Source organism: Centroberyx affinis, unplaced genomic scaffold, assembly GCF_046629955.1.
Source record: "Centroberyx affinis isolate AG114_WGS23_722 - 3 ecotype Tasmania unplaced genomic scaffold, CSIRO-AGI_Caff_v1 ptg000579l_1, whole genome shotgun sequence".
In the NCBI taxonomy this organism is placed as follows: domain Eukaryota; kingdom Metazoa; phylum Chordata; class Actinopteri; order Beryciformes; family Berycidae; genus Centroberyx; species Centroberyx affinis.
In genome coordinates this window covers 182,435-254,074 of record NW_027279219.1, presented here as the reverse complement: position 1 = coordinate 254,074, position 71,640 = coordinate 182,435, and the positions used below count along the sequence as shown (strand labels likewise).

Genomic DNA, 71,640 nt, shown 5'->3' with positions numbered 1-71,640 from the left:
ATTTTTAAGAATGGGCTCCAGTTGAAGTTTTGCCCAGCCACAATCAACACACTGTACATTACATTGAACACTTGACCAAAATCTTCAAATCCAGTCAAGAAATTGAGGCCTGGAAAAGGAAAGGCTTTTAAAATGGGGAAAACGTAGCGTGGGACCCAAGGCGTTTTCATTCCTGACAACCATAATTTGGTGTCCCGTGGAGTTTCTTGTCTTGCTGAAGTTTAAAGAAACTCTTGTCAGTTTCTGAAAGCCACCGCTCTCTAGCAGAGGACCTTGAAGTGTTTTAGCCTCAGACTCAAATATGAGAAATTTAGTCTCTTCACGGGACGGTTTTTAAACCTAATTGTATTGTCTTCCCACCAGATGCAGGGATATGAACCGTTTTGGGTTCTGATGCATCAATTAAGAAATGCTGTTCTGCTCGGGAGCCATATAGAAACCTAAAAGTGCAAAACACTTGTCTTGTGCCATAACTGCATATTTTTGTTAATCGAAAGCCAGCCTGGGAAAATACATGTTCCGGTTGATTTTTGTCAAATGTAACAACAGAAGAACAAGTACTGTCAAATTGTTGGTCACTGAGCATTGGACAATTCCTTAATGTGCCTTCACCCACTCACTCATCCTTTCTTCACAGACTCCCAGCGCAATCCGCCTGACGGGCTGAAGGATGAACTGGTGAGTCACTCAGTGCTTTCCATTTTACTTTCACATTTTAGGCATTTAGCCGACACCGTTATCCAGACTGAATTAAAACGAGTGCAGCATTAGAATAAGCCTATAATAAGCCTAAATTCCTGGATTGCAAACATTACATTTCCTCTTCTTGATTTTATTATGCAAGGCGAGAAATAGGACAACCGATGCCGAACATAGACCTGGCAAAGTAAACGTGTTGTAAGAGCATTCCCGTTCCGAGCGGACGCGAACGACGGCTGTTAGAGCGTGTCCTCATCCTCTCTAGGGTTACGGGGACGACCGGTCCCCCGAGGAAAGGGAGAACAGAGAGAACCGAAGGGTGAGCCGCCCGCATCTGATCCAGTGCCGGCAACCGGTGAGAGCCAAATCCGGGGCCAGCACGGAGGATGAGCGCGCCGAGCTGTGCGTCAGCCTGGCCAGCTCCGCCAGTAACTCCCAGTGCAGTCTAGCTGGCCTGCCCTCGCCCCTCTTCCCCACATCCACCCCCCGACCCAGCCCCGTGGTCCCCAGGCAGCCCAGCATGCGGGTGAGAGCAACGGCTCATCTTCACCCTTCCTTCCTTCCTTCCTACCTTCCTACCTACCTACTCCCTGTTTCTTACCATTTACTTATGCTTAGCGGTCTCAAAAACCCTCAGTTCTTTCAAGTTCCACTGGTCTGGCTGTCCACTTACTCTAGCCGCTCTCCTCCAATTTCCCCACTGTATTGTTTCTCATAAGACATATAGTGCATGTGTCATGTCCGAAAACTGTTTAGTACATATCAACTGGGTTAGACTGATAAATAGGTTTGCCTCTATATCAGGGTGACATTGGCCCTTTATTTAAAAAAAGAATATTGGCCAGTCAGTGTTATCCACCTCTGATATGATGCAGTTTATTTGATTACATATTTATTATAGCATTGATCAATACTACACTGGTTATCTATGGGAAGTCTTTAACCTGATTTTATTCCAATGAAACATTTTGATCGGATTCCACACAAGTATGCATAGATGCTATTATTGTTGTTGTTATTATTACTATTATTATCATTCTGGGTTTCAGTGGAGAGTTTCAGTGTCTCATGATGTCTCTTATGGACACTTCTTATTTGGCATGTCAAATTTAAAAAGGGCAATAAGGCTATTATCGCCCCATATCACAAAATTACCATAATATCTGTGGGGGGTTTGATAGGGTTGTTGGTTAATACCAATGACTGAACAACTACTTGGCCCGGTGACTTGGCCAGACACTCCCAATTTCCCGTTTTTTTGTTTTTTTTCTTACTCCACTAATTTGCAGTTAGTATTTTTCTGCAGGCTTGTTCAGTCAAACCTGGAAAGCGGTTCAACATCCTGGCATTTACTGATGTTGGAGAAAAATCTGCCCGGTGAACCATTTTCAATTCAGTACACTGGAGCAGCTGCCTGATCAGCAGGGAGTACATAGTTTTCGGACATGCCAAGTAATTAAATAAGAGATATGAGTTGTATTCAGCAGAGGTTACAATTCTAGACTCATGAAGAATTTCAATGGACTACAGAAGACCCAGATTTGTTTCCATGTTGTTAAAGTTTGCTTTTCTTTCTTGTCTTTTTAGGAAGAGAAGTTTCGAAAGCTTGTTCCTGTAAATGGTACAGTCATGCTTTATTTTCATTCATCATTAAATGTTACAGTATATGTTACTCATTGTTTTTGTGTATTGCTCAATACAGACACATGGACCAGTCTAACACTACCAGGCTCTTACTGCCTGTCAATTTTACAAAGTACATTTTTTTAAAGTCTCTTGACTAGAGACAGAAAAATATGTATGGGCTGTCATGACTGCTATCATAATGGGTTAACAAAAATACAAAATTGATTTTCAGATTTGGTCATAAACAATCTAAAACACATGGTTTTGATGGAAATCCACAAGCAGGGGACACATTTTTTTGGGGGGGGGGTTTTCACCTTGTTCCCAAACTTAAAGCTGCAATGGGCAACTTCACACTTTGGCACCAGAATTTAATTTGGGCAAATAAGGTGAGTCTACAGCAACTCAATTAGGGGGGATGGGATGCTGTTGCAGCCCCACTTTGTGATTTAGCCTGATGAGACAGCTGGAGGTTTACCCAAAAAAATTAAAAAAAATCTTGCCTACTAGTGCAGCTTTAATGCTCATAATCTACTATAATACTTTAACGATGGCTCCGTGCCCGAGTCAGGTAAGGCTGCTTGAATGAAGGTCTTTTTTTTTATCTTTGTGTTCAGGTGAAGAGTCACTGAGGGAATGCTTTGCATATTTTGAGGAGATGGACATCAACTACCACAAGAGGTTCTTCCGGCGCCTCGGCATCGGCGACAACATGATCAAAAGTAACGACCACCTGCAGCACGAAGACCGGATCCACAGCCTGCTGCACGTCTGGATGGAAAAAGAGGGAAAAGACGCCAGCCTGAACGACCTGCTGAACACGCTGCTCGCTTTGGACCAAAGGCTAACGGCGGACAAGATCAGCGCCAAAGCCACCGGCGGCGGTCATTACGTCTTTGAGGAGGAATGAATGGCCGAATTGCTTTTGTAAAAAGAGGGAGCATGAGCAACGTAGGCGTATGAATCATGGTGTCAGGTACGTGCTGCAGGAAGCCTCTGAATCATTGCCTAAAATGCAGGGAGGAGGCAACGTGCAAGGCTGCCAGCCATAGAGGACTTTGATGTGAATAGTGAAGCTATTCACCTGCATGAAAAAAACAGGTCTCATACACTGGAGGACTATGTGTATTGCTGTGGGCCCTACTACTGTTGCGATAAGGGCATGTAGTCGTACTGTACAGTTCTGAGCAAATAATGCACTGAGTTGTTGTGTGAAACCTGGCCGACTTGTGTTGAGCAACAGGAAACACTCGCCGACTTGCCCAACAACTGATTCCGCGAAATGCCGTTTATTTTCTCGAATGTATTTATTTTCTTCATGCCCAATAGGGAGTGCAAATTTTTAAGTCTTATGCGTGCCTCCTGTGTTAAGGCTAGGGACAAAGAGCTGCCACTCCCAGCACAGGTTGATAGTTGGACACAGTGACTGTGAAGTTCCCTAGGCATTATCCCTCCATTGCGCTATGCATGGATGCACTATGTTTTATTTATTTTACTGACAAATGTTACTATTTACCCTGATGGATGAATACATCTTGGAAGTGACACCGACTGAGAAACTGAACATGTGAATCATAAGAGCGCATTTGCCCAGGGATAAAGTGGATTACAATATAAATACTTAAAATATAGAAATTTGTAATGTCGGGCACTGGTGAACAGTGAAGATTATGATTAAAAAGAAATTGAATCTTGCCTGTCTATCTGTATTGTACGATGCGTAGCTCCCATTAGTGGAGTTTTTCCTTAATCATGGTTCAGTCTAACTGTTCGTCACACAACAGCTATTTCTCCATGTTTCTATTTTGCCGTTCCAACATGGATCCGTTTGTTCTCATCTCCTGAGTTGTTGGTCACTTGTTACAACTTCTTGTCATAATCAACAACACAAATCTTGGAGCTTTATGGAAATGCCCCGTATAGTATTTGATTTTGAAGCTTTACTCATCCAGGGAAAGCTGACTGAGTGCGAATTCTCTTATTCAGCCTTGCTTCACCTTCACAGTGGGAGCTGCCCAGTACAACGGCCTCAGTCTTCTGCTGTCGGCCACTGAGCAGCTTCACTGTAGCAGTGGAGAGAAGGGAGAGTGTTGCTCATTCACTTCTCCCCATTTCTAAGCTACTGCCGCTCCTAATTAGTTGTCAGGCTCCAAAATGAAACATGATGGTTCTATTATGCCATGGCCTGAGTGGTTGTCTTATGTTTAAATCGTGATTATACCTATGAGATGACCGGTAACGGACATGAAAAATATGCCAAACGCCTTGAAGAGATTGTTACTAGCTTAGGTTTCTGTTTGTACTGACATGCTTTTTTCATTGCTTTTCATTTTCTCTCAACTCCTGTAATGTTTGCCCGCCTGTTGACATTATCCCGGTATTTTTATTTCACCGTTTCAGTTAAACTGCAACTTTAAAAAAAGAATTCAAGGAATAAGCCTCGTTTTTTTTTTTTTTTTCCCACAACTTAAAAAGAAGAGCCTCTGAATAGCCAGTGTGCGCTTTCAAAGCAATAAATCCAGTGTGAAGATGGCCTTGAATTATGAATGAAATTTTGTAATGTGCGTGTGTGAGCTTGTATGAATATTAAAAACTGTTTTGTACTTGGTTCTTGTCTCTTCTCTTTTTTTTTTTTTACTGTTTGTAAAAACTCCAGAGCACATAAACTGAGAAAAATGTCCAGAGATGAAGCAGTGGTTAAGCACATTTCCACTGGGACGATATGGACTTCTGGCCTTGAATTGAATCTGATTTAAATCTGCTCTCCTGGGTCTCCGCTGCTCAGTATCCCTGTTAAGTTTTATTCAGCTCTCTGTGATTGCTGAATCCTGGGAGACTATTACATCCTATGTAAGCTGACTTGAACCGCTAGCTGCGCTCTTGACTCTTCTGCATGTTATGGACTGTGAAGCGGCTGTTTATGCCTGTAACCGTTCCCATGAGCACTTGAGACAGGCAAATTAGGAGACAATCTAAAATAAGCACATATTCTGTACGGTGCAGCCGCAATGACATATAAACCCAATTATCAGTTTATTTGAATGTGATCTCAGCTCTCTGGCTCCCTAGTTGATCAGCTGCCTTCATCTCTTCTATGGAAAATACGTCATGTGAAATTCATTTGCGTGGATTGTGGGAATTGAGAAAACATTCATAGTTTTAAGTTCTCACAATAATCCAACTTTTACTTCCTCTTCTATTTAGATTTGTAGGAAGTGATTTTCTCAAGTGCGGTAAATCTTGATGTAGTTTGATTGTGTACACGTAGAGAGGAATGAAGTGTGACCTACAGCAGAATATTAGCCCATAAGAAAACCATTGAGCAATATATTTCTTACCATCGCCTCTGATCAGAGTTGTGACCAAGTCAACTTCACTCAAGTCCCAAGTCAGTCTCAACTAGTCTTGAGGCACAAGTCTCAAGTCAAGTCCCGAGTCTAAATGTAGATTACCAAGTCAAGTCAATGTCATTAATGTCAAGTCTCAAGTCTAAATGTAGCACAGCAAATCAAGTCAGAACAAATCAAGAGTCCAGTATCAATTTAATATCTTTAACTAAATATCTAGGACTTTTCAATGCAATATGGTTTTAATAGGATAAAAACTTGGTAAGCGCATCATGAGTTTGATTTCTAGAATCAGTTTCAACTTCAATAAATTCAATCATTCCATACAAATTCAGAAAACAGAATTTAAATTCAGTCGTCTTTCAATCTAAGTCATTTACACAAACACAAGATCTCAAGTCAAGACTTTAGAAACCTGTTCAAGTACAAATCAAAGTCAAGTCCCAAGTCACCAGAACCCAAGTCAAGTCAAGTCTCGAGTCTTTTCTTCATGCGTCAAGTCAGGTCTCAAGCAATTCAAACTGTGACTCGAGTCTGACTCGAGGCCCCACCTCTGCCTCTGATTGTTTATGTATCTATTTTAGCTGAATTTAAATCAACAAACAAGTTCTTCATCTGTAAATGAATTTGTGTACATGAAACCATCCTCAACAGGGCTGCAGCTAGGAACTCTGGGCCCCCCGAAACAATATTGTTCTGCCCCCTACCCCCCACTCCCCCTTTTTTTTTTAACAAAATAAATGCAAGTATTTTTTTATATAAAGGGAATATTCAATGCAGTGAATTAATACTCAGCTTGAATATAGAGGTCAAATCCATTTTCCTCGCTGCTCAATCTGTCTTCACCTTCCTTTTCCACATGCCTCTCTCTTCTGGCTCTGCACATGACTAACAGCATGATGCTGAAATACTTCTAGTACCAAATCAAGACAAGAGACATCGTTCCATATCAGTGCAGTTGGCAGGTTGCTAACTAACATCCCAAAAACTCACAAACAAACCCACACATTAAAGTCCTCAATTCAATCTTCAGTAGCATTGGATTATAAATTGAGCTATCTCTATATTCATGATTCATGAGTCAGATTCATGAATAACTACTGATAAAGAAATCCAGCAGGAGACATCAGGCTCTGCAGCAGATCCTACAGTGCAGCAGGGATTTTTCACTTGTATCTTGCTTTTGCATGTGGGCTCAAAACTCAAATGCATGTTTTAAAGAGTAAGTAATCTAAGAGTAAGTGATTGCCTTATCAATGCCACAGCTGGCAGATAATTGGAAAAGGCCACAGCTTTGAGAGCAATCAAGCTCTCAACACAATGAAGACTCGTCCCAAAACTGACTAAGTCGACCAGAGCAGCAGATACTGTCACACTGAGCAAAGAAAACACTAAGATCAGCGATCAATACTGCAGTGAGCCTTTGTGTTATATGGATCTTTGGTTGATAGTACTGTAGATAATATGCTTATTTTACTTTTGCTTGTAAAACAGCATGGGACCTCTTGTTTTACTATGTGCTATACTGGAAGAAAGGGTTCTACACAATAGAAATACTGCAAACACTACAGAAAAGGCTTCAGAGTATTTGACTTTTGCACATTCTATAGTGGATCCATTTTTTTTGTATAATTACAAGACACACAAAACAAAATAGTTACGGAAACAAAAATTCCAATATTATAATAGGCATTATACAACAGTTAGTTCCGCTCGAGTAATTTGATTGGACAAGAGGCATTAACCCTAACCCCAACTAACCCTAACCCTAACCCTAGCACTTCTACCAGACAATACAGTGTTGTGCAACAAACAAATGCTTATGATATATTCCCAATACACATCTACACAAAACTCTAACTTCATTCGCACCTAGTAGGCTAGTGACAGTGCAAATATGGATACATTGACCTTAATTACAAACGGTTGTCAGAGGAGGAAGATTGGAACGAAAGTAAACTGAATTCATCTGTGCAAACCTCAAAGTAGCAGCTAGCCTGCAGTCAGGAAACAGTTTACCTGTTGCTTGGCAACACTTGGTCGTGGAGTCCAGAGGGAACTGTTTTTATTGGCGGATACGAATAAAAGACAAAAATCATCTGTTGTCTCAAATTACCATGACTTTGTTTACATAACTGTTGTGTAAAAGCAATATCACATATATTCCTTGCTGTGACCCAATCAAAGCCGTGCTGATGTAACCGGTGAATTTCTGCGTTGTGTTGTAGGTGAGTGAGGGACCCAAAACCAGGATGTCTTTGGACTTTTATTCTGACATGAGATAAAAGAAAACAAATCCTCCCTGTGAATATGTCACTCCAGCTCCTCTCCCATAGGGGAACACAGCAAAAGGGGGAGCTAACGTCACCACAGGATTGTGGCCTAAACTACCGCATGACGCTATACAAACATACTGCGGTACTGCTAAACTTAAAAATATATATATGAAATAAAACACAGTAAACATACCTGACATGAGATAAAACAAAACAAATCCTCCCTGTGAATATGTCACTCCAGCTCCTACACAAATGAAATTAATGACGAAAAAAAAGGAATGTTAGCTTAACTCATTGAGTTTTTAGCTAGCAGATTTCATAAATTAAATATAACTTTATATAATGGCCAATAAATGTCAATCTATAAACTAATATATACATCCAGACTTTATGACATTATGGATCACAAAAATAGAAATATGGATGATAAGAAATTATAAGATGGATGGCGATAATACGGGAGGAAAAATGACACCCACCTCTCCCATAGGGGAACACAGCAAAAGGGGAGAGGTGAAGGGGGGACAGGAAGTTTATGGGGCTAGGAGAAGGAGGGGTGCAGGAGGTGGGGCTCTTACTGTACATACTGTAGCATGACAGCAGAAGTGGAGGTAAAAGAAAACTGTCAGGTATACAAATAGGTTTAGTGTAATTATACATATGTAAAAACAACTCTGTTACACTGATATATGTGATATTACTTAAATACATTTGCAACTCTCTAACCAATGCCAGACACACACTGTCACACACAGAGGGGAGAGAGAGAGATGCTGGTGACCGGCTGGAGTGTTTTCTATCAAATTCCAATTATCAGATTCGTTCCATTATTATTCATAATTGTGTTATTCTCACTTTCATCCCTTAAACAGGGAACTACAGAACAAATCGTGGTCCATTTAGACTCATTAAGGAACGCAACATCTTGCTCTTCATTAGTGACAATTCTCAATACAGGGTGACAGCTGACAAGTTAGTTAAGTTAGCAAACGTTAGCCAGCAGCCTAACCAGCCTGTCTTAGTTAGCCTCTGTTAGTTAGCCTCATTCTTTTCGAACAAACTCACCTTTCTTAGAAAATAAGCTGTGAGCCCCTACAATCATCACCTTTCACCCCACTAGCGACGGCGCTGGTTGTCAGACCGACTCTGCATCGCTCTTGAAGTGTTTCAGAGTCCTCAGCTCCTCCACCTTTGAAACGCTACAGCAATGTTCACTCGGGTTTTGGAGCGGTCTTTGTCATTGTGGACTTTGCCAGGCTTTTTAGGCTTCACTGCGGTTCGTTCTTCCATGGTTGTGCACATGAACCTGAAAGAAGTTCTCAACTCAAGGGTGTGTGTGGAGAATTTCCACCAAAACAGAGAGAACGGACCTGACTGCTTGTTTAGAAAGCTTGAAATCTCAGCAGCCATTGAGGTAACAGTGGAGTGACTCTGATCAACAACACTGCTGATATATTATGTTCAATTTGTACAACCAGCCAGTAAAATATTACAGATCGTTCCTTCATAAAATGTTTCAGTCTTCAACTGTTCAAAATCTCACTTGAGACCGAGGCAGGACTCTAGGACTCTGTAAACTACTGCAACACACAACTACAATATTGTGACTATAAAAGAAATCTATGTATTTATTTATTCCTTCATTCTGAGCGCTGTGAAGGCTCCCTGGACAATACACTCACACTGTGTTCAGCCACTCACTGCTGGACCTGCTTGTGCTTTTGTGCATTGGTAACTCCACTTCCTGGATAAAACCTGATTCTCACACTGCTGAGCAACCTGGGCTTTAGGTCCAGACTAGTCTCTGGCAGACAGGAGTCTGACTGAACATGTAGGAGTGATGGAAACTGATCTTTTTACATCTTTTACATAGTTTGGACTTCCTCTAAGTACCTTTAGTTAACAAAAATATATTTCTCGAGGGTGGATTTACTGTAGTTCAGGTCTTGTACAACTAAAATTTTTACACAGAGAAATTATCATTTGACCACAAGTGAAGTAAATACTGCAATCCAATGACAGGGAGTGCCATATGTTATGTATGTGTGTTGTATGCTCTATAATTCTAGGCACACACAGACACAAACACACGTACACACACACACACACACACTAAAAAACAGTTACACAATTCAGTGGATCCAGTGCCATTAGAGACATAAATGTATGTTGGTGAAAACGTCCAAGTTTAAAAATCAGACGCAGGCACGAATTTATGAAAACCCCATTCATTTTCCCCATAGAGAAATTACTTAAGATATGTAAGGGCAAGATGATGGAGAGGATGGAGCTGCTAAGGTTCTATATCTCACTATGAGGTCACAATAACAGACTCCTGTATAAGTGGACACTGAGTTGAAAACGCGTTATTCCACCAACACATGAAGACCAACAAACATGGAAACTTCACGTATGGATTTCGGTACAAACACTGTTGACAACAACACACAGACCATGTGGAATCCACATGGAATCCAGCAGGACTCGGACGACAGGACAGGTGAGTGAGAATTAACATACACATAGACATGTTCATAAACACACAGAGACACACACACACACACACACTCCACGGTCTATATATAAATATTCTTACAATTGTTTGATGAAGTCCAAAGTACCAAGACTGTATTTTCTTGTTCAGCTTCCGTTGCCTCTTGTATTATTCTTTGGGAATGCTCCTCATTAAAATGCTCAGAGGATCTTCTGCAGTTGATACATGTGTCTACTTCATATAGTCTTAGATTGATAAGCAAGTATTTAAATTCAAGGCCATAATTAATGGTTTAGTTATGTGTTTGTATGTGTTGTGTTGACTGCATGACTCTGAATGTAACGACTGCTTTTTACAAATATTCCCCCCGGGTTCACCAGTTCTCCCACGGGAGACACTCCTGACTCCACCTTCCCCTCTGGCTCCTGGGAACTTCCAGACCCCCCCTCTCCTCCCGGCACCTGAGGAATTCCAGGTAGTCCAGGGTGAAGTGCTGTCTAGCGCTTCATGTGACTACCTGGTTCAGGTGTTCAGGGGAGAGGGGTGTTTCGGCAAAGTGGCCCAGTGCCTGAAGACGGACACGGCCACAACAGTGGCTGTGAAGGTCCTCAGGAGGGGGGCCGAAGCCCTGCAGGACTTCAACGAAGAGGTAGATCATTTTATTCTTTTTGATGATAACGCTCATGAAAGTTTTGGATAACATGTTTCAAATGTTGCTTGGTCTATTAAAATGTGTATCATGAAGTGTTTATACCTAGCCAATGAACCTGGCTAACTTCTCATCCTCTCTCCCCAGCGGGCCATGCTGGAAACAATCTGCATCTTGGACGCAGACAAGTGTCACTTGGTGCAGTGGCACGAGTGTTTCCTGCACCGAGGACACCCCTGTCTAGTGTTCGAGATGCTTTTATTCTTTTTGATGATAACACTCATGAAAGTTTTGGATAGCATGTTTCAAATTTTGCTTGGTCTATTAAAATGTGTATCATGAAGTGTTTATACCTAGCCAATGAACCTGGCTAACTTCTCATCTTTTCTCCCCAGCGGGCCATGCTGGAAACAATCCGCATCTTGGATGCAGACAAGTGTCACTTGGTGCAGTGGCACGAGTGTTTCCTGCACCGAGGACACCCCTGTCTGGTGTTCGAGATGCTGGACAAGAGCCTCCAGGACTTCATGGAGGAGAGAAACCAGCCCCTGTCTCTCGTTGAAATCAGACCGGTCCTGAAGCAGCTGGCCCAGGCTTTTTCAGGCTTAAAGTCAATAGGGCTGATCCACGCAGACCTCAAGCCAGACAACATCATGCTGGTGAACTGTGTGGATCAGCCCTTTAGAGTCAAACTCATTGACTTTGGTCTGGCCACTCCTGCCTCCACAGTGAGGCCTGGAGAGATCTTCCAGTCTCTGTGGTACAGGTATGTTCTACTGAGAGTTTCCTATACTGTAAATGAATAGCTGAGGTTCAGTCATTCCTCTGTAGCTTCTAGGAAAAATGCTGAATTTGGTACCATGTCAGATGTTGTATTCTTGGTCTTCAAATCTCAGTAACATTTCTTATGTTTGGCTCTTGTCTTCCACCCTCAGGGCTCCAGAGGTTCTCTTGGGCCTCCGAGCCACCGAGGCTATTGACATGTGGGCCCTCGGGTGCATCATGGCCTACATGTTCCTGGGTCATGACCTGTATATGTCTAACAATGAATATGACGCAGTAAGTAATATAATATACCTATATTTGATTTACTCTACAGTTACTCTAAGGTGGTTTCCACCACAGACAAGTCTCCACACCCATGTGGAGATGTGATGTAGAATGTAGGCTAATGTGATGCTGTATTGTCTTTCCAGATCAGATTCATTGTAGAGGCACAGGGACTCCCAGACCAGCACCTGCTGGATGCTGGTCTCTACACCCGCTGGTTCTTCAGACGTGGCCGTGGAGGGGTCTGGAGGCTGAAGGTATTGTAACACCCTCCTGCTTTGGCTCTGTCTGGACAGGGTGTTTGTTTTTTCCAGAAGATCCAACAATCCTTTTAAAATTGTTAAAACATGTGTGAAGAAGTATCTCATATATATTCTGTGTTTCTTTAGACACCAGAGATGTTCAATTGTGAGATGGGCATTGAGTCCACAGAGAACAGGACGAACATCTTTGATCGGCTGGGTGAATTGCTACACGTAGGTGGTCCCTGTTTTCTTGTATAAAAAAGATTTCCTTCCTTCCTTTCATTTGGCACTTGACAAGTCTTGTAACATTTGCCATGATTACCAATTAGATAGATCAATAGATAGATAGATAATAGCACTAATTAACAGTGTTTATTTGCTCTGTTTCCATGAGCTGTGAAGTGAATTTGACTGAACTGTCATTGACTTTGTTTCTAAATCCAGCTCTACCCAGAGGAGGCAGTTGAGGGTAAGGATGTGTGGGCGTTCGCAGGCCTCATGGAATGGATGATGGAGGTTGATGCTGAGCGGAGAGCCACGCCCGGCGACGCTCTGCAGCATCCCTTCCTCACCATGAGCCACCTGGAGGACTCCTACGCCACCAGCTCTCAGTAAGTGTGTGTGTCTGTGTGTGTGTTAGCAGGCAAAGCAAATGGTTGGACAGGTGCTTGATTGATGGATAGAGGGAAGGATGATAGGATTGATTGACTGATTGATGTATTGATTGACGGAATAATTGATTGATTGTCATACTTCTTGCAGTGTGAAAGAGTCCTTCCTGGCCATGAAGGATTTCTGTCATGACAGCACATCCGCCACAACTGACTCTGATAACAGAGCTTCAGTCACTAGTGTCCCGGTTGACAAGGTAACTACTACCTCTGTCCCGGTTGACGAGACTTCAACTACCAGTGTCCCGGTTGACAAGGCCTCCATCACCTCTGTCCCGGTTGACGAGACTTCTTCTACCACTGTCCCGGTCGACAAGGCTTCCATCACCTTTGTCCCGGTTGACGAGACTTCTTCTACCACTGTCCCGGTTGACAAGGCAACTACTACCTCTGTCCCGGTTGACGAGACTACTACTACAACTACTATGACGACTGCCACTATCCTGAATGACGGGGCTTCAACTCCCTCTGACCCGGCTGATGAGGCTTCGACCGCTGTCCCCACTGAGGTCAAGAAAAAAAGTAAGATACAAGTCCAAATTTGATCTGTACAGGTTATTATTTCTGATTCATATTATATTTCCTACTATTGAGTGAAGGGTGATAATTTTACTAAACTTCACATTTTGCTTAACTTGCAGAGTTCAGACCTCTTAAAAAGATGCGGCGATTCCTCTCCAGACTGAGGAAGGCCTTCCACTGTTGCTTTCCCCATGCTGAGGAGTAACTCCATTTACACTGCTGCTGAAGTTCCTGTTCAGAATTTTCCCTCCTACGCCACCAGCTCTCAGTAAGTGTGTGTGTCTGTGTGTGTGTTAGCAGGCAAAGCAAATGGTTGGACAGGTGCTTGATTGATGGATAGAGGGAAGGATGATAGGATTGATTGATTGATTGATGTATTGATTGACGGAATAATTGATTGATTGTCATACTTCTTGCAGTGTGAAAGAGTCCTTCCTGGCTATGAAGGATTTGTCATGACAGCACATCCGCCACAACTGACTCTGATAACAGAGCTTCAGTCACTAGTGTCCAGGTTGACAAGGTAACTACTACCTCTGTCCCGGTTGACAAGACTTCAACTACCAGTGTCCCGGTTGACAAGGCCTCCATCACCTCTGTCCCGGTTGACGAGACTTCTTCTACCACTGTCCCGGTCGACAAGGCTTCCATCTCCTTTGTCCCGGTTGACAAGACTTCTACTACCACTGTCCCGGTCGACAAGGCTTCCATCACCTTTGTCCCGGTTGACGAGACTTCAACTACCACTGTCCCGGTCGACAAGGCTTCCATCACCTTTGTCCCGGTTGACAAGACTTCTTCTACCACTGTCCCGGTTGACAAGGCAACTACTACCTCTGTCCCGGTTGACGAGACTACTACTACAACTACTATGACGACTGCCACTATCCTGACTGACGGGGCTTCCACTCCCACTGACCCGGCTGATGAGGCTTCGACCGCTGTCCCCACTGAGGTCAAGAAAAAAAGTAAGATACAAGTCCAAATTTGATCTGTACAGGTTATTATTTCTGATTCATATTATATTTCCTACTATTGAGTGAAATGTGATAATTTTACTAAACTTCACATTTTGCTTAACTTGCAGAGTTCAGACCTCTTAAAAAGATGCGGCGATTCCTCTCCAGACTGAGGAAGGCCTTCCATCGTTGCTTTCCCCATGCTGAGGAGTAACAGGCTCCATTTACACTGCTGCTGAAGTTCCTGTTCAGAATTTTCCCACCAGACCATCACATCTGAGCAAAACATCAGAACTCAGCACTATGACCTGCAGTGTAAATGTAGCAGCTTAATGAGGGCAAAATAATAATAATAAAACAAAGTATTTGCCCCTAACAAATGGTTTAATTGTGCTGTTTTTTTGTGCTGTTTTCATTCTTGTATATGTAGATCTTGTATCTTTGCTTCAGATTCACTGCAACAAATACTAACAAGCACACCTGCATTTAGGATACATCTATTACAAAATAGAAGTGGTGTTAAAAATACTATTCCTTTGATCAAACAGATTTGATCAAACTCTCACTAAGGTGAAGGGACGACAACATTGGGAAACACTTTAAAGCAGAAATTGACCTTTACCTGCTTGTAATGCAAAGTTTTCCTCCCATGTGGCACCTTGAGAAGTAAAGCTCATGTCGAGCCATTTCCAATGTTTTCTAAATTTTCAACCAGTTGTAGTCACTGTTTCCCATTATTCCATTATTATTAACATCAAAAAATCAAGGTTCAGATCCAGGAGGCGCCACCCTGCCAGCCAAGAGACAGCACATTTTCAGCCTGTATAAAGTTCATTAAACCAACATTAAAGTCAGAGACTGATTGAAACTGAGACTGAGAAGGATGAGATGCGATGGAAGAGATCCAGATGCCAAGACAGGTGAGGCTGAGTGAACCACAGGAGGAACCAGGTGTGGTAAACTGGTCTTGCTGAAAGGAACTGAGGCAGTCTGAGAGATAGAGATGAGAAACACATCTGCTTCATAGATACAACAGAGGAGAGGCCCACTGACCACACAGCAAGCCAGAAGGGAGAAGATATATTCCACCTGAATGGAAAAGACTATACTGATATTGGATCAGCATTCAAACTACAGAGTTCACCATCTTATCAGACATAAGAACAAAGCAGGTGATCAAATTCACTAAACTGATTATCCAGACCATGTCTGGCATAAGACAGTGATATCTGTTAATGGCATTCAGCTGAGGAGTATCAAGCCTTCTCAGAGAAATATGAGTTCACACAAATGTAACTTCAAGCCCTGAGTTCCCACAGTCACATGATGCACTGGAAAGAGGGAACACACACACAGAAAAGCTGCTGAAAGTCCTGGAATATCATGGAATTTAGAGAGGAGTATTCCAGACAGTGGAAGACAGGGAATTTATTAAATTCTCTGGGGAAGTGTTTTAGTTGTACATAACATAACATAACATAACATAACATAACATAACATAACATAACATAACATAACAATTTGCACTTACTAGTGTTATAATCCTGTTAATGTAATATATTTACTTAATCTAATAACGGTTACATTCCATTAATGTGATAACCCTTTTCCTGTGAAAGTAATAATTATGACATGATTGAGTTTTTTTTACTACATTAAGAGGAGGGGTGTAAGCTGTTTACAATAATCACTAAAGATCTCTTCTGTACATATTCGGCCCTTTTTAGATGTAATAACATAGTTAAAGCCCCCATGAGGCTATATCGCTCCTGCCAATCATCACTTCTCGAATTGGCTCCTTCATTTCCCCCTCCGTTCCTCATTCAGCGGGCTCAAGAGCACGTGGGCCGGCCGCTCTGTTCATTTATACCCATGACAAGTGCCTTTTCATTACATGACCATTAAGAATGTTGATGGGATTACCGTGTCTGTCAATTCAAATACTGCGGTGTGTACTCAGGAACCTGGAACATTAAATCACAGTGTCACAGAAATATTCAGCTAAATGATGCCTCTGCTGGAATGAATCATCTTACGGAGTCTCATGCATCAAACTAATGCTCACTTCCATAAGAACATGATTGAACATGCTGTCGCTGGCCTGTCTTAAAGTGTACCGAGCCAAATTACCATTCAGGAAAGGTGATTCGAATGCGTCTGTTGTGTCTTTTATCTTGACACAAGACTGCAAACAGCCGCTCAGCAACGTTAGACTTTGTTACACGACATGAGAAGTTGTTTGATTTTGAAAATTGAAAACAGTCTGCAGTGTTAGAGGAGCCCTGGCCTCGACAGTGTGGATGGAGAAGACCGCCGCAGCTTTCAATCTTAATCGATGCTCAGGCGAGAAGCTTGTCACGGGGAATTGCCGGGAGAATTCACTTCAGGAATGAAAAAAGAAGGCAGACTTCAAGTATACAAGGTGAGAAGAGATCCTTGGCATAGCGATCTAACTATACTGCATCAGCTCACCCCGAGAGAGATCTTTAAACTTCCCTGTCTGTGAAAAAGCAGCAACCGATCCGGAGGGCACAAGCATTTTTCGAGGGTGAAAATAAATCTATCAACAGGGAACGCAAATCCAGTAATGTAGCGTTATCGTCGGAAATTGAATTGGAGACTCCAGTAGGCGGCAAACTGGGAACTGGAATACTAGAGACGGCGGCCGCACATGGCTCCCAAAACCCATGTAACTCCACCGGCGCAGGGAAAGCACCCAACTCTTCGCTCTCAGTCTGAGGGAGAACTCAAGCGGATTACATTCGCACAAAGCTGCCAAACCAAAGATGAAACTCTCAGAGGAAAACAAAGATCATCCAAGAGATGGCACTCATGTTTCAGCACTCACACAGACAACATTCAAGCTGAAAGCAATTCCAAAACAGAACAAGTTCTTTATTTGTATCAGAATCTGAGACACAAATCCACAAATGATGGAGATGATAGAGATTTGCAATTCCTCACCCAGAAATGCAGCAGTATGTTCGTTATATCTGAATGTAATGCAGCTGACAGTGTGGATGACGAGAATTTGAAGTTCCTCAACCTCCAAAGCGCGTCAGCTGCAGCATTCACCTGGCAGCCATCGCATGATAACTGCATCCTCTGCTAATGATGATATGGGTGTTCAGAATCTGGAAGACTCCAGCCTGAAACCTGGGCATTCGCCAGGCAATTTCTACAAGATGCCTGAACGGGAGGATTTCAAGTCCATTGATCTCAGCATTCACCCGACAATCAAGTCATGATAGTTGAATCCGCTGCTAGTTCATTTGGAAGAAATGTTGGCATTTACCTGACCATATCTTCAGCATGTCTGAATCATCTTCAGTTGATGAAGATTTGAAATGCTTGGAAGAATGCTTGGAACTTTGAAGCTCTTGAACCTCTGCATTTCCATGACAATCACTTCAAGACAGTAGAATCAGCTGCTAATGATGATGTGCGTGTTTGGCATTTGGATGACTTCAATCAGAAACGTTGTCATTCGCCTCTTTAATATATCTGAATCCAATACATTTACTGCAGTTTCTCAACTCTGAGGTTCCATGCAATGGACAGCAGTGTCTTCCCCCACATCAAAAACATAATGGAAGGTTCGTTGAAGATAATGCCTCATCCTATACGATGAATAGGAACCTTACGATTCAATCTTCTCCGAGACACACTACCTGTGAGTCTGACAAAGACTTTCTTTCTTCTTCATCTTTGACATTCTTTCTTCTTCGTCTTCTGGAGAAAAGCTTTCAAAGTATGTTTTTGATCCTACACAACAGAAGAGATTGAAGGGAAGAATGACTGAGAGAAAGCACAAAGGTGAAGACGTACGGCAAGAAGCCAGGGCCATGAACTTTGATGTTTGAGTCATGCTTCGATTTTGACGTGAGTTCACAGATATAATTACATTCAATCAATAAAGGTCACGGACTGTTTACAGTGTCCAGTTCACCTGGAGAAAATCCACGTGAACAACATGAAAACTGCACAAAGAAAGGACCAGGGCCGAGGTCTGAACCCAGAACCTTCTTGCTGTGAGGCAACAGTGTGTGAATGTTAAAGGAGAATCCTTGGTTAGTAATGCAATGGCTTCAAGGCAACAGCCAGATACTGAAGCTTTAGGGATTCAGCAAGCTGCTTTTGCTTATAATAATAAGATCAGCCAATACAGCCACATTAATTATAAACTATGCCTTGATCTTGCTACTGAATTAAGTTTGATTCTTATTACATTATGTTCATACATACTTAGATTCATATATATATAGTGCATATTTGGTAATTTAGTGATGCATATTTAAACAAGCAATCATGACTGCTAGTAACATCATACATCATAGATACATAAGTAATCTATACTCTTTCCCCATATTTGGCACCCAGATACTTAAGATATGTTTAAATTGTCACCATCATATGTTTATATAACCCCACAACTGTTTACATTCTATTTTATTGCTTTATTGTTTAATTTTTGTACTGTTCAATTGCTGATTTTATATTCTATTTTGTAGGTAAATTCTATTTGGCTTTTTTCTCCTGCTCAATCCTATCACTTTTGCTGCTGCTGCAACAACCTAATTTCCTGGAGGGGCTCAATAAAAATTCATCTTATCTTGTCTTACTTCATCCATCTTACACCATGGATCATCCGACTTCCACTGCCTAAAAGACCCTGCACCCCTTTTGACTCTTTCAGTTTTCAGACCAATTTGACTGCCATTTTCCTGTCATTATTGGTAAGGCCCCAAGAAGCCCAGCTGCCACTCCAGAGAATTCATTCATATTCTGTGATTACAGCTCTATTGGCTCACTACAGCTGCCCAGGGCTTTATGGCGCTCGAGGCAGAAACCCAACCTCTAGTGTGTGTGATCCTGAACCAAAACGCCTCTGAGATTACATTGACATCCAGTGGTGATATTGCTATTGGTTACCTTTGGAGAAAGCACATAAATAGTCTCACACTGTGGTATCACAATATAATCACAAATCTATCACAGCATTCAGTTGCAGTGGTGGGTTTCAGTGGAGGGTGGTGATCTAGTAGCAGTCATAGTAGTAGTAGTAGTAGTAGTAGTAGTAGTAGTAGTAGTAGAAGTACTAGTAGTTTTAGTTCTAGTAGTGGTAGTAGCAGTAGTAGTATTCCCAGTACTGTAGTAGTAGTAGTATTAGTAGTAGCAGTACTAATTCTTGTAGTAGTTCTAGTTGTAGCAGTAGTTACAGTAGTAGTAATAATAGTAGTAGTGGTAGTAGTAGTTCTAGAAGTAGTACTAGTGGCAGTAGTTATGGTAGTAGTAGTAGTAGCAGTAGTAGTAGTAATAGTAATAGTAAATTTGTACTGTGCTGAAAGTCAGTCTAAAATAAGATTTTCAAAACCATTATACTTGTATAGAACACAGATATGCAAGGATAATAATTCCATTGATGATTTCCTTTGGAATTATCTTATACAATTCACTTCACATTTATATAACTGCTGTTCCAAAAATATGCTGGATATGCGCAATTTCTGGAGAATATGGCCTGATTTTGATGAAGGTTTTGATGATCACTATATCCTAGCCAAGTAAGGAGGAGATGGAACTCTGCTAATAGCTTCATCTTGCCAATCTTCATACCAAGAGCTCTGTCAATCAATCCAAATCCAAATTCAATATTTTTAGCCCTCTGTATTGGCAGGGCTACAGTACCCTACGACTTAAAGTACAATACAACTAAATTTCAGCTGTAAAATATGAAGCTATGAGAGAGAGTATATAATATAGTGTCTCCCAAAGCCAGAAACAAGTGATTTTTTTTTCCTGTCCCTTAATCTGAATTTGTTATACTGATGTACAACTCCACGGAGAATAAATTGTAAGAGATAGAAAAGGTCACTGTGACAGTATCCAGGATGACTTTCTTAGGATGAGGGAATATATTCAGGTTCACAAAGTCAGTCTCCTAATCATTGCCAGTAGAGTGGCTCCATGCTGTACATCAGTGCAGCATTACAGATTTGAGTCTTGATTCTTTCATTTGCTTTAGGACAGAGTTGTTCATTCCACTTATTCTGCAGAATTATAACCTAAAAGTCAATTTCAGTGGAATTCCCAGAGGGGATCATATTTCCTGCACTTTGTCTGCGCCGATGGTGAAGATCACTGAGGCTTTTGACCTTAACTTCTGCACGGCCAGACAGTCAGCTGTGTCTACTGACTGGCATTTCATTGACCAGAGCCAGGAAAGTGGTGCGCTTCAGGCAGGGCCTTAGTCAAGTCCAGTTCAATTCCATGACCAGGTCTGGTTGCGTCTGAGTCAAGACAAGGTCCAAAGGGGGCAAGACCAGAACAAATTGAGTCCTATTCAAGACTGAAATAGGCATAAATAGTGTACATGTCTTTCCAAATGGAAAAATACTGATAAAGGAGTTTCTCAAGGATCAACAGAGATGTAGATCTATGTGCAGGAGGGCTATACTACACCCTTCAACATCCAACGACTTAATGCATGGAGTTGACAAATCGATGCATTGAAGTTTGAGATTTGTTACATACTATACCCAGGTGTTGTTTGCAGTTCTGGAGGGTAAAATAAACAAAGTTGGACCAGGTGGAGAGAAACGTATCTTTGAACATTTTTAGCTAAAAAGTGGAGTCAACATCTAGTAGCGTCCAAGACCAAGACAAGTCCAAGATGTCAGGAAAGTGGTCTGGAGACCGGACTCAAGACCAAGACTGGACTAAAGTACAGCCCTAGCTTCAGGAAGCACCAAAGGAGGTGGAGCCGCAGGATTGTACAGAGGAGACAAAGGCCATGTCACGCGATATCCAAAAAAAGAAGCAGAGGAAAAACACCACATTAACTCAGATGTCCCCTAAAGAAAGCCTGGAGCTCTTTCCAATCCGTCACAGGGCCAACTGCCGCTCTGCCCATCCTGACAGAAGCTAAACGAGAGAACGCATGCTTCTCCTCATAACACTATGCTGCCGAGACAGTTCCCACTGAGCAGGGACTGGGAGAAGCATTTTAAAACATCAGTTCAAGGAGTCTGTCAGAGGATCTGAGGGACTTTGATAATGTAAGGCAGAGACTTGCATCCACTGACAGCTTCATTCTTGTCTGTTTTAGGACGCCCGGGAGAACACTGCTGGAGGACAGGGGCTCAGGCCCTATGTTTGAGGAGTATATTGATGCACTTTCCCTCAGATGAAGTCCTCGCCAAAAGCAAGCGCAAAGGCTATAAAGTTCAGAGAAACCTGTGATGAACTGCTGGGACTTTTCTTCACCACTCACCGGTAGGGAATCTCCACTCCAACTCACCCGCCCTGAAAACTAAGAACCTTTCCCTGCCGGGCAGTGGGTGCATTAGTCTGGCAGCGTATTTGTTGTGGAGACAAAATTCGGCTGGTTGGTATGAACAAAAGGACGCATTTGTGGGGAAAACAAAGTGTCGCATGCAGCTTCGGCCTCCGCAGTGTGCACAGGCTTGCTGGATGAACTAGCGGAATTCTTTGTTCAGCAGTCTCCAGAGCGTGTGATCGTCTGCAAATCGTCTAAAATCCCTTGTGGGAAAGCATCTCCGTTTCCTTTTCCGGTTGATTGCATCTATTTACATCTCCAAGATCACAGCAGCATGATCTACAGTCACCAAAAAAGTCCATTCATTTCCTGTAGTACTAAGCCACCAGGGCCGATGTGTGGACGGTCAACAAGCTTGTCGGCCAAGAAAATGTGTCCACGACTGAAGTTTTCACGGTCATCAGCCGTCAACAGCCAATCAGAATTCCTTGCTTCCTTGTTTCCCTACTGATGTGATTTTGTTTCATTATGAATAGTTCCGCCTGGAAAGTACAAAATGGCCAAGAAGTTGATTACAGCCAATCAAAGTTTCCCAGTTCTCTACAACTTTTATTTGAAAGATCACAGGAATAAACATCTCAAAACTTATGCTTGATGAACGGTTGCATCCGTTGTTCAGGTCGATGGTAACCTCTGAAGGCATTTTATTGTTTTTTTTTGTGTTAATTTTCAATTAATGCTACTTAATTAGCACCTGCTAGCTGGCAAAGTTAAATCATCAAAACCATGTAACATTATGAAAGGCAGCGAAAAATAAAGTTTTCTTATAAATACATATTTTCTTGATCAAAACTAGTTGCAGACCACTATATAGATGCAATGGAAGCCTCTTGCACTGCCTACAATTGGTCAGTTGTCCCCTATAGCGTGACATCACTTTTTGGTCCAAATAATATTGATAAATAATTTGAGTCTGGATCCTGCCCCCTTTTGGGCTGATGTGAAAATGAATAGGGGTCCACTTTTATACACTTTAATGAACTAAAAAGTGGGCCAATTTAGTCCCAGCAAGTAAGAAAATAGTACACTTAAAAGTAAACTAATAGTTTATCAAAGTTAGTACACTTCTTATAACTAAGTATAAGAAAATAAAGTATAAGTACAAAAAATAACACTTCAGGTTTCCTACTTTTTTTTAAGGGATATACTGCTGCGACTGAGGAGCTAATGCCAGCTCTTTAAGCTTACACCATCTGCTGCATCAGCATCAGGACTTTGTAAGGAAAATAACACCGAGCTCACACACAGTAGGAGAAATAAGAGACATGAAGACGTGCAGCAAGGATCTACGACTATGGGCGATGTCTGTGTCATTCTGTGATTTTTAAATGGGTTATTAATCCACTTGAACTCAGTAAATGTCAATACATGTGCATGTCTGGTAGGCCTATACTTTATCTTAAAATAGTTTTGGTGAGTAATGATATCAACGTCAGTGCACAACATCTGGTTGCAAGGTGTTAGAAGTGTTTATCAGTATCAGCGACCCACAGACCTACTTGTTTTTTGGGTGTAAACCTTGAAGCATTTTTCTCAAGTAGAAGTATGGTTACTTGTTAAAATTTAGTCAAGTCAGAGTAAGAGCAGGCTACTTAGCCAGAATTTTACTCAAGTGAAGGAAAATGAAGTACACAAGAGCTTAGTTATTTTGGAGCAAATATCATAGTTTTGTACATCAAAATCTTCCTCTCAAAAATGGATGAATCATCCATTTTGGTGTAACCTCTGCAAACTATTTGAATGGTCATTATCAGCCCAAGGTTTGGGAAAGGTTGTTTTTGTGTCACATCTCATTGTGCTCACAACTCTTATGCCTACAAATAAAACTTGCTCAAATAAAAGTAGGTAAATTATCAAGTTGAAATACAAGTATAGTTTTCAAAAAGTAGCATCACTTTTAGATAGATAATCAGGCTAGAGTAAATGTACCTTGTTACTTTCCAGTTATATGAATAATGCTGCCTTCAAGTGTACTTAGTAAATATGAGTGAGTGGGAAAGTAGGAATACGATGTTTATGGGGAGCATGGAAGCTGTGTCAATAATTGATGGTAAAAGTGATGTATTTTATTAGTATCAATATTTGGCATTTTAGGAAAATAATTACTATTGTCATATGCTTCTACTTTCACTCTATTCAACTTTTAGTTGTCCTGCATTATTGTGCATATTTGTAAGCTGTTTATTTATTTTGCTCCAAAAGATACAGCAGCATATGATAGCAAAGAAGAGCATCACAATCCCCAGTGTTAGGGAAGACTACAGAGCAAATAGTGACTGACACTGCCTCCAGGTGGAGCCAAAAGACAGTGGATCTCAAGAGGTCATTCGGTAACATTGAACTACAACTATATATATATGCAGCCATATTCAGTCAATAGTTCTCCATTCATTCTATGCTTCTTCCATTTCTTAGGCTTACAGTACAGTGGCCATTGTTGTTACAGCACACTACCATACAAGCTGCAAGGCTCTGTAAGTAAATCCATGAATGTTACTAATCCATACTTTTTCCCATAGGCCTATTTCCCACTCTTACAGTCTACTTAACGTGATGAAATTGTCGGCAGCCTATACAACCCCATAATTGTTTATATTCTATGTTTTATTGTTTTATGTTTATTATTTGTATTGTTTTTATTGCTTATTTTTTTATATTCTATTTGTGTGCTTATATTCTATTTTCTTCCCCCCTGCTGAATCATATTACTTTTGCTGCTGCAACGACCTAATTTCCCCACGGGGATCAATAAAGTTTCATCTTATCTTATCTTACCATAGAAGCCTTGGATGTTCAGGGTATAGATTGTAGAAAATAGGTTCCGAGGGCCTGGAGGGCATACTGATAACGAAGAAAACCACATTTCCCGTGAAACCTTGCGTCGTCAATAAGGAAATTCGTTAGGTAAACAGAATACATCCATGGGTAAACATCCGATTTGATACCTTATTTCACCTGTAAACACAACATTTTTGTGGACCCGAAATTTATCTTCAGTCATCGTTATAGATATGGATGTTTTGTAAATGAGGTACTGGACTGTAAGCTTGTTTACCACTTGAACATTTAGGATAGTGTGTAAGCTAGGTGGCTACGTGTAGCTTTGCGTTCCGTAAGGAGACAACGTCACGTCAAACTCCATTACAAAATCTGTCAATTACTGTTGGCTTGCTTAGAGAGAAAGTTACATACCTGTAGAACACGTCTTGAAAGCTTTTACGAATCAATAGGAGACGCTCTTCAGTTCGGCATACATGTAATCCACCAAGCAGCGCGTTATTTCAGTCAAATGTCAACTTTTACAAGTGATTCACACTGCGTGTTCCCGGTGTAACATTCGTTTGGTGGAAGAAGTTTGTCTAACAGGTAAATTGTAGAAGAGGAAACGTGCTGCTTGGTAGATAACATGTATGCCGAACTGAAGAGTGGACCCCACTTATTTACTATGGTCTTGAGTCATATTTTATAAAGTATGTGTACTGTTGTGAAGCAAGGCCTTTTTAAATTGCCTGATTTTCAAATGCCTTTTGGCGTGACGTTAAGGTTACGTCCAAGATTAGTCTGAGCCAGGGAGAATCAGGTTTTAGCACATTCCGCAAGATTACAAAAGGTGCTGAGTCTTCCTTTCCTTTCAGCTTCACTAACCTTTGTAGGAATATCTCGAGAAATGTTACCTTAGGTACTCTTAATAGCCCACTTTATTTAAAAGGGCCATTTAAAATAACTCTTGTATTGAATAGAGGATTCAAACAACAGGCAGTATTTCCTAGACAAGATAAGATGCTGCTATCCATTATGTTTCTTCTTGGCTGTCTGCTTGTGCCGCTCTTGTTAAACTACTGTACATGTGAACTGATTAATGTGTCCCACTCGCAATCTCCACCTTATTTATAGGCAGCAGATTCAGCGGGGTGTCCCTTCATCTCCCAGCTGTTCCTCCTCCACCTCTGACTGCTTCCCCCTCAGAGACCTGAACCCGGCGGAATGTGGAAGTGAGACCTCAGCTGATCAAGAGAAACAAGAAGTGAGAGCACGCACTATTGTTGGGTTGTGAATGTCAGTTAAAGATGTGGTCTGCCCAGGGACGATCATGAAGCACGAAACAACTCCCACACAACCTGGAATAAGAGTAGAGATTAGTTTTGTATAATAGAAACTGCTGTCAGTGTTACAGTGGCTGTGGACGAGGTACGGTAAGCGCATGTTTTCCTGATGATGAATTGACTGGCTGTTCATTTCGTTCAGTTCATTTATCCAGCCTAATCACGACCATGACAGCGCATTGAGATTGATCTGAGTCTTAAATTAAAATGTCTTGGCAGCCGAGGGTAAGCATGAATTAATAGTAGAATGATTCAACCGTTTTGCTGTCCATTAAACTATAGTAGTTTTGTTGAAAGACAAGATGTGGACGATTACAAAAGAAAGAGCTTGATGGAATTTTAGGTTTATTTCCACATTGTGCTGAGATTTTTTGCCCTTCTAATGTTTTTTGAAGCGTTCATTGAGTTCAATTCAGTTTCACTTAAGGAATTTAGCGCCAATCATTCTCATTTACCTCTTTCTTTTTTATTGATTCAGCGTGCAGATTTATCCAGCATGAGGCCTGTCGTAAGCTTCTACTTGTCTTATCTGCTGTGCCTGTGCCTGGGGCTGGCCTGCCTGGCATGTGTGTGTTACTGGAACAGCCACTGGCGAGGGGGGTTCGCCTGGGACGGCTCCGGCCTTCAGTTCAACTGGCACCCTGTCCTGATGGTCGGAGGTCTGGTGGTGCTGTACGGCTACGGTGAGTGGCTCCTTAAATCACAAAGGGTTTCACTTCCATTTCTCTGTTCCTTCTTACAGTCTTTGTTCATTTGGTTTAGTTTTATGATTACAGGTTACTGTTTTTGTGGAGTCCTTGCATATAATTGAAGGCATCATTTAAACTAAGGATTTGTTGATAGTTTCTTTTTTTATAATATACCAACAAAGCTATAACGTCAGTAATATGAGGTAAAGTCCAGAATTACTGTTTTGAGTCATAACTCAGTCACTATTGAAGTCACTGTCCTTTTGTTGAAATATACAATTTGATCAAGTGAAAGTAGAACTAAATACTTAAAAAAAATACACAAGTCACAAGACACAAAAATGCTTCTAAATGTCAATCTAAACATTTGCTCAAGTTAAGTAACTATAGGAGATGTAATGGATTACCTGTGCCTGGGATTGCAGCAGTACAGCAGTAACCTAAAGGTGGTAGCCTAAAGCAGTGGTTCTCAACATGGGGTCCGGGGACCACCACGGGTCCTTGAGGGCATTCCAGGGGGTCCCCAGCAAATTGATGAATTGTTAAACTTCATTATTTTGTCATTTTAGAATGACTATTTTGATCATAGTTTCACTGTTATCTCTCTACCTACAGTACAGATAGTCATGGAATTCTGGACAAAATCATATCTGACAATAAAAAATATTCTCAGGTTTGGGTCCGAGAGACAAAATGTCATCAAATGGGGGTCCGTGGCCCTAATGTGGACTAAATTAGGGGTCCTTGATATGAAAAAGGTTGAGAACCACTGGCCTAAAGGTTGGAGAAGTGAACTTGTGCCCAGATGGTTGCTGGTTTGAATGCCCATATTGGCTGGGAAAATGTGGCCCATGGAAGTAAATATGTGACACTCTCCTCTTCCCTCAACAAGTACTGCAGAGGTGACTTTGAGCAAGGCCCTTTTTGTAAGACTTTTTTTGCTATTATGATTATATAAGCAGCAGCCTGTTGAGCAAGGCTATAGTAACAATGGTTTGTTTTTTAAGTTTGTGCCAATGGTCTAGCTCTTTCCATTATTCCTGCTGATGTCTGTACACAGCGTTCGAGACATCGCCAGGAAATTATCCCTCAAAAACATGTTGCCTTACAAACTTTATTGTCACAGCCATGTCTTTTTATTTAGGGTGTGTTTGTTAGCGGGACAGCAGTTGATTTCAAGCGAAGATTGACACTGTACAGTTTGTATTTTAAAAAACGACAAAAAAATTGTAAATGCTAAAAAATCTAATTACATACGGTGTGCATTTCAAAATGATTCGGGAAATGTAAACTAGATGTAAAAAGTAGTAAATGGGCTATAAAGTGTTCTCCAACTCCCAAATAAATTCTCTAGTGGAGGAACAACAATAGAAGTTTGTAATTGTACTGAGCAACAGGTGTGAAAATGTGTAACTGTACAAATGGATGTTGGTGTCTCCCTCCCTTGTAGGAGCCGTGCTGTACCGTGTCCCCCTGACCTGGGGTCAGAATAAGCTTCCCTGGAAGCTGCTGCATGCTGGGATGATGCTGCTGTCCCTGGTCCTGGCAGTCCTGGGCCTTGTTGCTGTGTTCGACTTCCACAACGCCAAAAGCATTCCCAACGTCTACTCCTTGCACAGCTGGATTGGAATTTGCACTACAGCTCTTTTCGCCATGCAGGTAGAACATTTTAAATGGAATCGCTTTATTTGTCAAGTGTCAATGGACACCAATTTTTCTTAGTGGCATTTCTTTAGAGATGTTATTTACCTCAGTTATCAATCTATCTATGTATCTTTCTATCCATCCATTCATCCATCTATCCATCCAGTGGGCGGTGGGTATGGCTGGCTTCCTCCTGCCCTGCTCCCCCGTGTCACTACGTAAATTGCTTAAACCCGTCCATGTGTGGATGGGAGCCAGCATACTGTCCCTTAGCGTCATTTCCTGCATCTCCGGGATCAACGAGAAACTCTTTTTTGTACTGTGAGTGCCGTTTCGATTGATTAATTCTTCTTCTTCCATTAAATTCTTATACTGAAAGACATCCCTTTTTAAAATGTTTTTTTTTCTTCTTTCTTTTTTCCAAAGGAAAGAAAGCTCATCTGGAACTCAACCATATGCTGCACTTCCGCCTGAGGCTTTGTTTGGAAATTCATTAGGTGTTTTGCTTGTAGTCTTCGTCTTGGTTGTCCTAAAGATTCTGTCCAATGTTGATTGGCAGAGACCGGACTCTAGACCCGAGGATATGGCTTACAGGGTGAGTCCAGTTCATATGTATGTAAGACGTACTAGATTGTTTCCTTTTTTAAATGAAAAGCATGGAAATGAAAATAACCTTTATGTACTCTTTTCCGCAGCCTTTGATTCAAGAAGACAATTAATGAAGGAAATTAAGGAAATGATACAACTGCTTGCTGCCTCAAACTTCTCTTTGCACTCTATCCATTCTTGCTCAGGATCACAAGATGCCTAAAATGATGAAAAGGGAAATTCTGAATGTACAAGCCACTGTCGGGACAGTGCTGTAAGAAATATCTCTATATATATGTCTCTTTTGGATGTAAATATTTATTTGAGATTATATTTAAAATTGCTGCTTTCGCAAATAATAAAAATGTGTTTCAACAAAACTTTGACAAATCTCTGTCATTATACCTTTAGGGTTTTCATCATGCAAGAAGGCTGTAATTGGGCAAAGTTACTTCAAAGTTCCTGGCAATATAAATAAATACTATACTTTTTTTTACAGATAATTATGTAATTACAGTGTGTTGGATGATGGATAGTGGCGTCTGTTCTAATAAGAATTTTGCCAATGCCAGCACAAAGTATGTTAATAACAGACATTAAGTAGCTACTCAATAAGTGGGCTATGATAATTCCCATTTGTCTTCTCAAAGTGTGGAAGATTTTAATATGTGACAAAACATCAACATCACTTTGAATAAAATAGTTAATAAAAGATGGGTTTTCTTAATACTCATATCCAGTATTAGTATTTGTCATTGCAAGGAATTAGTTTAGACAGACGAAAACGAAAGCAAAAATAAAGTAGTATGAATTTGCAAATTCATTTTGATAGAGTTCATAAAATATTTATATAGAAATATAAATTATTAATTACCTGGCATGAACTTGTTCTAGTGCTGTAGCCTGAGATTTTATAAGTAGATAACAAATCTGGAAATCGAATTATTCCCTTACCTTATGTTTCTGTATTTTATTCTACCTATCCTGTGCAGAGCCAACAGTTGCAGAAAAAAAACCTCAACTATTGCCCTTTTTTTGACTCTAAAGGATTCTTTACAGTGGTTTTCCATAACCATAGAGTTATAAATGCACTTTGATTAATAAGTCATCTGAGGTCCACATAAAAGATCCTGTCAAAACGCCTCTCGTCAGCAACGTGGCATCTGCTGGAACCCAGCCGTGTCCAGGATTTTCTAAAAAGCCATGTGAATGCCTTTCATCTTATCCCTGAAACTGTAATGAAAGCGGACAATCCCGGCGTCTGAGCAAACTCCCTTCTCTTTTACTGGATGGTGTATGTGAGCCATAAAGCTGGGAGTTCAGCAGTAAGTACTCTCTGATTCATTGCGGCTAAATTCAGTCCCTTATACTATGGAGGGATCTCGGTGGATATCTTTACGATCAATCTGTGTGGCTTTCAACTTTAAGCTTACCTGAGGTTTGTTGACTGCCATGCAGCTTTCTGAGGTAAACTAATAATTTCAAACTGTTAAGTCACAATCAGGATAGTGAGAAGACTGGCATTATCGTCTAAAAGTTGCTGATACATTCAAAGCTTAAATGACATTACAGTACATGAACAATACAAGGTGGGGTAGCCACAGGTTTGAGTAGGTGGAGCTTCTCCAGAGAGAGATCCGTTACATTGGCTACCGCAGACAAAGACAAAGTGTGTTCTCACATGTGACCTCGACCATCTGACATACTGCATCAAAACTCCTATCTTTGTCTTTGGGCTCTTGGATGGCATGCATGAGCAGAAAATAGTGGCTAAATGAGTGGCTAAATTTGTGGAAGTCAGTTGAATTGGAGGTACTGTGGTAATAGGACACCAAATCAATGCTGAAGTTCACTGTTCCCCAATGTCTCGCCACCCACAAGTACAGAAAAAGCCTGGCGGAAGTCTGCCTTCGAAGGCGTACACCACACGGTTCAGCTTTGAATTGGGCCAGCCAAACCACAGAAACGCATCAGATGTTGTCTCCCTGACGCACGAGAGCTGGACAGACTGCGGTAGGGAGGGGTCACACAAGGACAAGTAGAGAGTGCAGAGGAGATGGAAAGTGTCTTGAAAACCTTGGCCTCCTCCTCCTAACACAGATAGACAATCTCATTCACACCTATGGGCAATTTAGAATCTCCAATCCACCTGTCTTGCATGTCTTTGGACTGGGGGAACGAAACCCAGGCACACTCAGAACATACAAACTCCACACAGAAAGGACCGGGACTTTCTTGCCGTGAGGCCACAGTGCTAAACACTGGGCCACCGTGCCGCCTCATGATCATGACGGCAGCTGGTATGTAGAAGCTGATCAGTGGAGAGGCAAAAGCGTAGGTGCGATGCATGCTTGCGTCACGTGTCCTCCCCGACTCTGTAGAGATGAAATCCATGGAAGCACCCTGGGCTTTGCGCCAGGTCAGCTGCACAGGAATGAAAGGAGCTGAAGATGGAGAAAGTCCACGCAACACTAATCATGATCAGAACTGCTTGACGTGTCATCGTCTTCTCATCGTTGAAGAGGCTGGCAACGACCCAGTACCGATCCACGCCGATGATTCAAAGGTTGGGGATGAAAGCGGTGGAACACGTGATATCAAATGCTGCCCGTACCTCGCAGAAACCTTCAAATGGCCAGGAACCTGCCACCTCCGAGGCATGACAGGTGCCAGAGCCATCACAAACACATAGGCCACCTTGGAGAGCAAGGGGCCAAACCTATCCACGGTAAAGCAAACCAAAGGATTCCCTTGGAAAGTGCTCAAGATAAAGAGAAAGAGCACCCAGGCAGTCGCAGAGTGAGTTACCAGCCTGAATAATTCGCTGAGTATTTGTCCATGTTCTTCATATCTCTTTGTCTGCAAGTACTCTAAGGAAATACCGCCAGTTAGTTCTGGTCATATGGGTGATAGCTTGCAAGTGAATGCTCTGATGTCCAAATGACTTCAGGAAGCTGTTGGTAAATGCTCTGTCACCCTGATCTATTTCACCCTGCTTCAGACGACCACTGTTCCCTTCGCACCGCACAACCGCTCTCCTCCTCTTTACAAGAAAGAATACGCTGCCAAGACTGCACTGCAGAGTCACTAATGATCTATCTGGTTTGTGTTGAGAGGAAACAGGAGGTAAACGGAGGAGGAGAGGACTAGAAGCGAACGGAGAGCAAGTTACAGAAAGCACAAACAGGATTTGGTGTATTTAGTGTATCCCCCACGCACCTGTCACTAGAGTGAAACACAGAATCAAGACAGAAAATAGTGTAGCGAAAAGGTTTTAGAGAGGTTCTACCCCAAGCTGTACTAATGGTGCCCATGAGCAATGGAGGTATTCGTTCAATCATTCAGCCATTCAGCCATTCATTCATTTCCATATGTGCATCTGTGTTTAGGGATGCATGGGTGGGCAGCTAGTCATGTTTTATGTGTAATCAGTTGTATATCTCTGATGTTTTTTTGTTTTTTTGCACAAACTATGTAAACTGAATTATCAATTAGCAAGATATTGATTAAAACGTCACAGCAAATAACAAAAAATCTATACATAATTTTATGTAAGCAGTACAACATTGTTATAGATGGCCTATAAGTGTGCCTTTTGCCACATTATTTGGAGGATAATGTCCTGTCCTGTTTGACACAAGGTGGCAGCAAAGTCGAGTCCAGTCCACTTTAAAAGTTAACCCAGTTGCACTAGAGAGTGGTTTAAACACTGTGAGGCTACTTATGAATAACTCTGGTCAGGGTTGTTCTAATTGTTTAACTGAGGATTAGCTCTACGGCATATACGGTAAGTTTACAATCAGTTTTTAATAAGTTTCCTACCAAAAAGTGCCACATAGGCCTACAGTGTGAGGGACTAACAGGCCAAACCCCACCTACCCGTCAGTAGAATTGGTACTAATGCTGCCTTCAAATGCTGTCCAAAATGTCGTAATTATGAGTGAAAATATGGAAGCTGTATCAACAATTGAACAAAAATGATGGATTTCTTTATCATATATTATTGTTTGGCATTCTATGTGAACAATTAGTGTTCTTGTTTGTTTCTATTTCCAGTCAATGTTTACATTTTAATTGTCACATGCTTGTTTTAAAGAAATAAATTGTATAGTTATAATTATATAGTTTTGTTTATATTTTTGGTTGTTTGCCTTATGATGATCACCGACTGGAGGTCAAACTTTACCCACCTTTTTATTTACCACTGCAGCACTGGTCGTTCATGCGCACCTAAATTTCGTATTTCCCATATTTCCGACAGCACCTGAAGGCAGCATCCGTCTGCCCCTCCAAACAGTGATCACCTCTCTTCAGGATCCGCTATTTCCAGGTCCCGGGCCATCGGTGAAGTCACTGCAAAGGTGGGCGGCAGTGGGCAGGTTCCAGTGCAACTTTTGGGGGAAAAGCTTGAGTGAAATTTGCATGGGAGGGAGTAAAAGTTGACGGAGCCACTCAGAGAGACGCAGCTGACTTTGGGCTTTGGTCGATAGACTTGTACTGGGGGCTTGCTTTCAGCCTGTTGCTGCAGCCGGGACCACAGAGTGCTTTAGGGGGATAAATCCTCAGGGGCGAGAAGAAAAGTAAGTGGAAGTAATCGGCAACTTTAAAGTGTGTAAGAATGATTGCGAGAATTGTGTCAAAGAAATTCAAAATCACTGTAATATTGTTATTGGGACATATAATGTGTCTATAGTGACTTTCTAGTGATCTTATCCTACTTTATACTGTTTTGCATCATCTATGGTATCACTACAGGACTTTCTATGGTTTCATTTTAAAGTTTTACCTTCTAAAATGTATTATGGAATTACTGTAGTTCCTTTTCGTAACGGGACTTAAGGGACAGTTATGAAACTGTCATGTAAGCCAGATTGATAGAGACAAGCTTTCAATAAGTTTTTTACAAAGCATTTCTCTATTGTATAACCTTCTGGAGGAGATGAACATCCCATCATCAGGCCAAAGATGCAACACTAATCATGATTGCTTTATTTGTGTGATGCAATATTCTCAAAATCATTCAAATTCAATGGAAAAAGTCATTTGGATTAACTTTTAATTATTGATCTTGCTGTTAAATGGATAAATGCTCTTTTAAATTAGCCTAAGTGTTAGTCATACATGTATGACAAAGGAAGTTATAAAACAGAGAAAGTGCTTCATGTATTTTTTCCTCTGTGTTCTTTGTCTCATTATCTTCAACAGTTCTGTCACTGACTAACCCTTTATGGTGCTTATATCAGACTAAGTGGTCTAATGTTAGCAATGTTAACCTTTTTCTCTATACATTATGCCTATAATTTGCAGTGACGCTTTATAGTGAGTGCTTCAGAAAAGGGCACGAGAAGAGCAGTTGACATTCTTATGACCTGACATTTTGACCTTTGAACCTATGCACAGACCCCCCCCCAACAGTAGCTGTGAGTCATGTGTCCAATTCCTATGAAGGTGAAACATGAGTAGAGGACAAAAAAAGGCTTTTCTTCCATCATGATGGGACTGACATTAAGATAATGGCTTCTTAAAAGGGGGTTTCATCCGTATTTTTAAACCTTCCTTGACCTTTCATAATGCAGGATAAAGTGCATGCAGCATTTGGTTGGAAAAGAAATCCTCATGCAAGAGCGTGCCACCTCTTTTACGTTGTAGTTGAGATTATTTTTTGCCATCTGTTGTTTCTGAACCAAAAGGCATCAAAAGGTTTCAAATTTCATGGATTCTGGTTGAGTGAAGTTCTTGACATCTTGTTTTTCACTTAAAGCAAAGGGGAGCCAGAACTTCCTGGATACCTTCCTCTGTTTGATTGGATGTTGCTGCAGGCTGCAGTTTTGCGAGATTACAAGGTATATTACAAGATAATTACAAGATAAAAAAAGTCCATGTGCGTGGCCTTAGTTGAACTTTTTACACGCATGCTGACCATATTTTTGTAATGACAACATTTACTGCTTGGATTTACACAGTCTGAGCAGATCCAGAGCGGGCTTCATTCCAGCAGCTGGCTGTTCGTTTTGTAATGTGTATGTTTTCAGGCTTGTGCAACCACTGCCACGTTACATTGAGGAAAGTGGAGATCCTGGAGTTGGAGGATCCATTGTCTTGTGCCAGATGTTTTCACACAAAAGCAGAAGGCTGTCGGTTATTTAACGTTTCAGTGGTTTGCGAAATACAGCTGTAGATGAGTGAAGGGATAATGTCACTCATGCACATTTTTGAAGCATGTTCGGCAGATGGGCTCAGATTCCTGGGAAAAATGTGATTACAGCAGTAATCATGCCTGATCATGCCACCAACTCTTAGTTATATCAGTGTTTGACTGTCACTCCTTCACTAGTGATTTATTCATGCTCTTTAAAGGCTTCAAGGGAGACACAGGAGCAGGGGTTTTTCCTGTGGGAGTTTGGTATGACGTCACTCTGCAGGTGTCTGCAGTTTAAGGCTGAAGGCTATTGAGTCCTGGCTTTCTTTCTATTATTTTCCGAACTTCACTGAAAGAAAACTATTGGCTTATCTTCCACTGACACAAAGCAATTGGTTAAAGTAATAATCTGCAACTTTTTCATGGAAATAAATGTCAGTTTTGCTACTATCTATTGCCAATTGATGCCATATAATAGTGATTCAACGTGAAGCCAGTTCATGAAAGGTTTTAGATCTGCTGATGTGGAATCTACATCAGCGGCCTGTTTGGAATAAATAAAAGAAGCTGCGGCCTACATTGAGTAGATTACAGTATGTTGGGCCAGTGCCTAACACCAAAGCAATGACTGCTTATCATCAAAGGTGTCGCCAAAATCCAGAAAAACAAGAATCTTGCGGATTATCACTTTAAAGAGTAACTAAACACCAAACTCTAATCTGTGTAAAGCCTGACATCTAATGGTAAAAAGCATGCTTCCATCTGCTATTGGCTGATCTTTGGTGCCAGGTGATGTCACCTTCTATAGAGTACAACAGGTGGTCTGACATCACTTGGCACCAAAGATCAGCCAATAGCAGATGGCAATTTCAGTAGCATGCTTTTTACGATTAGATATCAGGTTTTACACAAATTTGGGTTTGGTTTTAAGTTGGTTTTAACATTCTGAGAGCGATGTCTTTGATGGAAGACCCTTTACCCAGCGTACAATTTCCTTCCATTTGAGACACCATACAGTCCCCCAGCGCTTTGATTCCACTGTAATGAACAACCAGTATCGCAGTGCAAAAATATCCAAGACAGCAGCCAAGGAATTTTAATGAGCGTTCTTCTCTTTGTCTACTCTCTTTCGCCCTGGTCTCCGGTCAGTTCCGTGACCTCCCACCGCCATGCCGGCCGCCCACTATCTGCCCCGCTGCACGGCCGTCCTGTTAGTGCTGCTGGAGCTGGCCCTCGCCCAGTACGAGCACCTGGGCTACCCGCAGGGCTACCCGGAGCCGGAGCAGGAGCAGTACACCGCCCCGCAGCTGTCGGCCGACACGCCCAGGATCCAGCTGCGACTGGCGGGGGATAAGCGCAAGCACAACGAGGGTCGCGTGGAGGTGTTCTACAACGGCGAGTGGGGCACCGTGTGCGATGACGACTTCTCCATCCACGGCGCTCAGGTGGTGTGCCGCGAGCTGGGCTACGTGGAGGCCGTCTCCTGGTCACCGTCCTCCAAGTATGGGAAAGGAGAAGGTAGGCTGATGTTTCGTAATGTTCGTGATCGGGTTTGACCATTATGGGATGGGATTTTGAAGGCCGGTGCCGATATTTTTGGGTTTCAGCTGTCGATAGCTGATTTTCACTATATTTACATTTGACCAAATTGGAAGTTTTCAGTGTTTCCTGCAGAATTGTATTGTTGTTAGGGTGGAAAAACCTCTGAAACAGCATTTAGACCATCATGGGACACTAAAACTCTCCATTGAATCCCAGGATAATGAGATTAATAATCTTACTTCATAGACAACCAATGTAGTATTGATATGTAATCAGTCAAATTGCATCATATCCATCATATCAAAGGTGAATGACACTGACTGGATATCTGATTTTTTAATAGAAGGCCAATATCAGCCCAATACATTGGCAAAATCATATATCGGTCTAACCCAAGTTCAAAATCATTCATTATATGAGTGATGATATAATTAACTAATGGGAATCTGGTTGATGGTTGATGCTCTACAATGCTCAGGATTTACTTTAACTTGAAGACCTCTAAATTATTGTTACATTTAGCAAGACATGCTCTTCAAGAACTATTTTTTGTGATGGTGGGAGGACAGCAGGAGTAGGGGCCATTTGCTGCCAGTTCTTAAATTGCTAGTATAACCCTCCAGAGAAAGCCTTTTGTCCTTTCTCGCTGCCACTGTTAAAGTGAAATATTCCTCCCTATGGAAGCTCTGATGCATCCACAGTGAGCTGAGCTTGTCCTCTGCTTTATCAGGACGCATCTGGTTTGACAATGTCCACTGCACCGGCAAAGAGAAGACCTTAGCGCTGTGCGTCTCCAATGGGATCGGCGTGTCCGACTGCAAGCACACTGAAGATGTAGGCGTGGTGTGCAGTGACAAGAGGATCCCAGGATTTAAATTTATCAACACGCTGCCTAACCATGTGGAGGTAAGCCATGAACACCTTTCACCTCCAATAGTTAGTCATTTTGCACAATTCATCAGTTTAACAAAAAGCAGCATCCTTATACAAAGGTGTACGAATGTTCTAAGAAAAGAGTTATGCAGAATCTAAGCACTTTTTAGCCCAACACAAATACCCTTGTAGACCTTTTGGTTCAAGCTGTTGATGGATGTCTTTTTACTATTGGCCAGAAAAACATTTGTTTCTCGACACCTTGTCAACTCACACGGTGACAGCTGTTTTTTTTTTTTAGTTATTTTGTTCACACATTGCTTTTAATATCTGGTTGTTGAAATGTCTCCAACATTCATGAAAAGGGATCTGTCTTCCAAACCACAAGCTTCCAAATTATTCATTCAAAGGTTCTGGCTTACTAGTTGGTATTTAAATAAAAATCTTTCTTCGTTTATGGACAGTAGCAATTCTCCACCAAGTTGGAGTCAATGAACCGTTCCAACAATCTATCTTAATAATAGTCCTTTGTAAATAGCCTGCAGTTACAAGTGTGTCGGAGAAAGTGAAGTTAAAGTGGTAATTTTGAGGTGTTGCACTCATAACTGTCAGTGTTGTCTCGCTGGACTTTTTAAAGACCCCGCTGTGCATCCCTTTGTGGGCCGGCCAGTAAGCCCTAAGCTAATTGCCACCAAAGGCAGAATGTTATCTTTCTGCTCACTGTGCAGGCCTCATGAATTCACATTCCAATGAAATGAGCAAACTGCAGACCAGAACTAACTCTCTCTCACTCTCTGTCTCTCTGTCTCTCTTGCCCTCTCCCCTCTCTCTCTCTGGAGAGTTTAAAAACTCATATCTTATTCTCCATTTTCAGAATGCCTTCAAAACATGTGTGGACAGTGCAGCAAAGTTTTTTTTTTGTTCCCCCTTTCCAAAGAACTGGCAGGGCTTAGGGTGGTTATGCTTGGCTCGAGTTGAAAGACTATCCATTTAATCACTGAGCTCGTCTGATGGACCGGTTGTGACTGCGGAGTGTTACGAGTTCGATTCGAATCTTCCCACCGCTATAAAGCCGCGTAGCGGGAACGGACGCATCTCGTCCGCTTCCCCCCACGGAGGTCTAGAGAGACAAAAGTCGGCAAAGATTACGATTCTCCGGAGAGCGCGGCTGGAGGGGTCTAGACGTCTGGAGTCGTGTCTCCAGCTGGGATAGTAACTGAAAAAAAAAAAAAAAAAAAAAAAACGGACTCAGCTTTTCCATTCACTAAGAGGGGACACATGGGCTCCCACTGTGTAAAACACTGCCAGGCCCGCCGCCACACAGCACAGGCCCGGCCTTATCATCTGGAAGTGGTAATCCGGTGACTCACCCGGGCACATTTTGGTGTGTAATGGCAGCCATGACGACATATCGTTGGGGCTTTGCGGTTCGGGACGATTAGGGTTTTGGAGTGCATTAAGAGGCACTGTGGCCCTCTCATAGTGTGGTACAGGTGATGAAAACTTGAGTACAATGGGCAGCCAGTCCACCGCAAAAGGAAATACCCAGCGAGTGAGCTAAGAGAGGTGAAACGTGAAGCCTTGCATAGACGTGTCGCTGACCTTTGACACTGGAGTCCAGATTCCTCTGTGAGGGCTTTGTCTCCTCGCATTGTTGAAATGAAAGAAGAGGTGTCGCTTTTTAAGGCAGGCTTTGCTTTCCGGCGTTTCTTCCAAATCGACCAAAGATCTATAAGTAGAACGGCAGAAAACAGGCCTGCTTGCTCCATAAGTTGTTCTTTTGTGGTCTGCGGCGTTTAAGGGGTTTGTATGGATTTCAGTTATATTTAGCATTGTGTCCCAGTCGACCGGACAGTAAACAACACAGAGTGACACCCAGTGTTCAGACTGCTTCTCTGGAATATTTACTGTGGCGTTTCTTCTGTGTTTATTTATATTTCTGTCTTGCCCTGAGGAAATCTGCCTTCCCCTCGGCAGTTCAGTTTATGTAGCAGTGGCTGAAGGGGATTTCTGAGGTCTGACCTGTGATCACGCACATGCATTACATTCCACCTCAGACCCATTTTCAACATTAAGAAATTCCTGGGTTTATGAAATGTGGTGCTTGGCGGTGCCCGTTTCCGTGCTGGTATAGCAGCTCCACTCATTTATCAATGCAGACTTTATGTGAACGGCGATGCAGTCATATTTCTCTATGAAGTATCGCCGATTCATTAAAGGCAAGAAGACAAGTTGAAAGCATTTGAAAAGCAGCCTATGAAGGAGGCACATTCATAGTTGTTTGACTTTGTGGGAAAATGTCAACTGTTGTGGAGCATTATAGCAATCAGCCACAGAATGGAGGATTATAGAAGGGACTATCAGCAGTGTAGCAAGTCTAGAGAGCCGTAATTAGGGCTGGAGAATGGAAAATGATACTCATCGGTGCTGCAGCCGTTTTTGGTACCAATATCATCACTTTTAAGCTATCAAAAGCTCTTGAAAGGTAAATAGAATGGTTTACACTGATGGATTCTTACGACGGGTCTGATCTGCTTCCGTTCAGAAAGGCAATTGCATAGTGAAATATGATACCATTCTAGATTCAGTCTATTTATCGAAATATTTTCAGTGATACCCAGTTTAAAGAGGAACTAAATCCCAAACCCAAAGCTGTGACACCTAATGGTGAAAAGTAGGGTACTGAACTGGCCATCTGCTATTGGCTGATCTTTGTTGCCAAGTGATGTCACCACCTGTTGTACTTTATAGAAGGTGACATTACCTGGCACACCTTCGGTTGGGGTTTAGTTACTCTTTAAGGTGTAATCAAGAAGAATTTGGTGGCGATAACAGATGCCTATGGGCCAGATCTCGTCCCACTTTGCTGTATTTACCTCCAATAGTTTTCTCTCTTGTTTTGAGGAACCTTCCAGGGGCGTCATGCCGGGACAGGTAATGAAGAACAAGATGGACTGATTACGGGGCTTAACGGAGCCAAACCTCTCCTCTCTCTCAGCGTTTTTATACTGCTGCAGCTTTCCTCTCCATTTTCTCTCTTCTTCTTCGTCTTCTTTCCTCTCTGTCTTGCTCTCGTAAGTATTTTACAAGGAGCCATGAAGTCACCCCAAGCAGAGTTTACAGCGCTCATTTTCTCTCTCTTTAGTCAGTTTTTCCTCTGAGGCCCAAAGGTCAAGTCATCCACTTTCCCCTCCGTAAACCTCCAACCATGTCGTGGTGGGACGCCATAAATTGCCTTGTCAGCCCCTCAGCACTTTGGCACCGTGAACTTGGCTTAATATATAGCTGTCATTTGTGCCACGATCTTAAATTGATTTTCAACTATTTAATTAGCTTCCACACGGCCGATAGATATTTCTGCGGCTGTGTAAGAGTTTTCGCCCCCAGCGCAACACCGTCGGATGTTTACCCTTCGGAAATTCACGTTCTAAAATTAAGCACTTCACATCGGACAACAGTGTGAATGGAGGATCTCACTTGAGGCAGTTGCTGCTTTCCCAGACTGTGATTTCATGTTGCAGTGAGACACACTAGGTTTGTTTTTCACCATGTTCAGACAGCAGGCAAATCTGATTTGTGTTTCAAATCTGGTCTTTAAGTCTGACCGCATTTTCTGTCCAACAACTCTGTGTGCAGCAACAAGCTAGTATCCTGACAGTTTTTTATAAGGCATTTTCCAGTCGCGGTACAGAACGCATATGTCACACAAAGCAATTGTTAGCTGTGCCATGTTGCTGAGGAAGGCATGAAACCTCTTCATTTGTCCAGGTTATTCTGTTGCTGCTTCTCCTCCATGGTTGTTGTTCTCTGTTCTTCTTATCACAACATGTGACGTCAAATTCATTTTGTGTTGTGTGACGGGAAAGAAACACTTGAAATCCAGAGATGCCATTTGAACCGCATTTCAAACTACCCATGAATCTGATCTGACAAGATCGGATTCCATGTTTTGCTGTCCAGACTTTGGAAAAATCACATTGCTTGTCTGAACATAGCATTTGATTCAGGCTATAAATATGTATATGTCTGTGATTATGTTGGGGATTATTTGTACAAGGACAAATACAGTACAACCACAATGACATATTGCAAGAAACTGCTCTGTGTGATGCACCGCAGTTTTTTAGCAAATGTTGCCCAGTTTTCACTATCCGTCCACACAAAAAAACACAAAAAACACAGAAAAACACACCAGCAAGATTCTCAGTGCATTGGGTCCCATTCAAAACACATAAGTTTAGATCATCTGTAAATCAAATCTAAACTATTCTATTTTGCATAATCTATTTTGCATTTTTGTTGGTGTTTCACGGTATAACTTTGTCATCTCTAACATATTTGGTTGATTTTGCCATCAACAGACTGTACAATGGTAAGAAATGCTTACTTTGTTATACAATGCTGTTAGGCATAAAGCGATACACCCCTGGGTGTAACTTCATATTCTACATGTTATGATGTCAGTCAAAGTTCTTATACCTTATAAAAGTTGTTAATTTCCGTTTAATCATCGTCCTCTTTCTGCAAAGCTAAATGAGGACAAAACAAAGCATCTGTTTTCAATTTGTTAACAAAAGCTCTTTAATGGATTTTAAAGGAGCAATTGCACAGCAGTGTGCAGCACATGACATTCACTCTGTTCTATAAACACTATCTCAGGAAACAGATAATCATCAATTTGTGCTGCGGCTTGTGGAATAATCAGCTCTCAACTAAGACTGGTTAGGGGCTTGAATCGAATATGTGTTCTCAAAACACATGCTAGGAGTGGTGACTAGAAAAAAATGTTGTCAACAAAGATATCCTAAATGAAACATGTACCTGGAAATAAATGTAGGCTGACTTGAACTTCTCAAAGATTATTTTGATAGTATGGCCCGGTTTCTGGGTATTTTCTCCAGATTTTGATTTGGAAGAGTGTCGTTCAAGGTCTCTATTGGAACCATATGCTTCTATGTTCCATGCACTTTATTTTTGCTGGCAAAAGTACACTCCAGCACTGTGTTGTGTGGAGGAGTTATGAAGTCACAATTTGGCCACAAAATTTTGTGAATTTCTGTGGATTCGATGCCAGACAACCACCCTGAATCTGAACTGAAAAAGTAGTACGTTCTCACTTATCCTTTCTTCCAGCCTCGGGTAATATAAGGCAATCAAATTTGTAGCTTAATACACACAGGAGTGCATTTATGTTTTACATTTTATGCATTTAGATGATGCTCTTGTAGTCTGACCTAGGCCTTAATTGAGAATGGGGTTGTTAGGGTTTTAATCAAATGAGGGTCACGTTTGTTTAGTTGATTAATGAAAAGGAGTTTTTAAAATGTATTGTTATTTCCCCAAAATTCTAAGGTCATTGTAATAATATTCATGAGTATGTATTGTTTTGCTTTGATAAAAACTAGATATAAAGAGTAGTTTGCATGAAGGCGTATATTTGCAGGGGGAGAATAATGTGGGACTGGTAGTTTTGCAGGTTTTTCAAATAAACTCACCAATTGATTAGTCGATAAAACCCCTATACTCTTAGTAAAGGATTTCCCTAGTTGGGGACAGGCCTAACCAAGAGTGATGAATCCTCATTTGATTTGATTCATAGCTTGTTCCCCAGCAGAAGTTTTTAGTTTTATTTATGTCCTCTGGTCTGTAGACAAGCTGGCATTAAATCACTTTAGGACAACCATATTTTAGTCGTAAATCATGGCAGCCAGTGTTTTGGTCAAAGCGAAAAGTCGAGATGCCGAGACTCATTTATGGGTGATTCCAGCAAATTACATTCAACACAATATCCTCATCTGGTTCTGATCAATGGCTTCAAGCTGCCATGTACCAAAACACTCCCTTTGACCCAGTGTATAGTCATCTCATAGTACAGCCAGGGACGAGTTATGTCAGAACTCACTTCGCTCACTTCTCCGAGTTAAGAGGAATCACATCCAGTGCCAACCACCACTTTTCTCATGAGAGTGTAAATGCATTCCCAGTGTGCAGATCCACTGTTTCCTTGCCATTTCCAGCTGCTAATTTCATGTTACATGATAGCTGCAGTGTTTTACCACTTGCGCCTATGGCTCCTGCTGGAGAAAAAGCTTCCTACACATGTCTGGAACGCCAGTGAAAGTATGGAAAAACAAGTTTGGGAAGAGATTACACTAAAAAAGTATAGTGCTGTAGTTAGCATCTGACAGAAATTATACTTCTGTGGTTTAAGCCAGTTTAACACAGTTTTTTTTAGCACTTAAACTATGTTACCCCCTTGATGCTGTTATCCTCCTGCTGAGTACAAACTCAGCTACAAATTTATCTTATCACTAAGTCAGGTCAATAGACCAGTGGTTCTCAACGTGGGGTCCGGGGCCCACCAGGGGTCCTTGAAGGGAGTTCCAGGGGGTCCCCAGCAAACTGAAGAATCGTTAAACTTCACCATTATTTCATTTACAAGAATTTAACACAATTAGAGAATGCAGAAGAATGACTGTTTTGATCATAGTTTCACTGTTATCTCTCTACTTACAATACAGATAGTCATAGAATTTTGGACAAAATCATATCTAACAATAAAAATATTCTGAGATTTGGGTCCGAGAGACAAAATCTCATCAAATGGGGGTCTGTAGCTCTAATGTGGACTAAATTAGGGGTCCTTGATATGAAAAAGGTTGAGAATTGCTGCAATAGACTATAGCTACTCAGAAGCCCTAAAGACAAAACTGGTTTAGAAACTCACAGAAATGTATTGAAAATGCACCCAGAGTGAAAACTTTTCACAAAACAACAGGTGGTTGTCGATAACTGAGACCCCAGGGGGTTGAAGCCAGGAGAAACCATGGGATTTTTCAAACAGAAAAAAAACCATGTAGGAAGCGTGGGAGTGCAGTTTCTGTGAATAAGAGGTGAGTTGCGACAGACCTGGGGCCTCTTCACCTCTTTCGGTAGAACTCATCCCACTAATGGCTTTTCCATCTGCGCCACCTTTCCCTCTCAGACGAGCGGAGCGGGGAAAGGCCCCTTCCCCGGAGTGCGGCCAAACAAGAGGCATATGTTCGAAACGCTCGTGTCCATTTTTGGACACGTGAAGGAACGGCTGAACTACGAAACCGGAAATAAATTGCGAGAAATTAAATGCATGGGAAAGGAAAAGAGGGGGGGAGGAGGAACCGTTTCTCATCCACCGACCTCGAAAAAAACAAATTAAGAGTGAACCGTTTTCGTATTTTGGAGACTCTCCCGCTAAAAGTACGGAGCAGTGACTGTTCGAGATGTATACATAAGCATAAGCCGGGGGGGCGGGGTGGGGGGGGGGCATTTTTGGCAGGGAAATTGTTTATCTCGCGCAGACTCAGGGTCAGTCTGGGAGAGGGAAAGGGTAGAGTGTGTTTTTCTGTGTTTATCAGACGTTCAATCTGGAGTTTGGAGTGCAGTCATGTTCGCAGTGATCTTTGTCAGCGGCCCCGGTGTCTTTGTTTGGGTTCACTGCTGTTTCGGAGGAGCTTATTGGCTGCATGTTTAGCCACAGATCTGGATTTAGTTGCACATTCAACTCTCTTGCCATTGAATTCGAAGACATCGCCTTCACAACTTTTGGCTCTGTCTCGTTTTTTTTCGTACGTCTGCTATCCAGACAAGGTCACCACCACCGCATCTCCTGTCATTATTCTGTTCCACGATTTCAGCCTTTATTCAGTTCTACATCCTCTACAATCCGGACCTCTCTGCTTCTGACCGGAATGGTTAATGTGGTTATCTTTGGGAGAAAATAGTAAGGGGATAGGAAGACTGATGATTTGTAGTTTTCACTGCGGTGGCATCTGCCCTTCCCCGGGAGGCAAATGCCAATTTAGGAAACCCTCCCTTTTCATTATTTGATGCCCAGGTCTTCGCTTCGTTTTGGCTGCGTATGATAGGCGTCTGTACCAGCCCATCTGCTGAGCAAAGCGTCCCATCCACCACCCCCTCCTCTCCCCCCCAGCCGGACTGAGCTCCCTCCCCCCTCGGCCGGCGCTGTCACGTAGCACAAGAATGTGGGTTTGGTCTATGGGAGAGAGAGCTGTTTATTTAATCCCTGCAAAGAGTCGGGGAGGAAAAGTCTCCGAGTCCATTTTTTGACAGGCTGTCACCGCCTGCGAGCGAGTATTGATCGAGTTACGCTCAGACGCTCAGAGGAGCCGTTCACTTTAACAAGTATTTATGTGCTCCACTCTTCTGTGCTCGCATTGATATACCAGTCATCCTTGATAAGAGCTTTTGAATGTGCAGATTAAAGGAATGGATGGAAGATTGGCTCTTACCCATTAAGTGATGAGAACACAGACACCAAAATCATCCATGTGTCTCCGGTAGATGGATGGCTCCGGTGCTCCATGCTTCAGCAAACACTATGTTGAGTGATAGCAGGCTCCATGCTAACACTTTAGCAAACACTATGTTGAGTGATAGCAGGCTCCATGCTAACACTTTAGCAAACACTATGTTGAGTGATAGCAGGCTCCATGCTAACACTTTAGCAAACACTATGTTGAGTGATAGCAGGCTCCATGCTAACACTTTAGCAAACACTATGTTGAGTGATAGAGGCTCCATGCTAACACTTTAGCATACACTATGTTTAGTGATAGCAGGCTCCATGCTAACACTTTAGCAAACACTATGTTGAGTGATAGAGGCTCCATGCTAACACTTTAGCATACACTATGTTTAGTGATAGCAGGCTCCATGCTAACACTTTAGCAAACACTATGTTGAGTGATAGTAGTTTCACTAACATTATCTCAAAAGTGAGAAAATGAGACTGTAGCAGCTCTAAAGCTAAATGGTAATTAATCTTAAATGATATGGGACAGAGTCTGGCAGTTTTGTGTACAGGATTAGTTAAATCTAGGCTACATGAAATATGATACAAAAATAACATACTGTTTTGAATTAGCATGAGATTACTTTCCCTGTTTCCATTGGAAGTGAAGGTGGTGGGCGATGGGAGACTGTGCTCACCTGAAATAGTTCAAAAAATAAACCTGGCTACATCAACTAATGGAATTAATATTTAACTTTTAAAAGAAACATTAATCTACAGGCCATATAATAAAAACCACTAACAACTTTTTATTACTTACAGGTCAGTCTTCTTACTTTGGATAAAGCTAGTTCCTGCTATCACTCAGCATAGTGTATGCTAAAGTGTTAGCATGGAGCCTACTATCACTCAACATAGTGTATGCTAAAGTGTTAGCATGGAGCCTACTATCACTCAACATAGTGTATGCTAAAGTGTTAGAATGGAGCTGTGGAGCCAACTATCTACTGGGGACACATGGATGATTTTGGTGTCTTTTGTTCTTATCACTTAACAGGTAAGTTAACAGGACAATATCCCAAAATCCTGGTGTATTCCTTTAAAGACACCATCACAGAAGTGTCTTTTGGCCCTCTGTTTAAACATTCCTCTGCTATACAAGTCTCTTTCTCCATGGTGTATTTAGTCGAGTTGGAACATTTGGGGAAAAAAAGGTCACGGCACGGGCTTAAACCCCTCCCACTGCACGTGCACTCACAATGCTGTGTTTGTGCATTTTCCTTTACCGACTGCTTTCCAGCGACACCCACTAAAATGTGTTGCATGTGTTTCCATGGAAACCGTGTGATTCTGTTAGTTCAAAAGCCAAAAACAGTTGCAGTGCAGCCGGGTCAGGGTGTTTTGCATTAACAAGGTGATTCACTGTAAAACTGTTTGGGTAAACTGCAGGAGGTTTACAAGAGATGCACACAGAGCTCAGCGGCTGTGGTTGGGGTTTGGACGGGGAGGTGAGGGCCTTTGATTTGCACATTATGTAACATGGGAAATGCAAATTCCAGACAGATGTGATGTATAGCCTGTTTACCCTTCAGAAGATGGAAGAGATCCATCTGGCCGAGTCATTGAGAAGATGCAAGGTCTCTATAGACCTTGGCTGGCTGATGCCATGCAAAACTAATGTATTTATTCCTGTCAACATATACAGTACTGTGCAAAAGTCTTAGGCACCCTAGATTTTTTATATAAATTTCTTAGAAGTCTTCGATGTTTATTTGTTTTCTGCATTAGTGTGTCAATAGACTACTGTTTATTGTAAATTTTTGATATTCAGAAACTTTTCATTTCATTAGTTTTGAAAGCATCTTCGCTTTATGGATTTCTTTGACATATGCCTAAGACTTTTGCACAGTACTGTATGTCAAAAATATATATATATTTAAAAAAAAAAAGATCCAAAACAATATTTAAAATATATATACAAATTGGAAAATATTTAAACATATACGCACGTGTTTTTACATGTCAGTAGGTACACACACACACACACACACACACACACATACATACATATCACTGCTCTCATGGAAAAACTCCAATCCAATTTTGATGAGCAAGTTTCATGACATTAGGGCCCATGGAAAACATTAAAAACGCATGATACTATTTTAGAAATGCATTGTAAATGCATTGAAAATGAGGAGGTTTTCTCAGTTATGACAAAATAGACTTTTTGAAGACAGAATATTTGGTTCTGAGAGCATCAATATGTATATAGATAGGCAAGGCAAGGCAAACTTTATTTATATAGCACATTTCATACATAAGGAAAATTCAATGTGCTTCACATAAAACACAAAAAATACAGAATTTGTCAGGTAAAATGACATTATCAACTCATAAAATGACATTAAAAAGAAAGAAACATACACATACACATATATACACTGTACATATACATACGTGTGTGTGGGAGGGGTGTACTTTCTTCAAGACCTCTAATCACAGGTGCTCCTTCGTTTCTTGTTCACAGAACCTCAACATTCAAGTGGAGGACGTGCGCATCCGAGCCATCCTGTCGTCTTACCGCAAGCGGATCCCCGTGACAGAGGGCTACGTGGAGGTCAAGGACGGCGGTAAATGGAAGCAGATCTGCAACTCCGAGTGGAGCCAGCTGAACAGCAGGGTCATCTGTGGCATGTTCGGCTTCCCCGGGGAGAGGAAGTACAATGCCAGAGTCTACAAGTGAGTGTTCCCCCGTATGTGTGGTCCAGTGTAGGTTTTTAGAGTTTGATTTCCCTCTGGGGGGGCCACTTTTGGCGTTTTGGAAAAATGTGCCTACCGAATGCACTTTGTGACTCAGTGGGTGATTTGTAGGGGTAATGGTAAAACGTGCTTCCAGTCCAGAGTTGGCAGAGGGTCAACTCTGATCTAGTTTTTCCCCCGTTTCTTTACCACACCCGCAAATTAGTCCCTACATCTTAACCAGTCTGTGCTTCACCCTTCATCCTGCGCTGGTGCATCACGAAAATAAAGTAGGTCTGGCTACGTGTTTCTAAAAAATACATCATCAGCTTATTTGCTACACCAGCAAAGAGCAGGGCCTTAATATGTGCTTCTTAGAAGATTGAGACCTCAGATTTATACGGTTCCATATTGGTCCAAAATGGACAAAAAACATCTTCTCAAACTTCTCAAATGTCTTCACGTGGCTGAATTTTTTTTATATTTTCTGAAAATGTGTACTGCAGTAAGTGGGTAAAAATGCAAGTTAAAAAAGTCACAAGATCTTAACTTTATGGCTTGCCGCTTCAGCTCAGTCAAGCCCAGCACATCCACTCATAAATTATGTGCCGGGGTCAAATCCGGGCATGGCTGAAGCAACGCGCCCCATACAGGATCATGTCAGTCTGGTGAAAACGAAACCTCGACATCTGAACTCTGCTGTCTGTGTCAGGCTCCTTAGTGGAAATTGTGAGTGGGTTGTTTTTCCAAACCTCAAAACTTAAAACGTCAGCTCATTAGGGCCTTGACCCAAATGTGCTTATTATTTAAGGTACATTTTCTAAAATATAGAACATATAACGATAAGCCTGAATTAAACATCTTCCCATGTGCGGATTTTACATGCTTCACATCAGAAGCCTGGCTCCACTGTAACCCGACCTGCCTCCTTATGTATATACAGGATCGCCGCATTCCACAAAGCAGTCGTAATGGGTTAGCGACTGATGAGGGATCTAAATCTTGCTTACATGAGGCAGCCCAGCGGACAGATAGCCACAGGTTAACCATGGCAAACCAACGCTTCCAGCACTGAAGTTAACCTTGAATTTACTGTCTGCCAGACTGGGAAGTTTCCTCTGCCTTAGGTAACCGCAGCAGAGCGCGACGGCTCCCTACTTTCCATCTACGTGTCGGTTTAGACCCGTGAAACGTGCAGTCTGTTTTTACAGGCTGTCGTCTGAATCTGGTATGGTCCGCGGCCAAGAGCTGCTGAGAGTTCTTTCATAATCCTGAGTCTGCCTCGGTTCCAGTGCTTCTGTGCAGCCTCTGGTTTCAGCATCCCCCTGAGACCACAGGATTCATATTAAAAGTCCAGTGAATGTGAGGCACTTATGGTGTGCAGTCGGGTTTGGCCGGTGTCGATATTCACTCTCTCATTTGACCATTTTCATGCCAAAAAGTATTCAGTGTTTCCCCCAGAATGTTATTCACAGCAGGGTGGAAAAGCTTTTGAAATTGCTATTACTACTACTACTAATAATAATAACACTAATTAGTTTGATCAAATGTTGCATTACAATCAATGCAGGCAAGGGCTTCCCATTGACAACCAGTGTCGTATTGATCAATTCTACAATTAATATGTAATCAAACAAACTGCATCATATCCATCATATCAGAGGTGGATGACACTGACTGGCAGATATATGATTTTTAGTAAAAGGCCCCGTCTAACACTCGTTTGTAAAACCTTTAACTAAAAGTAAAAAGTCAGTTTAAGCATTGGGTAACTTTCAAGTTGATCAAAAGTGACAGCAAGCCACAACTTCAGTAGAAATGTGTAATTGCATTTTCAGCTGGGTTATGGGATTTTGGTGAGAAGTCAGCTTTCACAGCTTCCAGACCGCCAGTTTACTCAGTCATTGCTCATTTTGAACGGCGCTGATATGTATCGCGGCCGTGTTTAAATTGCATTGGAGGAGATAGCGAACCTCGTCCTTTGGCAGCGGCTCAGAACATTAGCTCTGGATAGGTTCCAGTCTGCGGCGTTCCTTTCGTCAGGTCCCAAATGAAAAACAAATGCTGCCTGTCCCATTTTAATCCGTGCTTTATGTACACCTCAGACATGTGATATAAGGACGAGGGAACATACCATTCTGTTAGTATGGCTCATTAAACACATCATATGGGCTCACTACTAAATGGAGAGGAAGAGATTAGCACCCCAGCAGGCCTGAACAAGCAGGATTATTAACCCCACTTTGTTACATCCCCGACAAAATCAAGTTCATATGTCAGACTGCGTCCTATCCAGCTGTCCAAAAACCTTGCAATTTTGGTATTAACTTTACAATATACTATATTGTATTTCAATGAATGAAGTGTAAAATTTATCCCAGACCAGGCACTCATGAAGGTTTTTACCTTAAAAAGCCTTTATTAAAATGAACATGATGAAGGCGAAAGGCGATACGCGTTGGTGTCTTTTAAAATGTTCTAGCCCATTTGAATAAAGGCTTTTTAAAGTTCAAACCTTCATGGGTGCCTGGTCTAGGATCAGTTTCCCATTTCTTTCATTGAAGTACCATAGCCCTATCCAAGAGCACCTAAGGTTTTTTTGAATGTCCGAAGTGCTCCAGTTATCTTTCTTCTATACTATATTATATACTATATATACTATATCAAATACTATATTGTATACTATCAATACTGACTTTGTCCATGGTGTCAAGGTTGGCATTCTGGACATCAAATCCAACAATCTGAGTTCCAATCTCAGCAGAAGCTACAATTTATAAGATAAACTCCTCCTAGAGTAGCATTTCTCACCCAGGGTCAATCCCCACAACATTGAACTCCTACCTGCTCATCCATTGTAGGTCGCTCTGAAGTGTCAAGTTAAATGTCTAAAATGTAAAATGTAATGTAAATGGACTATTGAGAGAGTAGTACAAACATAATCCCATACAACTAGTATATATTGCTGATTGATACAATACAGCAGTGATTCAATCTACAGCCGCTTCATGAAAGCTTTTACATTTGCTGTTCGAAAACACCCGGCGTCTGGTAGATCTTTCCTGGGAAAATGCTCTCTAGCACACAAGAAGTGATGCCTTTTATTCTTCGAGTTTGTTTGGAATAAATAGAACTGGGTAGTTACCATGAGCAGTGATAGCCACCATGGCTGAAGAAGAAAGAGGAAGAAAGAACAAAGAAGGGAGCGCCACCTACAGAAACTCAAACTTCATCAACAGAAAATCCAAGGAAAAAGACGTCACAGTTCTGGACACACTGATTGATTGACAGGTGATCTCAAAAAGATCATCGCTTAGCACCAAAGATGTCACCTAAATAGAAAATAACACAGAGATCTCGGATTACCGCTTTAACAATGTCCACCCAAAATGCTGTGCTAAAAACAATCTAGTAGCTTCCACCAATATCCCTGCCAAGATTTTAATAGCATCTATCAAAACAGATGACTCAATCATCTTTGTCTCTCAAGCATCTCCAGATTTCTACAGATGGAGGGCATCATTCCAAAAAGCAGTATATCTGTTTTGGAGAACTACAGCTGCCTGAAATTCCTCAGTGTACATTTCAAAAACACAGATGGTTCTATAACTCAGATGACTCCTAACCCGTAACGCTCTTTACGTTCGTGACAACAATTATTTCGTACAAAGTCTCATCTTGGAAACTCTTGATACCCTTGATAATGAATGACCTTAAATCCATCCTGATCTCCTTTCCCTCTCCCTCCAGGATGTTTGCTCGCAGGAGAAAGCCCACATACTGGGACTTCTCCGTCAACTGCACCGGCAACGAGGCCCACCTGTCCAGCTGTAAACTGGGTCAGGCTATGTCGATGAAGTCCAATGGGACCTGTGGTGGAGGTATGCCTGTGGTGGTGAGCTGCGTTGCCGGCAGAGCCTTTTCCCCGACCCCCATGGCTGGATTCAGAAAGGCCTTCCGACAAGAGGTAGGTCGACCCGTACCCAGTACATTCAGATCATGCACAATCCTTACAGTAAGTGCTGTCAGTATGGTGTGGTAGACCCAGGAGGCGATCTTAGGTAGGCGACTGCCTTGGGTCCCGAAAGCCAGAGGCCCCCACAAAAGACAAGAAAAGAATTAATGTAAACTAATGTTTAATCCATTTAAAAGAAATTTACTTATCGAAAAACACCCCTCTTTTTGACTTTAAGCTCATTTTCCTTGCCAGTGATCAATAGCTGAGAGAGAAGTGAAAAAAAAAAATGCCCTTGCATACATATTTTGCTCAGCCCAACTTGAAGGTAATGTATAGAAAGGATGGAAGAAAAAGTGAAAGGGTGGGATTCAGGGGGTTGCTTGCCTTTGCCCAGGGCCCCCAAATCACTAGGTCTGCCCCTGGGTATGAGCTCCAGTCGGTAATCATCACAAGGCAAACAACCACAAATATTGCAAGAATCAATTCTATTTTCAGAAAAGCCTTATTTTATGTTTTTTTTCCAATGTGTGAGAGTTCCATCATAGTACATCCAGACCATTCTGAAGCCAAAATACTAACAGATGACTATTGTCACGTTGTTGTTTTCCACGATTGATTCTTTTTACCATCACTCACAGAGGAAAGTGGAAAGTTTTTTACTCTACTATCTTCCAGCTGGCACTTTTCTGATTCCTACTCATACATGGAAAATAATTTAATATCCTGGCATTTTCAGTGCACTGATGTGAAGAGCGAATTGAGAAATAATTGTCTCACTGAAGTATTTCTCTTCAGTATAATGAAGCAGCGTACTCATCAGTAGGTAGTACACCGTTTTTTTAGACGGGCTGTCTCCTGTCAGTGGCAGGAGAAATATTTCTGATTTCCGCTGAAGGGGTCAACAAACTGCAAATAGTAAACAAAGCTCACTCCTGTTCAGTTCAGTGACTTTAATCTGGAGGGTGGGTGATGAAATGTTTTGGTTAGACACATTAGCCAACAGTGACATTCAGTACTCAGCGCCACTTTGTGAACCGGGCAGCTGTAGACGCGTTGGATGTTTCTCATCAAAATGATTAATGGTCGTCTCAGGGTTAGTTGAGGAGGGACGTGATTGATGCAGATACAATGAAAATCTAAGGAGGGGAGGTGGGGGGGGGGAGGGAGGGACGAGGGGAGGGAGGGGGTGCGGGAGTGGGTGAACGCTGTTGAAAAACATATATCTCCAGAAAGCACGTTTTTCAGGCAAACTTTTCAGGCAAACTTGAAAGACAGTCAGCAAACATTCACCCTTCTCAAGTATCCTTGAGCAACACACTTAAGGTCCAAATTCACTAAGATTCCATTGTGAGGGCAATTTTTGCATTTTCTACACCTCACTTGCTTGAGCTATGTGCTATACGAAATTTACGAAAATCAAGCTGTGGTGCAAACCAGCCCTTAAAAAGAGCATTACACTGCAAATAACCCCACTTCCTCACCAACTGCAAGCGCAAATAGCTTTAGCTGTAAGACGAATCCACCAGGGCTGCACCCTTATGCCCTAAAGCACCTTTATAATTGGAGCGTTTTCTGGTCTGATCTGAGAATCTAGCATGGAAAGCCCTCTTGACTTGCTGGCCACGATGCCTGCACCTTGAAGCAATGATGGCAGCCATTCTGAATGGACAAACTCAGATGGACAAACTCTTGATTTGCACTACCTCACCTAGAAATAGCTATTATGTTGGCAAAATGATATGATTTACATACAATTTATATATGCATGACCATGACACAAAGAGTCTTTATGTTTTTGACCAGCGCTGATAGGCAGCTTTCCACTCATTGTGCATGATTAGTGAATAGCATGATATTCTGATTTGGATATAGTCTTCTTTGCACAAATCTTTAGTGAATCTGGGCCCGGAGTCAATAAAGTATGACACGAAAAGACAAGAGTGCTTATTTTCTCACTGACACCCATGGAAGTTTTACAGTGGGTTTTTCACAGGTCCCAAGGGCCCAAGAAACTCACTCAGCCCATGAATGACCATGTAAACTTTCAATTCGAGGAAGAAAAACACCAGAAATGCAATTCCTACTTTGTGTCTTTTTTTCCCCTGTGACAGCACCACTAAGCTGACAGGAATTTGTCTATGTGTGACTCCATCCACATGTCCAGATATGAGGTATGAGCTTGCCTGCTCTCTGTCACGTTCCACAGCTTAGTGCTGGGCTGGGCGTGGCCGTCCTGACATCCCAAATCCTCTCAACACGTTCCCACAGAGCCTCCAGCCAGTCTGAGTCCAGGGAGTTTGAAGAGTTTCATTCTGAAAGGAGATATTCATTTGGGAAAAAAAAGCTAAAACCTCCTCTATGATCAAATCATATAGGAATGATAGCTGGCATAAAAGTCCATAAAAAAAACCTGTATGTATATAACCGGTAAATTCACCTTTGTTTTCTTCATATTCTCATTTGCAGTCTCATTCATTATATATTGCATTTACCTTGCATGTGTCTTGATATTTTTGCAATTTTTCACTTATTTCACGATTTTTGGTGTATTTTCATATCCTATATATGTCCATTCACTTTTTTCTTTGCTTCCGTATGTTCTACTGCTTTTATTTTGCACACCCTCATAATGTTCTAATTAATGATTTTCATACCTTTCATTCATACATTCCAGCTTAACATGTTCTAAACACGTTGAAATAGTCTTACATAGGTTCTGATACGTTTAGTAGCCACATTTACTCTACTATATGAATAGTAAAACTTTTGAGGATGAAATTAACCTTATTTGTAAAATATTGACGATGAATTTCAGATAGCAAATACTTGTTCAGAATGGATACAGTACATACAGTAGCATTTTAGAATCCATTACCTTATTTCTTTGATAATAATTTGTAGTACGCATTTCTAAACACAACGCTAACATTCAGCATTAAGGGTTATGTACTACTGAAGGCTACACAGTGTAATCAGTATATTCACTGTAAGTTGGCTTAGGCTTTAATCATATATGAATAGTTCTATTTCAAAATGCCATTGTGGGGAAAAAATCATTACCTGGTGTCTGAAATATAGGTAGTCCAGTCTGTTAAAGTATTATAATTTTGTCAACTAAGGACTTCAATTACCTAAAGTCATAAATACCATCATTTTGGGTTTTTTTTTTTTTTGCAATCCATTATTTTGTAAGAGAAGGTGTCACGTTTTTCAAATGCTGAAGACCTTATTTTAGTACCAGTATTTGGCAGAGGCATACAGTAGTTGGAAAGACATATCCGCAATCCCAAAGCCCACACATTAAGATGTCTGGACTGCACTTTATGAATACAAATGGCAGTAAATCAGATTAGACTATGCCACTAATGTGTTTACTTGTAAAATTAAACACTTCCAATTTGTCTAAACAGTTAATGGGAGAACCACATAACAAGCACGTACTGTAAACATGGAGCCACCCAGTCTGTTGCTTCCCAAGTGCTTCTCCCACCGTCTCAGAGGGAGAAAAGTCCAACTTGAGGTTGCAAACCTTCAGCTGACTGTATTATTTTTGGAAGATGGGCCTCCTTGAACCCGAATGACCTAAATATGTGGTTTTTCTCCTTTAGTATTTGCACGTTTCAGCCTTTACAAAAGATCTCTGTCTCCGCTTTTCCCCGCCAGCAACCGTTGGTTCGTCTTCGCGGTGGGGCCATCGTGGGCGAGGGCCGAGTGGAGGTGTTGAAGAACGGCGAGTGGGGCACCATATGTGACGACAACTGGAGCCTGCTGTCCGCCTCCGTGGTGTGTCGGGAGCTGGGCTTCGGTACCGCCAAGGAGGCCCTGTCTGGAGGGCGGCTCGGACAAGGTGCGCTATTCTTATATAGATTTTAATCTTTGTGTATTCGGGGAAAGTCGACTGACTCTTTTCCGGCTCCACCCCTGCTTCACATTCACACCTGGGAGCCGCCCAGTACAACCACAATCTGCTGCTGTTGGCCACTAAGTAGTTGGAGGGTTAAGTGCCTTGCTGCAGGGCACCTCTAAATTAGTTGCTGAGCATTACTCATTCACTTTCCCCACCCATATTTCCCCAGCCAATCTGGGGATTCAAACCAGTGACTTTCCAGTCACAAGCCTGCTTCTCTAACCTCTCGGGCTACAGCCACTCCCCATTTATCCAGCATACGGTAAAAATCAAGACTTCCATGAAAAAATGCTATATCCATTTTGAGAAGAAATAATTACCTTAAGTTTAACACCTTTCAATGAAGTGTTATTATATGGTCCAACAAAGTTACTATACTTTGAAAAGTACCATAATTACCTTTAATTTTGTGCTGTTTATAATTTTGAAAGATAGATTGTTATCTAAGTTTGGAACAAAACCAGTCGGGTTTCATTCAAAATCTGCCACATCTTGTCCCGAGCATCTGTCACTACCACATTTTAGTCTAGCATCCTCACAGGATTTTGATATTCACTAACAGAGAATACACTCAAGAGAAAGAAAAGGGTATAGAAAAAGGGTAAGTATGTATTTGGACAGAAAAGTCCAAAAGCCTGGACTGGCTAACCCAATACACAGTAGACCTGAAAGTCTCCTGACAGTGAGCTCAGAATTACAGACTTTGCTGTTGGAGGAACCATGGACATGCAGTGCCTGCATGGCATGGGATGAAAGCTTATGACTGTGTAGCAACAGTACATCTGCTTACCAAATGTTTAGGTATGAAAATATCCCAAACATTTCACAGGCAGTAATTCCATCCCTTCCTTTTACTTCAGCCCACAGTCCGACTGACCAGAGTAACATGAACTCACGGACCTGATGGAGAAAGTGGTTTGGCTAAGTGGAATAGGATCAGTTACATTGTGTAGGAAGGTGAATATGGGAATCCATTACAGCAAGCTGGTAGAAACTGTTATATTGATTTGGAAGTATATATGAAGATTGCTGTATTCAGTTTTGGAAAGTTATTACCTGAAGTTCATGACTCTCTAAAATATAGTCGATCCAGTCTGTTAAACAGCTGGCATTTTTCCAACCAAAAAGTACCACACTGCAAAAAAATTGCATCTTAACAAGTCAATCAAGTATTGAGTCTTAAAATTATTTCTCTTGAAATAAGTGAAAACATTCTGGAGATTGGGTCATGTGTGTGTGTCATTGTGTTTATACCAGTGGAGTGATACTGCCTTATTCTGCCTTAAGATATTGACTCTCTAGAAAATTCCTGAACTAAGTGAAACTGCATAGGAAAAAAGTGCAATTATCTCGACCTCATTGGCAGAATTTCTCACTTGTTTTAAGAACTGAAAATTAGCTTAGCGCTAGTTACATGCTCGCTAGCTGTGAGCTTCTAGGCAAATCAGAAATCAAATCAACAATAATTTCTCACTACTACAACTTAACAACTAACGTTACTGCTACCATACGCTTAGTTACGTACTTACTTATTTACAACAAAGAAGCCCAACAAATAATGATAGGGTTGGGATGACCTTATCTGTACAACTTTTACCTGATCATTCTACCTGTAATTGTGATTTGATGGGAAATTCAATAAAAAGAACTTTGAAGAAGAAGAAGCCTAACAAACAAACCTAATGTTGTAAAATGACACAACTTACCTTATCAGGAAACCTACTAGCTAGCCAAACGCTTCCACCAGCAATTCGAATTGTAGAGAAATGTGAAATGGAAAAAGCAAAACTAGCATCGGCAATTTGCAGTCCATCAGCTGGCCTATAAAGGTTACTACCACAGACATTTCAGACATGGCAGTTCAACAAGGACCTAATGAAAATACTACAGGCTCTTTAGACTCCTTAGCACATGGAGATGGCTCTTCTGGCTAGCATAAAATAATACTTTAAGACTAAATATGTAATAAATGACTTGATAAGACTGAAGTTTTGAAAAAGTAACAAAAAAGTACTCTTGCGCTGTCAATCATTTTGTAACAGTGGCTGTCACTTTTTGGAAATGGCGGATATCTGATTTTGGAACAAAATTCTTCACATGTGGACAGCCAAGCCTTTGCCTCCAAGGGAGTCGGGACCAGCTCAGAGGAAGACCCCCCTCTTTTATTGACAAGGTTTTTCCTAATGGCGGCCTTCATTCCTAGCAGTCCCGCTTTATGGTCTCGACAGAGGAGTTTCCTCCCAGACAGCTACCAGCAGTGTTATATCACTGGCTGCCATGGAGATTTTTCTTTTTTTTTTTTTTTACAGCAGGCAAAGCAGGTTTGGAGGTTTGGACACCCCCAACCCCCCCACCCTAAATGTGTCACTGACCTACTTCAAACGACAGACTCAGCAGAAACCTTGTAACTGGCTTATAAAAGGTTGTAAGGCCCCAGCTCACCTGTTATCAGGATATACTGTGGAAAATAGTATGGTTTCCTCTAATTAGGCGTGTGCCGTGTACCCCCATAACTGGCAGAAAGAATTCCACACTGGTTTTTTTCTGAATAGGAACTCTTCAGAATCCTTTTCACATCCCCAACCAGGGACTTAGATGTAGTACATTCCAGTATAATGGCACATTGGACATGGAAACAGTTGAGACGGAGGGAATGCTAGTGACTCCCTTTTGGAAAAATCATCATTTGATTCTCCCTCATGATTTCCTGTGAACAGCTCTCTGTTACTCTGTGTTCTGGAAGAAAAAAGTCAGATGGAAAAATTATAATAGAGCACTTTTCAAAACAGGTACAAAGCACTTTACAACAGAGTCAAAAAAAATTAAACAGCAGAGAAAAGCATCAGCTAAAGGAATGAAAGCCAGGTAAGAAAACTAAACCATAACAGAGAGGGGAAAACAATGAGTCACTGCAGATAAAGATGTCTAAATAGCTCAGAGGAGAGATGAATACACATGAATTCCATTTACCCCTTCAACTCCTGTTTGATCAGCCGTCGGCATCATTCTGTACTTCAACATGAATATTTTGCTAAATTTACATTGCAGTTACAGTTTTCTCTCACACTTGCTTTCACTTCTCAGTTTCACTCTGAAGCCCCCCCAAAAAAAGCAGTCCTTCTTGCGTCTGTGTTTTCAAGGTATGGGCCCGGTGCATATGAATGAGGTGGAGTGCTCCGGATTTGAGAAGTCCATCACAGAGTGTTTCTTCAACAAGGAGTCTGTTGGTTGCAGCCATGAGGAAGACGCGGCCGTCAGGTGCAACGTCCCCGCTATGGGCTTCCAGGAGCGGGTGAGTGTAAAACTTCAAACACTGCAACATGTTCACAAAAAAATACAATCTTTTCCTTCCTGCACATTCTTTATGCATGTCATCTACATCTGAATATATTTGATAAGGTGAATAGTTTTTTTTACAATACATGTCCACATTTTGCACATCATGCACATAAGCTATAAACGTACATTTGTTTTCTTCATATTCCCATATTATGCCTCATTTGTATTGCATATATCTTGATATTTTGGTAATTTCTCACCGATTTGATACTTTTTTTTTTAGTAATTTCCATATTGCACATATTTTCTTTGTCTCAGTATGTTTGACTGCTGTTACTTTACATCCTCATAATGCTGCAACTCACTTTTTTTTTTATAGCCTTTATTCATACATTTCCACTTCAATTATTCTTGAAACATTGGACTTGTTGGTCACATTACATTTAATACACCCCATTACACTTATCCTGAATTTCCCTAAGGGGATTAATAAAGTGCTATCTTATCTTATCTTATATCTTATTTGCTATATTCTTATATATATTCTTATATATTCTTCTATATGCTGCTTTGCTGTATCCTATTACCATTTGCTGTGACCCAATTTCCCCACAAGGGTCATTAAAGTTGTATCCGATCTTATCCTATATATCATCTGAATAAGATGAATTGTTTTTTCCCTATATTGAAGTCCGTGTCTCTGTTGTGTTCATGCGCACGTAGCTGCGTCTGAGTGGGGGCCGTAACCCCTACGAGGGCCGCGTGGAGGTGCTGGCAGAGAGAAATGGCTCTCTGGTGTGGGGGACGGTGTGCAGCGACGGCTGGGGGACCATGGAGGCCATGGTGGTCTGCAGACAACTGGGCCTGGGCTTCGCCAGCAACGCCTTCCAGGTACGAGACAACCCACTTCTGCTCGACAAGGGACATTTATATTCATATTTTAGGCAGGGGCGGACTTAAGGATTTGGAGGCCCGAGGCAAAGGCAAACATGGGGCCCCCTGAGTCCCAACATTCACTGTTTTCAGTCCATCCATTCTATACATTACCTTTAAGTTGGGGCTGAGCTCGGAGGCAGTGGTAATATTGCTAGCAGCAACAAAGCAGCAGTTGATTCTTTTTATTTTCCTCTGTTTTGTTTTTCTGCACCACTTGGGTAGCTTTACTTCATTATATTGTGCTAGAAAGACTGACTGAGGAGAAGGGGGAGCCATGACTCAAGACAGAAATAGACACATTTGTATTGATTTAAAAACATGTTAGGTCTGTTCATATAAGAACAAGTGCTGGGACAAGACATAACTTAAGAGCGAAGGAGAGAGATAGAATGGATCGGTTTTGAACAGAACAAGGAGAGTTGCTGTTCTGACTGGACTGAGTCATTCCACCATTGGGGAGCCAGGAGGGAGAAGACAGCGAAGCGGGAGCCGTCCCACACCCTGACCCGTATCCAGGAGGTCGCCGGTTCGATGCCGACATCAGCCAACCCCGTCAAAACGCCCTTGAGCAAGCCACGGAAACCCTACCTCCTCCTTTAAGTTCCTAATTACGCTGCGTGTGGCGTGAAGATTGAAACTCTGTAAAAAGTAATCCCGCCACATCCATTTCTTAATTTCATAGAGTCCTCTCCTGCTTTGATCCGGCAAGGTCTATCATCGCATTCGTGCGGATTCAGCGAGGATTAAGTTCGGAGCTACCCGCTAAGTGGCTTCTCCCTTCTCCTCTCTTTCTCATTCTTTGATGTCAGCTGGAATTAGTTCCATCTTTATTCTCGGCCGAGTTCACCTTTTGAATCGCGGGGAGAACGAACATGCGTTTCCCTCGGGTGTCCATATGCAAATGCTCATATGAAACTTCTGTCTCGCTGCCATCCGTTTATGATTGGCACATTGTTGTTGTGTGTGAACAAAGTTAGCCTTTATGTGATTAAATGAGCCACTTCTACCTCAGTTGATGTCTCGACCAGCTGATGATGGAACAGAACCTGAAGGACCAACCCAAGGGAGCTCTCCTGGGGCCGTCTACAGATTGGGATGGAATGAATGAGGCGTTTCCAAAGCTATGCATCAAGACTGCTCGTCTCCTATGGGTGTAACTGACTATCGCTGTCAATTAGCTCCCTGCTTTAATTAGCAGCCAGTGCGCTGGGATCTTTGGTGCGGGTTTTGGTCTCCACCAAGGGGACGGAGGGCATGTTTCTAGGTACCTTTTATGTTTTATTGACACACCACCAACGTCACATAGCCTGCAGCGCTGCGCTGAGTCAAAAGCACACCCAGAACTTTTTTTTTTTTTTTTGCCTTTAAGTCGTGTTTGGCTGCTTGGATACCAAATAGTACACAGTAACTTGAGGTCAGGAAACCATGTGAGATCCCTTGACAAAATTACCATCCAGGCTATCATAGCATCTTATTATTTGAAATGAAAAACTGCCTACAGTCATTGATTGTTAGTTGTCACTGATGAGCAAGTCATGAATGAAACGTTGATTTTACTCTGTAAGACTACTTAGAACATAAGTTGGCTGAATGTACAATTTCAGTATTTATTGTTTTGCATCTCTGACATTTCGTTGTGATCCATAGACAGATATCCATAGATCTATGCATGTGGATTTGATGCTACTGTTGTTAGGAGGCTAGAAAAACTTCTTTAACTCCTCAGCCAGCAGTCTTGAATCTTTTTTATCTTTGAAAGTGAATCAGAATGACTTTACTTGCCAAGTACAATAAATGTACAGAAATCTGTCTCGGCGGCATTGGTGCAGATACTTATTGGCAACTTCTTTAGTAACACAGAACACACTGACACTTCATAATAAAGAAAAGAACACTTGTTTTGTACCCATTGCCTTTCTCAAATAATAGATGTCAGATGTCATTTGGCACTGCTGCCTTGTGTTTCTACGTGTGTGTAGTTGCTAGGAGTGACAAACGCCCATCTGGTGTGAAGGACTGTTACCTCTGTTAACTGTTTACACCTGTAACACATTAAGATAAAGGGCCCCTCTCCTCCAACAGGGACGAATTGGGCGTTTCAAGCAGCGTTTACAGTGCAGCGTGATAACAGTAATAGCGGGGGCCCTCCACACTAACGGCTTTAGAAAGTGTTTGCAGAGCCGCGGAATGAAGACTCGAGCTTTATGAGTGGAAATTGTAAAATAATGATTTTTGGATGATTATAGGATGTCAAGTTTAGCTCAAGGCAGGGAGGAGAAGTGCTGTCTATTATAATGGGAGTGCCTTTTAATTATGAAATGAATCAGCATGAAACTTGGCATTTATTATGATAAAACATTGCCTGCCAGGCTCATTTCTTTACCCAGCGGTTCCATTATACATTAATATTTTAGGGACACGGGAACATTTGTTACTGCTGTTGTGTGGGCAGTGTTGTTTTGATCCTTGCAGCCCAGCCCTTGCTGTTGGCTGCTTGTTATGCTGGCCGTTTAGGAATTGAAATTTATTTTAAGGTTGCACTCTCTGTAGAAGAAAATAGCTTTGACAACATATCCAATCGCCTGTTTGACATGGCCGGTCCAAATATGGGATTTTCAACACCACATCCTCACTTATTTGTCACATCTACAGTGCTGTAAATGGACAGGGTGCACCCTCTAGTGGCCAGTATGGGAAATCGCCTTTCTCTACAACAATTCATGGTATTCCTTTGAAAGTGCCCACATTGTTTTCCTCCAAAAAGGTGCCAAATGGCTGCAATGTATCAGTAAAATATTCATTGGGAGCAGGGTGGGAAAAATACCACCAGCTAAATGCTTGAAGGTTTTTGCTGAGTCTGCAAAGTTTTTCTTCACTTCCAGCCAGTTTTTGCAGGTAATCCGTCATCATTTGGAGATCGTATTGTATTCGAAAAATGTACTTGTGGTATTGGTGGACTGTGGAATGTACAAACCACTGTGGCTGGTGGACAAAAAAAGCAAGTTTCCTGCCACACACTGTAGGGCTCGACCAATATGGGTTTTTGAAAGCAATATTGATACTGATGATAATAATTTTTGGATTAAAGCGACCGATAGCTGCTTTTTGTACATTCAATATCTTTAAATTTAACCGTTTTCATGCCCAAACATAAAAAAAAATACAAGGATTCAGTGTTTTCTCCAGAATTGTACTCAGGGAACCAGGGAAGAAAAGCCTCTGAAACAGCATTTAGACTCTCCATTGAAACCAAGGATAATACTAATGCTAATAAAACATATTAATTCATACTTGTGTGAAATCTGATCAAAATGTTGCACTAGAATCAGTTAAAGTTAAAAAGGTTAAAGACAACCAGTGGAGTATTGGTGAATTATACCACAATTATGTACCATGGGTCATGTTTTCTCAACAGGAGACGTGGTATTGGCCTGGGGAGGTGAGTGCCGACGCTGTGGTGATGAGCGGGGTCCGCTGCTCCGGTACCGAGATGTCGCTGTCCCACTGCCTGCACCATGGAGCCCACCTCACCTGCGCTAAAGGAGGGGGGCGCAATGCTGCCGGAGTGTCCTGTTCAGAGAGTAAGATGCCAAAACTCATATTGTTCAAGCTGCACTAGGCAACGCTGCATGTTGCCAGTGAGAGATACCTTTGAAAAATTTGAACAATACCCAGAAATGATGTAAGGCCGCTCTGTGATGCATTATACCAAAGATACCAAAGAGACGAGAGAGGGAAAAGATCTAACGTTGGTGAGTCCGGCTTTCTCTGCACAGAGCGCTGCTCACTGCTGTTTAGGAGACAGTTTGGATTTCACTCTGAAGTTTCAATTCATCACTTGAATGTGGCTGGAGAAGATTTCCCACCAGTGTCCATACCCAGCAATAGAATTTCATTTCAAATCTATCTAAATTGGTGGGGATAAAAACATTGCAATTTGATGATCCCATAGGATTGCATTTTCTTTGATGTTGAGCAATCAGAGCTCAAAACTCCCAACACAGAAAAGTAGAATTCCCCATTAAAGATTTAGCACCTTTCCCTGCATCATAACAGGACACTGCAGTCTTAAAATGAACCTGCAGATTTACTTTGGCATGCTCTGAAGCTATCTTGCTATGGAATCAGATTTGTCCCAATAGAATCAAACAAAACTTCTTAAATATCAAACAAAAATAAGAATTGAGGAGAGAATAAAACTCACTGAAGCAAAAAAAAAGTAATCTCAAAAGTAAAACTTATAACTTGTAAACAAATTATTTGTGTACTTTTGTTTACAGTTCCCTCTGCTTCTTTCTCACTGATCAGACTTTTGCAATCACTGTCGGCTTTGCAGCTACACTGCCAGCTCTCTCGTTTGCACTGCCTGACTTTTTGTTTGCAGTTCTGACACAAACCTCTCGCGCGTAGTATCAGAACATAGTGACACTTGCTATATAGAAGAAAAGAACACTTGTGGTGTACCTTCCATTTGTTTCATTTCTTTACCTTGGAACAAGTTGCCTTAGCCAAATAATCGATGGCAGGTTTCTGACCATTTGGCACTGCTGCCTTGTGATCCTGTGTGTGTGTAGCTACTAGGAGTGACAAACTATTACCTGTTAACTGTTTACACCTGTACAGCATTAAAATGAAGGGCTCCTGTCCTCCCACAGGGAGGAATTGGGCTTTTCAAACACTGTTTACAGCGCAGAATGATAAGCAGTTGCACTTCAGACAGCACCCTTTCCTGAATGCAGATTGTTGTTTTAGTTCTGCGAACATTTCTCTGAGGCCGAGCTGCTCTGGAGACAGAAATAATCTCATTGGTTCTCTTAAATCTCAGTGGGCGGAGCCAAAGAACCACAGTTGTTACACTGTTGCCAACTTGGCAACTTTTTTGCCAGGTTTAGCAACTTTTCAGGCCACCTTGGTGACTTCATTTCTAAAAAAAAAAGCAACTACTGAAAAACCTAGCAACGTTTTCCAACCTGTTGACATGTCAGGAGCTTTGAATTATAAGGTTCTGACTTTTTTTTTTAAATCTTTGAATGTTACTTTAGGTTTGAGTGGTGTTAAGAGGGTTAAATACTCAATAAGACAGTTGTGCCAGCTGGTATGTCAAATCTTTGATGCTCAATATGCTGAGTACTTGCATGCAAATTGGATATATGCTGTAGCATCTATATATCCATATGCGAATTAGCATACAACATCATCTGGCCACTTTAATAGGTGCTTTTTTTGGAAGCAAGTTGGCAACTGAATATATAATGTTAGACTGAATTCAGGCAAGGGGTAAGAGATGTGGTAGCTAATAGATTTGTGCTAAACTGAAAAAATGCACTTTGTAATACTAAGTTATCTAGGTTAGCTAGTTAGCCTAGCTGACCTTCCAAGTTCAGACCAGCCATACTAGCCTACAGCTATCTAGGTTAGCTAGTTAGCTAGCCTGCTGACCTTCCAAGCTTATCAATGCCATGGTCATGAATTAACGAACAAAAGAAGTCATTGCCATTTATATTTTTATTTATACTTTGGCCTGAGTTCCGTGTTTGCCATTCAAGTATGCCAGTTAACTTGCGCTCTGAAAAACTGTGGTTCTTTGGCTCCGCCCATTAAGTCTTAATTCAACCAATAAAATGACTTGCCTCTGAGAAATGTTGAACTAAGACTCCAGCCTCCTCCCTGAATCATACCAGGGCTCTGCATGCCGTTTAAAAATGAAAACTGCTCATTTATTTTGGCGTGCTCCAAAGCTGCCTTGCCAATGTGAGAACCATGTCCCCCATATTTCTAAATTTGTCTCCTCTCTGGCCTGGCCCCTGCAGCGGCTCCTGACCTGGTGCTGAACCCCCAGGCGGTGGAGCAGACCACCTACATGGAGGACAGGCCCATGTTCATGCTGCAGTGCGCCTACGAGGAGAACTGTCTGTCCACCACCTCCAACCAAGCCCCGGCCAACTCCTACCGCCGCCTGCTGCGCTTCTCCTCCCAGATCCACAACAACGGCCAGTCCGACTTCCGGCCCAAAGCTGGCCGCCACTCTTGGGTGTGGCATGACTGTCACAGGTCGGTACCACAGTTTACGAGGCCTCATTTATATGTCCTTAGGTTTTAGCCCAGATTTCATAATGTGACCATTCCAAAGAATCTAAGCCCCGCGTGAACTCATTGCGTTGTTTGGTAATTCACCACAAAAAAAAACCCCCAGATCATTTGGGAAAAAACAGCTCAAATGAGACCTGATTCGAGGAAATAAGATGATTCAACCCTCCGTGATGACTTCTTTCTGGAGCCACTTTTCCATTCCATACGTTCTGCCGCTGCCCTGTAATCAACCGTGTGTGCTGTACGCTAAAGCTAGAGCTGCAAAAAAAACACAAGTCTCTGGATTTTTGTGGTCGGTTGGAGGAGCAGCGCACCGTTGGCAGCTTCACATGACGGCCCGGCTCTCCACACATCAAAACCTCTGGCACCTCGTCCTGATTGGCAGAACCGGACAGGGCGTACTCAGAAAATCAAACCATCTCCAGGAATGTTGTGGGATTTACACATAGCGGTGCAAAAAACAATTTGCGGTCAAAAGTCTTTCTTGGACTTTTGAGGACGTCTGCTGCGTTTGGACAGAGGCTGTACTGTAGCTGCACATGTATTTCTGTGCTGTAATTTTGGGGTTTTGGAAAACTTCATGTATTTTCCCCGTCTGTCTTGCAGACATTATCATAGCATGGAGGTGTTCACCCACTATGACCTGTTCAGCCTCAACGGCACCAAGGTGGCAGAAGGACACAAAGCGAGTTTCTGCCTGGAGGACTCCGAGTGCGACGAGGGTGAGGACCCACATCTAGGATTCCTTCCCAAAAGTCTGCTTTTCAGGAATTTGGAGGGGAAAAAAACTAGATTTTCACATGGATGTGGACAAAATCATGCACTTTTAGAATGTTATTATTGGTTTTGAAGGGGTTTTATGGGCCATATAGGTCATGTACGCCTTCACTGTCTCATCTTATTTTCCGTTTCGTTTTTTGCAGGTATTGAGAAGAAATACGAATGCGCCAACTTCGGAGAGCAGGGCATCACTGTGGGCTGCTGGGATACCTACAGGCACGACATCGACTGCCAGTGGATCGATATCACTGACATCAAACCCGGGGATTATATTTTCCAGGTGATCCTTCCCTCTCCGTGTTGTTTATCCTTCTGTGACTGAAGAGTATTTGAAAATCTGTCCCATGAAATATAACTTATTAGTTGCATTGAGGCTTTTTAATTACAAAACAGTGACATTTTTGAACATGCAACCATCTATACTTGTCTTTTGTTGATGAGTAATCCTCCATGTCTTCTCTCTCACAGGTTATTATTAATCCCAACTATGAAGTGCCAGAGTCGGACTACACCAATAACATCATGAAATGCAGATGTCGATATGACGGCCATCGCGTATGGATGTACAGCTGCCATAATGGTAATTCTCAGGAATATTTGTTCTATTTATTGCCATTGTACCTTTTACTGTTTGTTCCCTCTATTGTCGGCAATCTAGGAATTGAAGCTTCTTCTACACTCGTTGCAAGTTGCTCTAAAATGTCAATTTAAAATGTCAAGATAACAGCTTACCTTTGACAGAATTACACAGAATTCTACATCTCGTTAATAAGCCATATGTATATGAATTTACTTTGATAGCACTTTCTATGACTATAGATCATTATAAGGGCACTCATAAGGATTTATAATGCATTCATAATGTTTATGACCAAGATTGTTAGAACACATATGGTTACTGCTACATTTTATCAACCCACTCATAAAACATTATAGATATAACTTGAAATGAATTATGACAACCTCTGATAGATGACTAGTTATAAACATTCATGAGATGCTTGTACTTAGAATTGATCATAAATTAATTATATAATGTTTTTGAGAGCTCCTATAAGGCATCATAAGCATTAATGTGTTGGTCATAAGGCTTTATGAGTGCATTATAAATCCTTATTACTTGAAAACTCAATTCTGATTGGCCAGTGAATGCATTCTGAGGTCTTTTGTGTCAAAAAGATCAAGTTTTTTTGGGGGTGAAAGTGTTTTTGTGATTTAAAAGTAATTTTAAACCAATATTTAGTGTCAAATGATTAATGTCTTTGGTGAGTGGCCATGAAATAAGCAGCTTTGCTTATAGCTTAGCTATAATGCACTATAGATATGGTAGTCTTAGAAAGTGTTATCATCTTCAGGTGTGTCCTGCCATTATGGGCTTATGGATAAAACCCAGGATTCACATCAGCAGACGTCAAACTAGGACAAAGCGCGGATGTGGTCCGAATGTTCTTTCAAGTCTCTAACTCCCCCCCCCCCCCCCCCCCCCCCCTGCTCCCGCTCTCCTAGGCGGCTCATTAAGCACTGAATCGGAGCAGACTTTCCCCGGCCTCCTCAACAACCAGGTGACCCACAGGTAAAGGCCGACGAGAGAGGAGGGGGGAGCCGGACCGGTCATCCCCACCACCACCACCACCACCACCACCACCGCGGAGAGACTCGTCCGTCTGCAAAGCCCACCGACCAAGCTACACGCCTCCATCTGCGGTGGATTTCCACTGCCGGCCTCGCCCGGCGTCAAGCTCCCCCTTTTTTTTTTATGTTTCCCCCCCCATTCAAACAAGGCAGCAGCCCCCCCTCCACCTCCACCTCCACCTCCCTTTCCCCCCCCCCAGCAGAAAGTGTATTTGATGTATCGATGTATCATCACGAGTCCCCCTCCCCTCCCCTCCCACCTCCCAAACAGAGGCAGCTACAGCCTTAAACTAACCCCACCCGCCTCCCTGGTTCAGATTAAGAGAACGGCAAAGCTGCCTGTGTCCCCCCTCTGACTTCTAGACCTGTTTTTTTTTTTTTTTTATTATTTTATTTGGAATAAGTGATGAAAGAAAACACAGCAAGTATATTTCAGCAGGTACGGCGGCGGCGGAGGAATGTCATCACGAAGTGTGTCTTCTTTTGAAGCGCACGACTCTGCTGCAGTTTTTTTTTTTTTTTTTTTTTTTTTTTTTTTAATAAGAAGACTCTTTGTTCAAAGCTCGCCCCGGAGAGTTCGGATGTCTGCGGATTGCCTGAGGATTGCAAAGCATTGTGTACACAAAGGCGATGGTCTGCGCGTGGAAATAATTGGACGCACCCCCGAGCCGTACTCTTCCACATGCGTTCGTGCCTTTTACATCCAGAATTTTGCGTCTGAGCATTTTTTTCTGCATCTTATCCACAAAGTCATTTATGCAAATCAAGCGGTGGCACAGAGACGAGCCCTCGCAAACAGCCCCCCTTCATCGCCAAATTGCTTTCGCTCGTTAAGGTTAATCCACCCAGGCTGAAACTTTACCCCCGAAGCTCCCCGCGGTGCGTTCAAGTCCCGCCGTAATTCGGTGCGTTCTCTTGATCTGAAATCTGCTCTAGGAACCACGTGGGGGAAAAAAGAGCAAATTCTTCTTTTACGTCGCCTTATATGCGCTACAGTCATTTGGGGTTGAGAGTTAGTGAATAATAATGAGATTTACATATCATTTACATATGCATGACCATGACAGGCACAAATAAGATTTATTATTCGGTTTTTTTTTTTGACCAGGCGCTGTTCGGCAGCTTTTCCACTCACAGAGCACTGTTAGTGAATGATATTCGGATTTGGTCAATAGCTTATTCAAGATGAGCGAAGATCAATATTGAACTCCCAGATATCGCCTTATTGTTCTGATACGTTCACACGTGTTTCCTATTTATGACGTGTAGCATGTTTCGCTTTAGAAGCTGATATGTGACCTCATTTTGCTTTTCTCCCCCCCAGCTAAATGCCTTTAATAAATGCCCACATTCTTAGCTAGTACATGACATTAGGTGTACCATCACTAGTCTTTCATTTTGTAGGTAACAGTACAGTATTTGTTGTTATTTTTGGCATCTCCCATGAAACTAGTCCCTCGTGTCTAAACGCTTTGAAATGAGACTGTGACCAAATGGCAGAGCTTAGAGCATCAGTTGACACCTATGCTGACCCTAGGACAGTTCAGTCTACATATATATATATATGTATATTAATGCAAATTCACTACTGTTTTCCAGTCTTCATGTTCATTAACACTCACTGGACTGTCCTGCACCATGGGAAGAACATAACACCACCGTTGTGGCACAGATAGATCTTCTCATCGCTGAGAAAGCACATGGAATATGATTCCTGCCTGTTTAGACAGCCACATATTGTTTTAAGCTAAATTTCCTCCTTTCTCACCATTTCCAACGAACCAACACATTAGTAACTTATTGTCGTAACAGTCAGGGATTTTAGAATTTTAGTCCTTTTTTTTGTTTTATTATTTACTTTTGTACAATAATATGTGTGAATCCTGTTTTATTGTACTTTTTATAATGGTGCTACCAAACTGATCCTCTGTTTTCTGAGGGTGCAGTACGTGTTGATCAGCTGAACGGCTACGTTATGTATACTAACAGTATACTTGAATCGAGTGTAAGAAGACGACGTGCTTTGTGTGTTAACTATAATAAAGGTCTGAGTTATGAAGCAACCACATCTTTGCTGCGGTATGGAATTCATTACAGTTTTTTTTTTTTTTTTTTTTTTACATTTTTATATATTTGAGGAAGGATTTCGCCCACATTCTGTCTCCAGGTTTTGACCCACATTTTCCTAGCCGGTCCAAATGAGATCCGAACTGGCAGCGCTGCAGTCACAAGTAGAGTTCAACCAAAATGGGGTTTTGAAAGCCGATGCCAATGACAATAGCTGATATTTCGCGCTTATATTTGACCATTTTCATGCCAAAAATTACAAGTATTCAGTGTTTCCACCACAACTGTATCCACGGTTTAAAAAACCCCCAAAAAACAACCCTCTGAAATAGCATTCAGACCATCATGGGACACTAAAACTCTCATCAACTCTCATCAAACGCTGAAACCAAGACTAATGAACGACTTTAGGGTTAGCAGTTCACAATTAAGACAAAAATGTTGAACACTTAAGTGAATAAATGCACTGAATGATGCACAGAAAAAACTAATTTCATGTCA

At 41.8% G+C, this 71,640-nt stretch overlaps 3 protein-coding genes and 1 pseudogene across 11 annotated transcripts in view; 3 read left to right on the top strand and 1 right to left on the bottom strand.

Moving 5' to 3' along the window:
• The window catches only part of LOC139643214 (tumor necrosis factor receptor superfamily member 10B-like), a 10,579-nt gene extending 5,647 nt beyond the window's left edge, over positions 1-4,932 (top strand). For 2 of the 3 annotated variants that reach the window (XM_071518403.1, XM_071518402.1), the window contains exons 7-10: positions 638-678; positions 965-1,225; positions 2,287-2,320; positions 2,943-4,932. In XM_071518403.1, coding sequence (XP_071374504.1) covers positions 638-678; positions 965-1,225; positions 2,287-2,320; positions 2,943-3,235 — 629 coding nt within the window. In that variant the 3' untranslated portion in view covers positions 3,236-4,932. The remainder of the gene's footprint in view (positions 1-637; positions 679-964; positions 1,226-2,286; positions 2,321-2,942) is intronic. The other variant, XM_071518404.1, reaches the window with a different exon arrangement.
• Positions 4,933-24,769: 19,837 nt separating this feature from the next.
• cyb561a3a (cytochrome b561 family, member A3a) lies at positions 24,770-29,278 on the top strand. Of its 5 annotated transcripts, none has more exons than XM_071518397.1 (7): positions 24,770-24,805; positions 25,775-25,904; positions 26,462-26,666; positions 28,123-28,331; positions 28,483-28,637; positions 28,743-28,911; positions 29,012-29,278. In XM_071518397.1, exons 3-7 carry the CDS (start codon positions 26,480-26,482, stop codon positions 29,033-29,035), a joined length of 744 nt encoding a protein of 247 aa, XP_071374498.1. In that variant the 5' UTR covers positions 24,770-24,805; positions 25,775-25,904; positions 26,462-26,479; the 3' UTR covers positions 29,036-29,278. The 5 variants fall into 5 exon arrangements, with proteins under 5 accessions (XP_071374498.1, XP_071374497.1, XP_071374500.1 ...); XM_071518396.1 differs by having other exon boundaries at positions 24,773-24,911; XM_071518399.1 differs by lacking the exon at positions 24,770-24,805 and adding an exon at positions 25,052-25,246.
• A 1,717-nt stretch (positions 29,279-30,995) lies between these two features.
• LOC139643209 (D(1A) dopamine receptor-like) lies at positions 30,996-33,128 on the bottom strand (annotated as a pseudogene).
• Positions 33,129-33,326: 198 nt separating this feature from the next.
• loxl2b (lysyl oxidase-like 2b) lies at positions 33,327-69,210 on the top strand. Of its 3 annotated transcripts, XM_071518390.1 has the most exons (14): positions 33,327-33,484; positions 36,193-36,561; positions 37,316-37,491; positions 48,279-48,490; positions 52,241-52,457; positions 56,112-56,295; positions 59,496-59,647; positions 60,358-60,525; positions 63,986-64,151; positions 66,381-66,621; positions 67,267-67,382; positions 67,584-67,720; positions 67,909-68,020; positions 68,947-69,210. In XM_071518390.1, the coding sequence occupies exons 2-14, from the start codon at positions 36,213-36,215 to the stop codon at positions 69,015-69,017; spliced, it is 2,301 nt and encodes a 766-aa protein (XP_071374491.1). In that variant the 5' UTR covers positions 33,327-33,484; positions 36,193-36,212; the 3' UTR covers positions 69,018-69,210. The 3 variants fall into 3 exon arrangements, 2 of the variants coding, with proteins under 2 accessions (XP_071374491.1, XP_071374492.1); XR_011695071.1 differs by lacking the exon at positions 66,381-66,621; XM_071518391.1 differs by lacking the exons at positions 33,327-33,484; positions 36,193-36,561; positions 37,316-37,491; ... (4 more) ...; positions 60,358-60,525; positions 66,381-66,621 and having other exon boundaries at positions 64,065-64,151.
• The last annotated feature ends 2,430 nt before the right edge of the window (positions 69,211-71,640 follow it).

Excerpts from the sequence above, each read along its gene's own strand:
- cyb561a3a (XM_071518396.1), top strand. Across the intron at positions 28,332-28,482 it reads CAGCTCTTTTCGCCATGCAG|TGGGCGGTGGGTATGGCTGG; the intron begins GTAGAACATTTT and ends CTATCCATCCAG. Across the intron at positions 28,638-28,742 it reads GAGAAACTCTTTTTTGTACT|GAAAGAAAGCTCATCTGGAA; the intron begins GTGAGTGCCGTT and ends TTTTTTCCAAAG.
- loxl2b (XM_071518390.1), top strand. The coding sequence starts at position 36,213 with ATGCCGGCCGCCCACTATCTGCCCCGCTGCACGGCCGTCCTGTTAGTG. Across the intron at positions 59,648-60,357 it reads CTATGGGCTTCCAGGAGCGG|CTGCGTCTGAGTGGGGGCCG; the intron begins GTGAGTGTAAAA and ends ATGCGCACGTAG. Across the intron at positions 66,622-67,266 it reads GTGTGGCATGACTGTCACAG|ACATTATCATAGCATGGAGG; the intron begins GTCGGTACCACA and ends TCTGTCTTGCAG.